At 40.6% G+C, this 59,666-nt stretch overlaps 2 protein-coding genes across 5 annotated transcripts; one reads left to right on the top strand and one right to left on the bottom strand.

The window, feature by feature from the left end:
* Positions 1-9,314: 9,314 nt before the first annotated feature.
* Positions 9,315-22,890, top strand: AGT (angiotensinogen). 4 transcript variants are annotated; one of them, XM_064648847.1, is made up of 5 exons: positions 9,315-9,408; positions 14,983-15,817; positions 19,333-19,597; positions 20,033-20,177; positions 21,164-22,890. In XM_064648847.1, the coding sequence occupies exons 2-5, from the start codon at positions 15,022-15,024 to the stop codon at positions 21,353-21,355; spliced, it is 1,398 nt and encodes a 465-aa protein (XP_064504917.1). In that variant the 5' UTR covers positions 9,315-9,408; positions 14,983-15,021; the 3' UTR covers positions 21,356-22,890. The 4 variants fall into 4 exon arrangements, with proteins under 4 accessions (XP_064504917.1, XP_064504915.1, XP_064504916.1 ...); XM_064648845.1 differs by lacking the exon at positions 9,315-9,408 and adding an exon at positions 11,952-12,086; XM_064648846.1 differs by lacking the exon at positions 9,315-9,408 and adding an exon at positions 12,436-12,663.
* Positions 22,891-26,827: 3,937 nt separating this feature from the next.
* COG2 (component of oligomeric golgi complex 2) lies at positions 26,828-53,574 on the bottom strand. Its single transcript, XM_064648844.1, has 18 exons — positions 53,442-53,574; positions 52,695-52,856; positions 51,894-51,959; positions 50,990-51,070; positions 50,273-50,376; positions 48,930-49,038; positions 47,041-47,220; positions 45,888-46,012; positions 44,516-44,642; positions 42,338-42,477; positions 39,029-39,090; positions 37,617-37,768; positions 36,390-36,590; positions 35,518-35,590; positions 34,213-34,355; positions 32,278-32,417; positions 28,892-29,072; positions 26,828-27,267 (listed from the first exon to the last, which is right to left on the bottom strand). The coding sequence occupies exons 1-18, from the start codon at positions 53,511-53,513 to the stop codon at positions 27,166-27,168; spliced, it is 2,220 nt and encodes a 739-aa protein (XP_064504914.1). The 5' UTR covers positions 53,514-53,574; the 3' UTR covers positions 26,828-27,165.
* Positions 53,575-59,666: the final 6,092 nt, after the last annotated feature.

The following is a 59,666-nucleotide window of genomic DNA, read 5'->3' as shown; positions in this document are numbered from 1 at the left end:
GGGAAGCCAGAGCACCACGGCGGGGCGGGGTATAGCTGCAGTGCGAGTTTGCCTGTTTCTCACAGGTGGGAGAGCAGCCTCGCCTTACTGGTTAGCAGGGCTGCCTTGTTGGGCAGGTGTTGTCCCCACTGGATGACATGCAGGAGGGACAGCAGGGCCGAGAGGTGGCCACAGACACTCTGCTGGCAGGAGTCTGGGCATGGGGCAAGGGCTGGGTGTGTGCAGGAGGGGTGTTGAAAGCTAGTGGGGAGGACTCAGAGCAAGGCGTGTCCTGGGCAAACACAGGAAAAGTGTCAGAAAATGTTACCATGAGGAGGGATTCTAATAGGCTGAAGGAGTTCTGTGAGCACTGCAACATAGGATTTTAAAAACAAATGCATATGTACTTGTTGCTGATTTCTATGTTTCATGACTTTGTTCATTTGTCGGCATTAACAGTGAACGGCTGAGAGCACAAGTCTATGAGGAGAGGCTGAGGGAGCTGGGGTTGTTCAGCCTGGAGAAAAGGAGGATCAAGTGGGACCTTATAACTCTCTACAACTACCTGAAAGGAGGTTGTAGCCAGGTGGGGGGGTTCAGTATTTTCTCCCAAGTAACAAGCAATAGAGCAAGAGAAAATGGCCTCAAGTTGCACCAGAGAAGGTTTATATTAGATATTAAGAAAAATTTCTTCATGGAAATTGTTGTTAAGCACTGGAACACGCTGCCCAGAGAAGTGGTGCTGTCACCATCCCCAGGGGTATTTAAAACACATGTAGATGTGGCATTTAGAGATATGGTTTAGTGGTGAACTTGGCAGTGCTTAGTTGGTGGTTGGACTTCATGATATTAGAAGTCTTTTCCAACCTAAAGGATTCTGTGATTCTTCTGCTAACCAGCGTTTACCTTCAGCATCATATCTCACATCAGACAGTAAAACGCTGTGCTGGAGAGGATGCCAGACAATGCGCCGTGGATGCTCTGAAGGAATAACGCTCAGTGTCAAACAGACATGGATATTCCTCTCTGCTTGGAAAGGGTGGAGATGCCACCCGCTTGGAACAAATTAGAGTTCCTGTAATGCAAAACACAGCCCTGAGTACAAACAGCGCTCAGCCTCCCTTTACTTTAATTGGTCCAGTTGAGCTTGCTGCCAAGAGCTGATTTATGGAGACCAATTAGGTGAAACTGAATTAGTTCCTTTCTGTTCTGTTATTTTTCGCAGCAGTGCTGTGAGGAAAGCTTTCTTTTTCAGAGCATATATTCCCATGTTTATTGCCCAGAATTGCATCCATTGTTGATGTCTGCAGGCTCCCTGCTGAGACCAAGTTCCCATTGTTCGAATGTATGGATGCTGTCCAAATGCGCGAGAAGAGGCAGGCCTGGTGCTCCAAATGTGGCCATCATTTGACAAAACTTTTGGTTTGGAGAATAGAGTCCAAGCTACTCACCTCAGCTTTTTCTACAATCAGTGAAAAGATCAGAACTTCCAGAAAGTGACTTACTGTGTACTCATATGTAAGATCCCACTGGAGAGTGGGATTCATTTGCCTGTAGACAGACCCTCAAGGACTAGCTTAGAGTAGATGCCCAGCTATTCAGTGCATATAGTCCGGTGAGAAGAACCCCACCCTAAGGGGCTAAGGCAGGTGAAAGGCATTTCAGTGACAACACAAGCCTAGGGACATGAAGTTCCCAACATCCCACATTCAGCCAGTGGCAAAACCAGGAACTTACTTAATCCACAACACTTCTGTGTAGGCCAGGCCACATTCTCATACACCAGAGTAACAGGCCGACTGGGGAAGGAGACGTTCAGCACCCTAGACATGCAGTCTCCATACCTGCTACATCCCAAGGAGAGGAACCATATATCACTTCAAGGAATTCTTCTTTTCAGACTTCAGTTGCATATGAAAATTTGTGGGCTGAGCTGTAGGGGTGCTTGTCCTGCTGCAGGGGAATTCATGCAGTTTCTGTCCTATGTGAACACTCTGGCGTGCAATAAGGAATGTTTTCATGCTGTAGCCTTTCTCCCTGAGGGCAGGTGGAGCTTTTCCCTCTCCTTGCCCTGCTGCCTCAGGTCATGACACTGCAGGGCAGCTTCACATCTCTGAGATTTCACCCTTGGTGTCAAGGCACTAAAAGTGCCCAGGAGAGATGGTGCCTGGGGAGGGCAGGAGGAAAAAAGAGGAATGAACAGAAAACACTTATAAAATGTCTCAGTTCTCATGAGAATACAATACATGGCCTGTCAGTGTTACAAATCATGGGCTCATCTCTGAGGCTCTTAGGTCTGGAAGGGCAGAAACAAACCTTTGTTAACTTACATACTTACCCCACTCCAGAGTTCTACAAGGACTTTAAGCAGATTTGCTCTTTCACCATTAAATCCCCTTTTGAAAGCAGTGAGAGTGCATTTCTCCCCTAAGACGACTATTGTTATTGCTGCCACTTGGTGCTCTCTGCAGATACTCAGGGTGGGAGGAAAGTGCAGTACAAGTCCTGTGATTGTTACTGATAGACACCAGTAACATGGTCCTACTTGCTCAGGAGAGGGGTGAGCAGGATTTGAGCCACTGACCTAGAACATCTTTGCTCCTTAAGTGTTGTGGTCCCCTGAGTAAAAGCAGGGTGTATTTTAACACTCCTTGGAACAGCAGGTGAACACAGACAATGAGAGGCTGCAACACCAGCCTGTGTACATTTTCACTTGGCATGCTGTTGCAGCAGACATATTGTGACATTTAAGCAATACAAGACAGCCCTGAGTAAAAAAAGGCCTTCCTCCATGATTACACTGTCTCGGGAACTGTAGGTTTCCAGCCTACTGGCCGTCTCCCAGCAGGGGCAATAGTGCAGGTCTGTCCTTGGTCTGTGAAGTCAGTGAGTGCCTGCCAGCGTGTGAAAGCGCTGCTGGCCAAGAGAGAGCTGTCAGATCGAATGCAATTAATTCCCAGCAGGCCAGCTCTGGACACCATTAGGCTCCTGCAGACTGCAGAGATCTCTCTACAGGCCATATCACCAGGCAAGATTTCAAGGTGACAGCATAACAGCATGAGCGATGCACAGGCTAGCAACATATGTTAAAGCTGAACACTGTTTTCTTCCAGATACCATCGTTAAATGCCTGTTCTTGAAACATCAGGAGTTTTATCCATTACTTTCAGCCACGTCTCCAAAGCACTCAGAGAGCGCGAACACCAGCGCAATTGCAGCTGCCTGCAGGCATCACCTTCGTGCCTAGGCAGACTGCTGATCTCACAGCACCAACAGAGGGGGCCAGGGGGGCATCATACTGAAGAACTGGTGGATCTGGCAGAGAGTGAGCATCTTCTGCAAAGAGCAGAACCTCAGGCACATTTACTGCTGATAGAAACAGGAACAGAGTAATTTCTGTCTGCTACTGGGTCAGACTTCCTTGGATCTTCTTATTTTCTTCAAGAAGGCAGAAAGTCTGATTTGGTTTTCTGTGGTTTGAACTGCTTTTACTCTAAGAGAGACTCTTATTCACTTTCTAGCATAACTCATGGAATAGAAGGTGACATAAAGGCTTAATGTAGACAGCTGAGATTTCCACTTCTCCTTGGCCTCCTCACTTAGCATTGTGCTACAGCTCTGACTTTCAGCCCCCACTGTTCGGCATCTGGCATGTGCTTTTTCTGAGTCACACTTACATAATTCCTTCCCCATTAATATCAGGTAGACTCTGGTCATTAAGGATTTAAAGTTGGTTATTCAAATGACAACAACCTGATTAAGTCTTTCATAACCCTGTTGTCATTAAACTTCATGCCCTGTCAACAGTTTAACATTGGAGGACTTATCTGCAGCCTTTGACCTGACTGACCCCACATTCTGCAGTGCTTGTTGCCTGCTGGCTATGCCCCTTCAGTGTCATGTAACCTTCTCTAAGGGACTGGTTTAAGTTAGAGTATTTAATTTTTGTGCTCTTTCTCCAGGGTTTTGAGGGACATAACCTGTTTTGTCTAGGTCGTTTTATCATTCTCTTATATTTGCAAAGTTTTAAGGGTAAATGTTATGTGGACTGAGGTACCATCTGTGAAGCTCAGCAACTCTCTGTCCTTCTTTCCTCCTCTGAATCTGTATGAAATTATATAAAACATCTTTGTTCTGTCTCTGAGATTAGTCTCATTTTATACTGCTTGGCGCCCTCTGAACCTTGCATTGATTTGAATCCAAATGCCACAGTCACATGAAACCGTGCTGTTTCTGATACTTTCCATTACTTTGGCTCTAATGCAAAGCATGGACTTTTGCCCGGTGGCTTGCAGCCTGGCAGACTTTGCACATGCTCCTGCACACATCTTTGCTAACTGGGGACATGATCTATTGCTCTAACAACAGCTGAGACCGGATAAAATTGAGTCCAGCTTGGGGCTTGTTTTTTAAGGACATTTGTGTCATCTTCTAGGAATAAAGTAATACACACTTTCTCTGGAGTTGACAGTGGGGCTATAGCATCCTTCTCTCCCTCATTTCCCGAGACAGAAGTGAGGCAAAGAGATGGAATGTGAGAAAGGTGAGCAGGATGGTCTGAGGACTAGATGTCCCTACAAAATATTATGGACAGCCTAATGAAAAATGCTAGAGAGCAGTGAGAAAAAGGGTACTGAAAATCATGGGGAGGGTTTTTAAGAAGTGCTCTTTGAAAATCCTGCTGATCAGAGGAAAAAAATATCTTTGATGATTTGCAGGATATCAAAATTTCACTCAAAGAAAGATCTTAAAATTACAGGGAATTTTCATTATCATTTTGCATAGTGGTGAGCGGCCAGAGGCCACAGCCTGGCTGCTTTCACTGTGCTGCGCAATAGCAATGGGTTCTTCTCCTAAAGAGGCATCAATCCCAAATGCAGTCTTAGGACTAATCTGTGCTTATACTACCTACAGTTTTGCCATCACTGCCCACTGCCATGCCTAGCTATGAAATGCTGACTTGGCCCAGAAACACCACAGGGCCGAGGGTAGGAGGGTGCTGAGCTCTGTTGCCCTGAGTGGAGGTGATCCCATGAGGCAGCTCCCACATCACAGCCCACCTTGCCCAAGTTACCCTGATGCTTACAGCACTCCAGCACCGGGAGGCAGCTCTGCTCTGCCTGTCCTCTTTCTGCCCGACATCTCTGATGGGCTACAATCCCTTTTGCACATCCAGAAAGAAATATGAAATGTCTTCTTGTGTGCTTTGGTAAGTAATAACAATATTATCTGTGCTGGCTGCTGAAATATCATTAGGCAGCCATCTAAGTACTTTACCCAGCCAAACAGCACAGCTTTCCGAGCTGTTGTTCCAGGCTTTTGTCAGAACTAAGCACAGACTGCTGCATTAATTCATTGCTTTGGAGGAGTGGCAGTTTTACAAACAAAAGAGGGCTTTTAAGATTATTTTTATTCTTTTTCTTTAGACTGTGAAACACGAAGTGGCAGTGTAGGAGAGGAGCCAAGTTGCAGCATGTCTTCAACCCCCTGAATCAAGGCAATCCCTAAGGGAACTCAGCTTTTCCTGGGAGAATAACTGTAAGAGCAGTCATTGATTTTTTTTTTTTTTTGATGGGAGGAGTTAGGGTTTTCAGGGGCTTTCATCAGGATGTGTTGCCAGGAGGCAATATTAATTCTTTTCTCACTAGGAATATTCTAGGCTCAACATACTGTTCCTCAGATTTATTCTTCAAGCAGTAAGCTAAGTTGTTATTTCATGGTTTTACAGTTAGCATAGAAAATGTAGAAAAATAAAGCAAAGTAAAAATAAAACGAACCCAAAACTGCAGCAAATATTTGAGCCTTTGCTTAAAAATCATCCAGTAAAAACAAAAGAGCAGGAAATTCCAATCTGCAAGAAATTTGATTTTTGCCACTTACTGAAACCCCAGAAACTTCAATTACGAGCTCTTTTATTATTTCCTGAAAAAACAAAACAAAAACAAAACCAAAAACACATCACTGGGTATAAATTTAACTTTCCCCTCCTCTTGCTTTCAGAATTATTGGTTTGCCAAAGGGCAGTAAGGTAATAACATTTCCAAATGTTACTGGCTGGGACAGCCCCAGCCGAGCCGGGAGCAGCGATGCGGAGGCGACTCCGCACGGCGGCAGCTTTGGCTAAGGAGACGGGGATCTGCCGCGGTCCCTGAGGCGCTGCAGCCGGCTGAATCAGCGCCTGGCTACACTCCATTCTCCTTTCGCTGCAAAATTTAGACTGGCCAAAAGTTCCAAATGGGCGCTAGCATGGGAAGTTGATTCCCACTTCTGCGTGGCAGGGCTGGAGCTGGTCCTGAAGGAGGTGAGTCCATATAGTAGCCCCGAAAAGAGAGGTCCTGCAAGGCTCTTATAAACTGGGCAGCCTTAACGTAAGGCTACCTGGCTCAGTCTCTCTTCTTTCTACCAGGATGTGAGAGCAGGAGTGAATCCAGTGTAGCCAAACACTTTACTATCGTCAGTTGTGCACCCTTCAAATTAAAGCAAATCTGAAAGCCTCACTCTTAGGTCGCAAAAGGGTCTGTCGTTTTTTGTACTACAGATTGCATTTGGAGCACTGGAAATCGCTGCTGCTGGCCCAAGAGAGTTGCAGTTTTGCCTCTGTAGCTGGCTGGCTAAGTGGGACCTGCTACAACTCCAGAAAATGGAAGAGTCCCATAATGCCTGCAGCAGGGAAGGAGACATCTGTTTCTCATTAATGAATGCATAAACTGTATATGATTAAAACCACTCCTCAAGTGAGGCAGGAGACCACCACAGACAGTCTGCTCGGAGGAACACCAAATAGCAGCCAAAATAGTGGAGTCCTTCTGTTTGCAAATATTTGCCCACCCAGGGCAAGTAGCTGCAGGCAGAGGAGTGGAGGTGTCCTGAGAGAGGCTGGGGAGAATATGAAGAGGGAACACAGATATTCCATCTTCCAAAGGTCTTTCTATGGCTATGCTTTGAATTTCCAGGCTAGGAGACAACAACTATTGTGCAAAGTGCCCTGGGGACAATTTGGATGCGGTTGCACAGGGATGGCACATGTGGTCCTTGGGGTTTATGGGAGCCATGTTACCAAGTTTTCCATTGCTCCTTGCTGTGAGGACCCATGGCAGAAGCAGGATAATCTCTCTCTTTCATCATCTGTACTTTGAATGTTATTATTGAAAAGCTTTTTTGCAATCCTCTTTACACAAAAAATTGGGCAAGCTGAGTACATCCCTCATGCTCACCAGCAGCTTTCACAGAAAAGTGGTTTAAGCCAGCAAGGTCAGAGGTCAGGTATACAGAGAAAACACAGGAAAAATCACAGGCAAACCTATTCCTGTTTTATTAAAACAGTTTAAAAAAATTATTTCACACAGCCATTCCCCACCAGAGATAGCAAAAATAAACAAACAAAATCAGGCCCATGGCAGCTTGCCACAATTTTCACAGAATGGGGGGAAAATTGGTTTACTAGTGTAAAGAAACTTGCCTGACGTGTTGCCAGAGTTGTACTCCTTCTTCCTTACTTATTCACTCTGGAAAAAGCCACCGAATCCTCTTTGTGCAGCTGAAGTGAGAATAGAGCCCATAAGTCTGACAAGAGACAGAGAGCATTTCAGACTTCAGTGCAGTAATTCTGCCACCATTTAGTACGTGTACACCAATAAAAAAAGAAAAAATGGAAAAGTGGCTAATTAATATTAAGAGCCTACCCACAGTTTTTTAAAATCATGTATTTTCCAGGGCTTATGTTGATTTTGAAGAGATAGTAGTACGTTCCTAAATGCTCTGTGCACAGGAACAGATCCCAGCAATGCTGAGGCTGAGGGTCAGGTTTGCTGAGTGTCCGGAGATTTCCCGAGTCAGCAGTCACACCTGGACCGTCATGTTCTGCAGAGGCCAGTGACCATGCCCTCTGTTATTTCATTTGATCTCTTTTTGTACCAAGACTTTTGGTCTCTGCAGCACCCTATGGCAGTGCCTTCTGCAGTTCATGCATGAAAAAGAGCCCTTCCTTTCATTTACATTTGTTGTCTGATGATTTTACTGGGAACCCACTGGTTCTGGCAATGTTACAAAAGACTGATTCAGGAGTTTCTGTTCACCTTCATCATTTTACGTTTATACTTCCCATACCAGTTCTCTTCCAAATTGAAACATCTTGGTCTCCATAAGCACTCTACTGCTCTACAAAGTTTTTTCCTGGAGGTCTCGAAAACAATGGTCCTTCCACGGTTACAACTGACTGCCACATGTGGGGTGTGGTGCACCAGTCAATGAAGCAATAGTCCTTGATCTTCCTTTGGTCAGATCCTCCCACACAGGCATCCTCTTTTTCCTCTCCTCCCTTGTCCTTTTCCCAGTGCCTGTTTGCCCTCTCCATTTGAAGCTTTGTTAAGACCCCAGGCTGTGTTCCCTTACCAAAGCAGATGAGAGAGGAAACTATATGGATGTTGATGGGGTGTAGAGGTTTAGGATTACCAATGCCAGTCCACAAGTTGTATAAACAACTGTTTGTGGCCTATTTCTCACTCAAGGAACTTTTAGGCTTAATAAAAGGAAACCTCAAATTTAGTAATGAATTATATATGACCATATACATGGTATTATTTCTAAATTAGCCATATACTTACTCATAATCTATGTATGTCAGACATATCAAATCAAGCTCAGAAGACTCCATGCAAAGGTCTGTAGTCGGAGGCTGTAAGCAGAGTAATTTATTATCCCTCCTCCAGGACTCCCACTTCGCAGGAGACAAGAACATCATCACAGAAGTATGTCTGTCCCTTTTGAGTTAGGTCTCAAAGCAAAATTTGGGAAAACTGGAAAACAAACTAAATGAACCGGAATAAAATATTTACTATTGTCTCCACACACTGAATGTTACATAGCTCTTCCCAGAACAATCTGGATCAATGAGAACACTTTTTGACAGAGTGGAGACGCAATGTTCTTTGGCAAAAGAATCAATCGAAATTCTAGCTCGGACAAAATAATTTTCCCATTCAAGACCAAATTACGTGCTGCTGGCTTTAGGGTTAGTGTTCCTCTGCCAGGGTTAAAATTTCTGAAGCCTATCTGGCAGTATATACAGGAAGAAGTAGTAGAGCACCATACACGAGAAATTTTCTTGAGGCAGGGAAATGCTTCCACATTAGCACTTCAGAAAAATAAGGCTGACCAGGAGATCTGATCCCTTTGAGCACAGTTGCGAGGGAACCCATAACCACAGCACCAGTGTTTTTCCACCCCTCTTTGCTGGCTCTCAGCAGCAACCATGAATAACAAGCAGGAAAAACAGAGGCAGGTTTTGAAGAGAAATGAGGGCAGAGGAGGGGGGGAGGGAGGCGGGCCCATCTTATGCAAGAGTGGGTATAAAAGGGGGAGCAGAGTACCCCTCCAAAATTGCAAAGAGTGGGGCAAAAGGAGAGCACGAACCTCATCGCTGAAGAACAGGTTTGAGTGGTCTATGTTTCTTTGTACCTTTATTGTGGCTGTTGCAGGGAGAGATTCATTAGGAAATGTGTGGGCCATGAGTTAGTTTTGCACAGGGGATGCTTGTAAGAACAGCCTTTCTTTCACCTTTGGTTCCTTTTTGCCAGAAAGCTTTTTGTCCAAGTTTGGCCCAAAGCAGGTTTTCTGGCACAGCTCTCTTTAGGGGACAAAATCCTTGGCCAACAGAGCTGAAGGGCAGGATAGAGACTCTTCTTTCTGAAGTCGAAGCTTTATCTTTAAGTGCACACTCATTCCTAAAACCATGCCAACTCAATAAGAAAAAAGCCTCACAACAGAATCCACATCTAGTAATTGGAATAATGCTCATGCACTCCTGCTTAAAAATGGCTCAGAAGTAAAATGAAAGACTAACTGTAATTACATACTACCAGGAGAAAATATGTTGCGGGTGTGGCAGGCTATGTTCTCCATAGTCTGAAACCTTCTCCTTTGGTAGAAACTGTTAGAAGATAAAAGACAAAGATCTAAGAAGTGCGCTAGTGTGTGATGCATCTTAATAGGGGAATATTAATTGAGTGAGCATAAGTGATTGGCAAATGAGGGGAGAGCTGTGTCTGAGCTTTGTAGTAGGGCGTGAACGTAAGGTGAAATCAAAGGTTCTCCCTCATTACTGAAGCCGGCCAAATTCCCGGTGGTCTGAAGCAGGAGGAGCACTGTGGTGAAACCAGGACACTGAATATTTCCTCATGAAATTTTTTTTCTGGAGAAAGCTGGGTATTATAATTTGATGACTTTATGGATGGGGGGAGGAGGGCAGGGAAGAGTGGGGAAGATAGAATTCTGTGCTTCTCAAGGGCATTGACAATTTTTTTACTGACAGAAAACAATAGAACTGAGTGTGCAAACACCAGAAGAGACCCAAAGGTCAACTTGTCTGAAAAACCTGAGAACATTCAACTAAACTGAACTTTGTTTTGTGTGACAGAGCCACCAAACCACCATGCTGGAGTTATTGTTCAGGTGCCTCCTGCTCCCCCTCTTCTGCAGGGCAACATCCTCTGCAACCAGGGATGCCTGACTTAGGGCTGGTACCTATAGCAAAAGAAGACCACCAGCTGCAGCATAGCTTGGTCATGACCTGCAGGGGAGCTGGAAGTAGGAGATACCTGAACAACACTCCCTAAGGGTGCTACAGCACAGGGGCATAATGATTTCAGGGAAAAAAAAATACAGTGGCTGCATGTTTTGTGACTTCCCCTTCCAGGGTTTATTGTCCACAGCAAACATGTAAGTCTGGCAGCTGTACTATATGTTATTAGCATCACTTGTAGCTTATTAGTCAAAGGCAATAATTCTTTTTAATAAGGATACTTTTCAGAGTTTTACAGAACACAAAGTGCCCTTCACTGAAACAGCCGTCATTTGTGTTTCCTCAATACAGAGAGTAACCTTAGTATAGAGAGTGCCCTCAGCCAGGCTGGGTTTGCTTTTTCCCTGTATTCAGGCCTCATCTAGGAGGACACAGTAGATCAGCTGTAGCTCACAGACCTGGCATTGTCTGGCCATTTGTGCACGCTGCAGATGCCTAGTGCCTCATGGCAACCCACATGGGTGGTGGTGCTGGAGATAGAGATTTGGCCTGTGCTCATGTCCCACCCACACCTCCCCTGGCCTCTAAGGGACCAGCTGTCTCCCCCAACCTGCCTGCAGGAAGGACTCTCTAGGGGAGAGAGGAAAGAAGGGGGATTGCAACCTGAAACATATCTTGTTCTCTTAACATTTAGCTGAACAAAATGCATTTTTCACAGAGGAACTACTTCTCCTATTGTCTGTATACGTAGATGAGCTGCATGCATTTTATACCTGTCTGGAGATGGTACAAATGCTCAGAGACTGTTCTGCAGCCAGAAGCTTATTTAACTGAGATGCTCAGGCAGCAAGAGGACAAAACGCCTTGAATATTTCAAGCTGTTTGTTTAAGCCTTCAGTGCATGATGGCATCTCATACAAGTCTGGGCTCAGAACCACTTTCAGACCTCATTAGAGCAAAGCTAGTCAGTTTATTTAAATGAAAAGCAAGACTGCAGAGACTGAAATTTCCCATCTCTTTGGCATTAGGCACCTGGCACACAGCCCTTGGGCTGGCAGGACTCAGCTGTCTCTGTCTCTACCTTCATCTCCACCAGCTCCACTGGCCAGGTGCACTGAAAACATCAGTCTCTAGAGCCTCTCTCCTTGAACCCAACATGTAACTGGGCACTGCAGTACAAATCATGCCTGACTGGCCCTCTAAAATCAAAGCATAGATGACAAATCCGCCCTACTCCTGTTAGAGCCATGGAATTATAATTACTAAGCATAACAGGGGCACTGAACGAGACCCAGTGTAACCGTCTAAACATTATCCCTGTTTTGATTCAGTGTTAATTTGCTTAAAGAGGAAGAAGGGGCACACCAAAATTGGAAGATAGTTTCAAAAGCAGCAGAAAGATCTCTAAATCCCACCCTTTTTGCCAAATAGGACTTGGAAGGCTGAGACTGAGAGGGATGAAATCTCTATGATCCAGCTCTGGCAACCTTATCCATCTGGCTCTTGTCTCCTTTCCAACATATTTTGTTTTGAAGAGGAAAAAGAACAAAGTTTTGACATTCTGGACAGATCAAGAGGGAAAGAAAGGGTAAAAATGGAGAGTTTAGTCACTTTACTCTGTAATAACATACATGCCTCACACACTGATGGGTACCGAGGCTGCAAGGTAGAGATTAAAGGTGCTTTATCCAAGAAGACAAAAATCTCGTCCAACTGTACAACAAATATACATACAAAGAAATCTGCATTCCTTTCAGTCTGGCATAAAATGAGCTATTTTCAGCTCCTGTAATCAGTTATTCTGCATAGTAAAATGCCTGTGTCTGTCTTAGTAAATGTGTAACTGCAGGCTACACAGATGTGCTGGGTCTGGTTAAAGGTTGTGTATCCATCCCTGGAACTTTCTACACAGCTGGTGTTAAGCTGGGCTCAGGTTTCATTGGGCCCTGTCTGGCCTGAGCTCACTTTTTTCAGCCCCCCAGCCTGTGATGTAAAGTAGCTTTGCGCAATGCTGCTGCAGACATGTAGAAAGGGCCCTCCGGTAGAAAGGGCATAAATCCACCTGCAGTCACACCACCCCAGGGGGAAGAGGTACCGTGGGGAGCTCGCCTGAGGGGTTACAGTGTCGGAGGGGCAGTGGAAGGGCTTCACACACCAGGACAGAGGCAAGTAAGCACTTGGATTTTCTTGGAATGCTAATTTTCAGCTCAGGTGTTCATGCTTTTCTGAAGGGCTTGGGGCTGTCTTCTTTAGGGAAATAAACCAGGCAGACTTTCCACAGATGGTTCTTAGCATAAGTGCTGGCAGTGAGAACTGCTCCTCTTGCTTCTGCTCATGAGAAAAGAGCTGAACTGGGGGCTCTGGCAGCTGTAGGGAAGTAACCGCTGGGCACCAGTGGCACGTAATGGCACAGCCTGCCTGGGTGGCACAGAGTGACCCTCCCTGCTGCTGCAGGAAGGATTAGGAAATGCCTCAAAAGAATTGTATATGGAGAGAACAGTGTGGACAGTGCTTCTAATCTGTGGCTTTTTGGTTCATTTTCCCGAGCTGTCCCAATATCAAAAATGTATCACATAGTCTAGAAATTCACCAGCACAGTGGATGGGCTGTCTGTGAAAATGAAGTTGGGAAGGCATCTCCAAAGATAATTTTTTAACTGGTCACCTGCTGCCAGCAGGGCTGGGGAGGCAAAGAGAGGACAGGGAGCAGAGGGAACAGCAGCAGAACTGTGCTGCCTGTAAAATAATTTAGAGGATGAGGTGGGACACAATGGGGTAGAACAATCCTTGGATGAAGGCACAGGGCCAGAGATCTACAGCAGGTCCTCCCCTTCATGCCTCTGGGGAGCAAACAGTTTCAGGCCTTATGTGCAGGCACTCTCTAGGAAGACGCTTAGACATCACAGCAGCAGAAACTCCATTTTCAAACCAAGCTGTTAGAAGAGTCTAAAGACTGAGAATGTAGATGTGCACATGAGCAGGCATACATACTTTGCAAGGTATGTCTAGTTGTCAAGCATCTGCACATCTCAGTTTTTGGAGGAGCAAGAGAGTAGTGATACTGCAAACTGGAGTATTATTAGGCATAAAACACTTGGGGACCCCTCAAGGGAATTAATATGTTTATACATTGTAAATCAGGCTGGGAAAGTGCCGGGTCTTTGGCTGGATTTAAACCCAAACACTTCTACCCTGTGTAAATTAAAGTGCCGGTGAGACAGACATTGCTCTGTGTCCTCTCAGAAGGCTACTGGAATTACAATATCTGACAGACTGGTGTGACTTGAAATGTCTTGGAGAACGCAAGCAGAGAGCAGAGCTTCGGTGCTCACAAGGCTTATAGCATTCTGTCCATTCAATGAGCTCTGCAGAAATTGGAAAGGGCTGAAGAAGGTGAACAGAGCTGCAATGAACAAGAAATTAATAGTAGAATAAAAATACAGCTCTGAATAACAGAATTTTGGCCAATGATAAGTGTTATAGATGCATAATTTTCAACATATTTGGATTTCAAATACAGAAATTAAAAGTCATATACTGGAAATCCAAGAATGCTACTGCAGAACTGTTAGTTATCAAAAAAATAGATATAGGAAAAGTGAGAATTCTAAAAATGTAAAATTTGTCAGTGGGTATACCTCTGTGTGTCTGTTTATGTGGACCTATGACTTTCTCATTCCCAATATGCACTAGATCCTTTGTGCCAAAACACCAGTGACATCCACATACAGTGAAAATCTCTGCTTCTTGTCAGGAAAAACAAGAGCAGCAGGTGCTCTTTTACCACAGGAGAAGACTGTGTGTACAGCAGAGTTAAACTCAGCTTACCCCTTCTAACTCTGTACTCAGATATAAAAGGTGTTATGAAAATGGTTTCAGTGTTAGCACATCTGTATAAGGGAGCCTGGAGTGTGTTTGCCTAGAAGCTAGAATGAATGTTTGCACTGGGCTATGAAAATGTAACATGCTCTATTAGTGCCAAGTATTTTGCTGACTAGACATACAAAAGAGGATTGTTCCATGTTTGGACCTTAAGAGAACTGGTTTCCAAACCCACTTCCTGCATAACAGCAAGGAAATGGCTTAGCCTGTCCATGTGTCAGCAAGACTCAGTGTGGCAGTTTGCAGAGATAGCTCTGACCAGGTCCCAGGAACAAATGTTGTTGCATTATTATAATGTTTTGCAGAACTAGCGTGCTCTAGTTTGCAGGTCTAACTAGCCTGTGCAACCATATTGCTTGCCATGCTAAATTGTTGGGGTACTGCAGTGGGTAATGGAGTCACATCTGCGCTTAGCATTTCCCCACCTGCTGCCATTGAAACTGGTGTCCGTCTCATCCTGGGCTTTTCAGGGAACAGAGTCAGACCAGCCACCACTAAATACTGAAATTCCCACCTTTGTAAGTCCAATGCAGCACTAACACCTCATCCTGTGATTAAGAGACTGTACTTAAAACAGGCTGACCAATCTTCTTTTCTCCTCAGTTTTTCTTTCAGCAGACACCGTGGAGGCAATTTTCCAACATGAATCTGGTAGCAGATCTTCTCTGTTTGTTGGCTTGCCTTACCCTGGTGACTTGTGACAGGGTCTACGTCCACCCTTTCAATTTGTTTTCTTTCAACGAGAGTGACTGTGACAAGCCAGAAAAATTGGTTCAGGAGGGAAAGATGAAAACTATTGTCCCCGTCTCCATTGAGTCTCAAACCACACCTGCCTACGAAGATGACTTGAATGACAAGGACACGTTGGAACCCCCGAGCCTAAATAGCTGGGGGAAGGAGGAACCAGGCTACATGAAGGACTTGGTGTACATCCTGGGAGTGCGGTTTTACAGCATGCTGCGGAAAGCGCGGCAGGGCCAAAATGTGCTTCTGTCCCCAACCAGTCTTTACAGTTCCTTGGTGTCTTTCTACCTGGGTGCCTCAAACCAAACAGCACTTGATTTGCAGGGTTTGCTGGGACTTGTTCCCCCCTCTGGAAACCCTGACTGCACTTCCAGGGCAGTAGGAAGCAATTTCCTTTCCAGCCTGAGGACAATCGAAAGCCTCATGAAGAGTAGAGACGAGGAGCTGCTCTTTTCCAAGACACTCTGCCTGTTCTCTGCCCCTGGAATACCTTTATTTGAACTGTTCATGCAGGACTTGCTCCACTCTGCTGATGCTTTCTACGCCCGAGCTGTTGACTTCACAAATCCAAGTGAGGCAGCAAAACAAATAAATGCCTTTGTGGAGGCCAAAAGCGAGGGCCAAAGCAAGTGCTTACTGACAGATATCGATCCATCTGCAGACCTGCTGTTTGCGGTGGACGTCTGCTTGGCAGGTATGAGGCAGCACTGCTTATTTTGGGAGCAGGCAGGGTGAAGGGCAGGCAGTGTGGCCCTGCTGCCAGGAAAGAAGCAAGGCCACTCCTGGCCAGTGGTGAAAGGGAAGGGCTCAGATGAAATGCTGGACCACTGCTCCCCACCACTGTGCTGGGGGTCCTGCCTGCACTCTGCCACAAGCCAGCAAGGGCAATGGGAAGGAGGTGGAGGGAGATGGTGTTGCAGAAATTTTCCTTGTCCAGGAAGCTAAGGATTAGGAAAGGTGTGGGAAGGTGCATGAGAGACAATTGTGCAGCATTTCTGACTGCAAAGGAACTAAAAGTCATGAGAGACCTCCATCAAAAATGATCAGGAAGTAGCTTTAAAGGAAGCCAAAGAAATACTTTTCCCGAGAACCTGTATTTCCACAGGGGAGCTGGGGGTAGAAGGCCAGAGGTAGATACAAGAAAGGCTAAAAAATATAATGGACATGACTTGTCTAATGGCTATTAAACATAGAGGTCTGGAGGCAACATCTTGCTCAGGAAGCAACAAAACAAGCTATCAGTTATGGAAGCGAGGAAGAATATACAAACCTGGAAGAAATAAGGCAATACCTTAGTCACCTAGGGTCATTCCATGCTGCTGTCCCAGAAATTTCTCTGCACTACAACTGAGCCTTCTCTTCTGAGTGGAGATGCTTTCCAATATCCTTGTGACTCAATGCAGTACCAGAGACCACACAGTTTAGACAGCTTACCTACCCTGTGACAGTATCTCAAATAAACTTGCAGTGAGCCCTAAGTTTCTGAGTGGGCCTCTACTCTTAAAGGTAGAGTTGTGGTGCCCATGAAATCCTTTCATGCCTCCATCTTCCTACCTCTAAACTGGATATCAGGTTTTCTTTGCCTTTCACGGGTGCTGTCTTTACTTGATCCCAGCTCCTCAGGGAGCTGTGAACATCAGCTTTGTCTTCAGTGTAAGGTCGAGCATAGAGATGATACTGCAAAAATAATTCTTGTGTTACAGACTTGAATGTGGTAATAAGATCAGTTTTCCTTTAGCAGAAATTTTTTTTGTCTTCTTCTGTATTGGAAACTTGCAATTTTTATTAGCTTAGGAACACATGCTTGAGGGTCTGAGTCACTGGCTCAGCTCTACTACCTTCTTTCTCTGAGAAGGGTGCACTTGAGATGTACAGTCTCCACACATGGGATAGAGAAAGAACAAATTAATTAGTTAAGTGACTCTTTTCTAATAAACACAGGAGATGACTTCAGCATTTTCTTTGTCTTTTGGTTGTGAAGGGGCAACCATGACAGCCAATGCCGTTACACTCGATATCTGTCCCTATAGCTGCAGAAAGGAAAAACTAAGTTTTTTTTCTCTGAAACACGATATATGCTCCTGAGATGCTATTAACAGCCACAGTATCAATGAAGTGACAGAAATGCATATAAGACAACAGCTAAATGTTCCAGTGGTCTCATCTGTTCTTCACTTGCACACAGTTTTTTTCATATTTGTAGACTTGCTGCTGAGCAGGGCCTGCCATTTAGAATCCAATGCAGAACATCAGGCACAAGTTTCACTGATAGACTTTGTGTTTAGTTGTTTGGGTTTTTCCTTTTAGTTACAAAAGAATTACAAAGCAATGTATAAAAATAGCACCGTGGGTCTTCACAATCTTAAGCACCTCTACCTTCTGCTGGTTAAACTGTTTTTAACAGATAATCCTCAACAGCTTCAGTTTTAACTAGAAATTTGTTAAGATGCTTTTTGCTTTTTTTTTTGCTTCTAAGTAAGAAGCCATAACTTTTCACAGAAAGTCATCCTCTCTTTAGGCTTGTCAGGCCAGCATGAAGCCTATATTACAGAACATGGAGATCATCACCTGAAGCAGAGAGGTCCAATGTTTCTTTTCTGTACTCCCAAGTTAGTACTGCAAAGTACTCTTTTACCCTCCCAAGCTACATCTTTGCTCTGTGACTGACAGCCTTTTCCACTTCAGTTATCTTCCCTACAGTGTAGACACATTTCTTTTCTGCTTCAATATGGTTGCTGAATGGTTGCCCAAACCCAAGGCTTCTTCGATGTCCTGATGCGAGAGATCTCACTGTAAGAAACCATTTCTTCCAATGTGTCAGCTATCACCTTCTATAGAAGGAAACAGTCATATTAAGATCTTAACATCTTTTAGAGCACTTTCAGGAGAGTTTGCACCACCCAGTTATACATTTGAGAGCACAGATGTCCAGACCCTCACCTAGCAGGGAGCCATTTCAAAAGCAGGGGTGCTGATTATCCATTGTTCTCAACTGGCACAATGTTAAGGGACTCAGTCCCAAATTCAGTAGCAGAGCTTTGCAATTCTGCAATATTTTCCCAAGATTACTTAAAAGCAATTACAGGTGAACATCTCTACTTCTTTATTCTTTGTTTTGCTTACACTTTTCCCATCTCTACCTGCTGCTTCTTTTGGTGAAGTTAGAGTAGGTAAAGGTGTCTAAATGTTCTTTTCATGCAAGCTCATTTAAGAGGCAAGTGTTCCTATGCAAAACCACTTACCACCTATTAAATATGTTAGGGTGCAGCATTTATCTGGATTTATTGGAGAATAGATTAGTTAACAGTACAGCTGGACCAGCTCCTATTTTAATTAATGTACCAATATTAATTACATTAATGTAAGGAGTTCCTTTCTTTATTACTAAATATACATCTGTTTTCCTAATTCCCTAATTCCACCAAACAATTCTGAGATTTCTGATCTTCGCCCCCTCGCTGACACCAGTTGTTTCTTCAATGCTTACAGGATTATCTGCCTAACTGGGCAGCAGCACAGATCTATGGCTGTGAGCAGATAACATGTTGAAATGCAAAGCTGCATAGAAATAGTGGGAGGCAAGAGCGAGGTTTCCCATACTAGTGAACCAGGAAAGAAGCTTCTGTTAAGGTTTAGTAAATGTTCAACCTCCTTGGCTCAACCAACATTTTGGTGTTATGCTTACAACCTTCCCCATTGGTTTGTAAGATTGTGAAGGGTGAGACCTCAGGCAGAATTTGTGCTGTCTTCCCTCTCCCAAGTCCACCACGCTGCCTGAGGGTGCTCCTGCAGCAAGGGCTGGCCCTGATGGATGTGCTTCCAAACGTGCCATCATCACTGCTTGAGGGATGGACAGGAAATCCTGTGCAGACCCTCCGCACAGGCCTCTGAGCCCTCGAGGGGCCACGTGGCAGCCTGCGAGGAAGCAGACAGCCAAGCAAGCAGAAACACTGTGCCCAAGAAAGGCCACAAAGCCAGTAGAAATACAGCAGCTTTGGTCACAGTGGGTCCCTGTGCTGTGATGCACCAGAAGACATATTAAAGGGAGGATACATATGTTTACAGTAGTTAAATGTGATTTTATACTCACAGTCCTTCTCTAAGGCACAGTGTGTTGTTTTTAAACAAACATATATGCCAGCTAAGGGGCAGAGGGGAGGAGGGAAGAAAAAGAAGAATCAATTTCTTCTTTCTCAATCTGTTTTTCAGTGAAGGTTAAGCAAGCCTTCCAGCTGAAAGAGCCTCAGGAGTTCTGGATGGATTCAAACACAAATGTCTTGGTCCCTATGTTGTCCATCATGGGGACATTCCAGCACAAAACTGATGCCAGTGGGACTTTCTCTGTGGTGGAAGTCCCCATCAGCAAGACGGCACTGCTGGTGCTGCTGCAGCCCATCAATGGCAGTGACCTGGAGCACGTGGAGTCTGAGCTGACATGGCAGTCCTCAGCCTGGCTTCAGCGGCTGTCCCCAAGGTAGGGATGAACGGGTTTGGGGTCCACCACACAGGCCTGCCTGCTTGCTGACAGGGGTTGGATCCAGCCAGGGAGAGTTTACTACCGAACACAAAGAGAAAACCCTGCAAACCCTAAGGCCGCACTTCAAGGGAGCTCAACTTTGGTGGGGCCTTTTACCTGGGGTATTTCCAGGAAACAAGCAAGTACCTTTGCAGAGCTGACCCATGAAGTGGTATGATCTGGGCTTTAATAGAGTACCCAGGGTGAAGTCAGGGTGAGTTCACACTTGGAAATAGTAACAAGGCACCCATTGGTGTCTGTCCCCACATACAAAGCACTTCTTGCAGCTGTTTTCACAGCTTCCACCCATTCCTCAGGACTGCCCAAACACCATGCTTTCACAGTGGAGAACAAGCACTCACTTGCCTCTCTCTTTCCCGCTCTTTTCTGCAGAGAAATTAAATTAACGCTGCCGGCGTTAAGAATAGAAGACAGCTCTGACCTACAGGAGCTTCTTGCAGATATGGAACTGCCGGCACTGCTGGGGAAGGGGGCAGATTTCAGTAAAATAAGCAACACCAATCTAACAATTGGAAAGGTACAGTACCTCTTACTGGCACTAAAAAAAAAAGCATGCTTCCTGCACAGTTTTAGCCTCATAAACTGAATAAATTTACCTAGAACAAAGCAGTCAGACCCATGTGGGGGACATATTTAGTAGGAGACTTGCAGTATGACTGAAAGATGCAGATATTCCTTAGATTAATTTATCAGCAGCAATAGGTTTGCCCTAAACTGCTTAAATTTCATCACTACAGCGTACAGCATATTCAAGATCTGAGTGCTCTAGGCCCTGTACATAGAAATTAGACTGCATTCAGTACTACCTCCAGTTCAAACAGCTGGAGCACATAGTAGAGGATGCAGCTACTGGGCTGTTGACGGTAATCCTCCATCACTTAGGGACTACTCCCAGAAATCACAAACACAGAGATGCATGCAGCCCACAGCCTCACCTGAAGAAGGCTCCAGAGTTCAAGCCTCAAGGGGAAGAAGGGAGAGCTTAATTCACAAAAAGAAGGCATATTACATTCCAGAAGTATAATCTGAGTACCTTTAATTTTATTTTTAGAATTTTAGTGCCCCACCCTTGGAAGTTCTGTCAGGGGCTTCAAGATGTCCTGGTTTTGGCTGGTAGTTAATTTTCTTCTGGTTAGTGCTATGTTTTGGATTTAGTATGAGGAAAGTGTTGATAATACACTGGTGTTTTAGTTGTTGCTAAGTCAGGGAAGGAATGAGTGAACAGCTGTGTGGTACTTAGGTGGCGGCTGGGGTTAAACCATGACACAAGGGTAACAGGATTACTTACCAACCAAGTGTACAAGCAGTTGTACAGCTTTTTCTCATGTTACAGAACAAGTACTCCAGCATCTTTTTAAGCATCCATGGAGTGTAATGTGCTGCTTACAGTTGATCTAAGTTATTGATTGCTTCATGTGCTTTATAATTCACTCAGACTCCTATTTGTCTCTTCACTATCATGCTCTGGTGACTCTAGAGTTACTTGTATGTTTTGCCTTACAGGTAATAAATAAAGCCCTTTTCAAACTGACCAGTGATGAAACAGATCAGGCAGAAGATCCTGCAGCACAGAAGGAAGATGGGGTGTACCTGGATGTAACACTGAACAAGCCGTTCCTTTTTGCTGTTTTGGAAAAGAAGTCAAGGGCAATGCTTTTCCTTGGCAGAGTAACAAACCCTCTGCATGAGGTTTAAATGGAAACACAGGGGATAAGAAAGGAAGGGAATGATGCCATTTCCCATCACCATTTTCTTATTCATTGGCTATTTTTGTGATGTTGTTGAGTGCTCTACTTAGAGATGAAGCAGTTAGTGTTTGAAATACAGCTTTTTGAAAGCTAACACATTGCAGCATTTCATCCTCATTCATTAGTTTCATGTGAGGTGACACACTCTTCCTCCAGCTTCTCTTTTTATTCTCACTTTATCTCCCTTTTGCTCCCAGCTCCCTTTTTTGATGCAGTGGGGCAGGGCAGCATTTCGATGCAAGGCATCAACTTTAAAAAACAGTTTTTTAAGCACAAACAGCATTTACTATAGAAAGGTATAGAAAAGGACCTCTTCATTCTTCAAGAAGCTGTTTAAATTTTTTGTTTGGTAAGTTTTGCAAGAGAGACCGCCTTTTACATTACAGTGAAAATTTTGCAATTATCCACAGAAATTTCTAGCTTCATCAGCAACATTTTCCTTTAAAAAGCTGTCAACAGCACAGGCAGGCTTTGCTTGTCCCACTGAGACAAGATTTTTTGCCTTGAAAGCAAAACCACGCTTAGAGGAAGTTTCTTGTTTCTGCAGCCCAGACGGATACATTAATTTCCTAACTCTATGGAAATGCTAAAAATAGGGCTTGGTAGCATTAATGAACTGTGATGGATAAATTCTCAGAGCGGGACAGAATTATCTCTGATTTTTTTAAGGGAAAAAAAAAAAAGGCCTACTATTCCAATACAGTTGCATTCCTTAGATTACATCCTAACCTGCAAGGCATTTATTACCACTTTGTAGTAAAAAAAGACACTACTGGATAGATCCCAGTTCTGTAAACTTTAACAAATCCAAACCATATGTTCTTTAAAAATAGCATTAATGGCAGTAATATATATTAGTATAAATGGTGGATGTGGTGCTGCTACTTGTAAATAAAATTATTACAGTGGTCAAGTCCAACTCTTAACAGACTTTGAAATACTAAAGTGGAACCACAAATTTTTAGAGGACTCTTGAATTAGGAACTGAGGAATTGGGAGATAAACCTTGTTACTAAGGAAAGCCTCCCAGTGAAACAAGGATTTCCACCTCTCATCCCTAGATTTGTCTTTAGCGCTGATGGCGTTTAGAAAATAACTGCAAACTTCTCGGGCATAAGATGTTAGATGCATCCTATAGAGCACAGCAGTTCATTATTATCCACAGTGCTCCAAATGTCTATCTAATCTAAATGCACTAATGCCAGCAGCTTGCTATCGGTGAGGTATGTATGTGACAGATCCTTCTAGCTTAATGGAGACTGCTATGACATTATAAATAAAATAAAATAACACAAATCCCAAGAATACTAGGATTTCAAGTGCTATGATATAGCATCCATGTTTATATCCAATCATACTGTATGTATTTCAGATGCTCTAACATCTAAATATTGTACTTGTATTATATACAGAAGCAATTAACTAAAAATATACAGAGATGGATAGATGCAAATAAACCTACTTCAAAGTTTCTTTGCCACAGTTCAGTTGGGATTTTGCCCCTAACTACATCCCTTGTTCTGGCTTCTGAAATCTGCTCCAAGTCAGATTCATGTTTTTAAGACAGTAAGTTGCATATTATCATGCAGTACAGCTAATGGTATAGCTTTAAGCACGAAAGCTTCATACTAATTAAAAAGTCCATGCTAACTTAAATGTTATCTCATTTACTCACTGAAGTCAGAAGGTAGCCTCAGCTACAAATAAAACTTCAGACCACAAAATGTTCCATTTCTATGATACAGATGGACAATACCGAAAGGAAGACCCTGAAAACACTGACGGAAAGTTTGCAGCAAAATGCCATTACTCCCAGGTGTGGCCTGCATGCTCTGGGGACCCCATACCCTGTTCAGTGCTTACAGGCAGAAAAACAAACCAACCAATCCACCATCTACCAAACCAAACACACTTTTCTGAAAACAAACTTTGTGGTGAAGACCACTTCTCCACTGACACCCTAGAAAAGAAAAGGAAGGAGAAAAGGGCAGAAACAGGGAATTAAAAATATAGAACAGAACAAGTTCATTATTACTGATGGAAAAAGGAGAGTAAATATTCCACCATATTGAGTGATCCAACCAAATATACGTACTGCTAGTTATCTTTAGGTGATGAAGTTAAAACAGTCTGGTCTACCACTGCTATAACTTACAAAGTTGAGAATGCAGTTACCATTTTAGAGGAAAACATGCCGCTGCTTTTCCCCTCCTCAATATTATACAAAACCTGTTCCAGCTAAATTCCTTCCAGGATTAGAAAGGCATATCAAGTTTTCTAAAGGTCTTAGAATGGAAGAAGAAAAAGGCACAAAATCAAAGCTGCATTACTGTCACGAAGTGAAGTGCACTTAAAAAATTACCTAAGGAATAGAAGAAAGAGGATTAGTGGCAGAAGACACCTTCATTAGAACGCACTTACTTACATGGTAGATCCTCTCCTCCTCACTGATCCACAGTATCTGAAAAAGCTAAAATTTGTTTCACCAAAGAAAAAGCCAATTCACACCTCTTCTTTCTTTCAACAGAGGTATCACATAAATTCTTAACTGATGTCATATTCCAATGAAAGAAAATTAAATGCTATTCAAGTGAACAAAAATAAAAGATGGGGAACTGACACAGAACTTGTGATGGAGACATTTACAGCAATCATAAAACCATTCAATAATTTTGATTTGCTAGACAATGTTATTTCCTGTCCAGAAACTAAAGCTGGTCTTCAATGAAAAAGAACAGAATTCAGCCTATATCCTCAGCAAGCTGATAATGACATGTGGGAAGCATTGTTATTGCAGGACAATGTCGGAAATCTCATGCAACTTAAGGTGAAGTAACCCCTTCATGCCCTTTTGGTTTGGTACACAGACTGCATCCTTTTCCCTTATTTTGGAGGATAAGACAGCTTTGTTTGTATCCTCACTCCCTAGTATGCACAGATCTCAGAATTTGCTACTTTTGTTACAGATGTTACAGAAATTTAAATGTATAGATACATTTATGTATCATGTGTGTATAGACAGACACATTCTGAAATAAAAAGTTGCACGATGCATTTACAATACTACAATCTTAGTCTCAGCCTACAACTTGCATGTCCATTTTATAAGAAAACATTCTTGAAAACAACAGTAGCTAGTGGTAGGAAGATGTCTCTACTTTCAATTCTTAATAAAAGCAAATGAAGAGGAGTGGGGAGACCAAACTTTCGGGTTCATCATTTAGAAATCTGGAAAAATATAATACAGAAGTTCTTGTTCATAAGCAGTAAGAGTTATGTCCATTCCGTAGAGTGTGCCTAAGGCTGAAGATCTCAATGTCCCTGAAGGATCTGGGTATTTGGCAAGTTGGTTCAGTTTGCTGTTTTTCTTCAACAATAAATTTGGATGCTCCCTCAGTTGTTTATGTTGCCATGAAAAGAGAGATGCTAAGCAAATTAGAAGAGCCAAATCCTGCTCTCCATTACTGGGACTGAATCCAAGTACTACCACATAATTTTAAGCACTGATATTTTCCTCACTGCCCTCCTTATAAAATTAATTTTAGAAAAGTCATAATAGCCACCTATCCTAATTGCTTCAAAAGCACCATGATCACACAGTTGTGTCTTCTCAACTAAACTATGGTCAGTTCTCCAACAGTGAGGAATAAAAAGCCTAAATGCTGTGAAAGGTTTGCTCACTACAGCTTCAATGCTACATTGCTATGTATCTCTAAGTACCCAGAAAATTTCCATCATCTCAGCTCCCGCATCCAAGCTCTCTAAATACAGTTATTTTTAATTAAGAAACATGAACTAGAATTCCAGGGCTAAACTTTCAAGGTTTAAACAAGGTAAAAACACCCAAACAAACAAAACAATCAACCAAAAAACCAACCAAAAAACAAACACCACAAACAAAATCTTCCTTCGCTCATACGGGGCATTCTCCAATTTGAAAGCCTCAAATTCACCCCCTACTGTTCCCAGACTCTGCTACCTGTCCCTCACCTATAAAAAAGAAGAAGCATCAATAGGCAGATCACTCCAGGTTCAAGAGAGGTCTTTGTTAAGCCTTCTACCATTTTAAACCCTGGTAACACCTTCAAATTTCCTGCTATATAGAGATGCACCTTGTACTGATGTAACTAGGTTTCAAGTTACCAGAATTCTATGTGTACTCACGTGAGTACTAATAGACAATATAATACAAATCAGAAATATGCCAGTGGCGAATAAATTCTATCTTAGTGAACTAAGTTTTAGTTTGAAGGAAAACAGGTAGCCTGAATGTAATAACCTGTAAGCTACTTATATTAAAAATTATTTTCAAAACTTCAATTATTTTATGAGCTTTTGTCATGCAGCACTTCTCAACAACGTGATCCATGAAAAAGCCAAATCAGTAAAATGAAAACATTCAAAAACCAAACGAGAGCTAACCATGCCCCATGATGAGGGAAAGCAAGTAAGTGCAAAGCAGTAATGAGAAACAGCAGAATCATGTTCCTGTGAGCACTTCATTCCAGAAGAGCTGGAGTAAAGTTTGAAAGTTTTTGACAATCTGTAAGGAGTTAAAGAGCACAGTTGCCTGTCTCAAACACTGTCAAGGCCACAGAAGCAACTTCCCATAAGATAAGCCACCACAGTGGAAACTTGAGATAAGTACAGAAGGGAGGAATTTGTGACACTAAGGCCCTGATTCCAGACCTGACAGAGGTGAAATCTAGTTAGTACATCCCGGTTAATGCATCTGGACAAAAATTCCCCACTGTGGCAAACTGTGGGAAAGGCCACAAATGCTCATACACATATCACCAGTCAAGCAAAGATGACGTCAAGTTATGGACAGAAGGCACCAACAACCCCCGAAGTGCCCCCAGCATGATTTCTGGGGCCTTCCACCAGAGAACTGCACGTGATCCAGTGTTGCATCAGTGTAAAACCCTCTCCCACCACAGGAAGTACTTGGGCGTTCCCATCTGAGCCTGAACATATATATATACACCCATTACACTCCTTGTTTTGTGGGCTTTCACCAGCCCTGAGGGATCAAGATTGTGTCCATCACTTCAACCAAGTCTTGTCGTTGGGTCCACACGTGGTGCTATCTCTCCTGTCTACTAAGTACTCTTATCCTTTATTTCTCTTTCTTTCTTTCCCTTATTTATTAAGTGATATCTTTATACTTTTATATTGTTATATTTCTATAGATAATAACTGAAATGGCAACATATCTCCTTTCCATTGCAACCAGACTGTTCTAAAATAAACCTGCAAAATATATATATATATAAACATCAGTCATTCAGCATCATTTCACTCCAATCCACCCCAAGGGATCGATTAACAAGAACCTCAGTTATCCCACCTCAGGGGTGGGTTATAACACAGCCATCAATTAATACATTTGATTCAAAAAAGTATGGGACATCAAAAGTTAGGAAGACAATTTATTACATATTATTTTCAACATATAACTTCATTCTTCTACGTTTTAAGTTGTACAACAAAAATAGGAAAAACATTTTCTTCTACTTTATTCTATAGTAGAAAGTTTAGAACTTTTAATTGCTTTCCATATAATGGATAACTATGATAAATTCTCAGTCTTTTGGTGAAACAAGTTTATCTTGACAGCAGATACACTGATTTGTTGCTCGAGATACATTAGGAAGCACTTCATTGCTACTTTTTTGGTAAAATAAAGCAGAGTTAAATTCTCTGTCTTTCTTTTTGGAACGTCGTTTATATTCAATCACATGCTTTCAAAAATTTCTAGGATTGTTCTGCTGTAGCCTGGTCCTTGGCAGTTAGAACCAACTCTGTAAGGGCTGAAAAGCTTCTTATGCTGCTTGTTTCCAGTCCCATCTTTTGTATCTAAAAAGACAGAGAAAAAGCATTAATTTTCTGTAAAACATAAAAAACCTCACGAATTATTCTACTTCAAACGTTTAGCCAAGTATATATTTTCTCCTGCATCTATGTGAGGCAAAAACCCACAACTGCATATAGTGCAAAGTATAAAAATATTTGTCTTCAACTTTGCTCAGATAAGTCTTTCTAGTTAATATAGTGTCTTGCAGGGAAATATTTCATCATCTTCTAGGCAACTTGTAACTAAAGCCAGCTGGAAGTTTTCCAGTGAAGTAGTCAAAAACAGAAACTTGGCTGTAGTTGGTTTTAATTCATTGATTTTCAACTGATTTTTTTTTCAAACTCCAAATGAGGGTTCTGGGCAAAACTTTAAAGATAAACATGAATACATCCAAGAACAGCCAACAGCATGATGGTGAAAACATTTCAATAGGCTGCAAGAGCCTATGGTTCTAGCCTTGAACTTCCTGGGAGACGAAAACAACTCTACAAATACAGGGGTTGCTGCTAGTAATTTCTTAGCCAGGAAATCTATTGCTCTGACAATTAGAAAAGTATGACCATGAGAAAAATAAGAGTGCACTGAAACAAAAATCTGGATTTAACTAAAACCATAATGAAACAATTCTCAAAAGGTGTTTGCTGCTGGAACTGTTTGTAATATTCACATGTATCAAGACATCTCCTAAACAACTATGAATAATCTATTCCAGTTCAGTTTAAATTCATAGTGCAGTGATGTTTGTGCACATAACAGGAATAAAAGAACAAAAGCTCAACCCGAGGCAAAAGCTGATAAATACTAGTTCTTGTTATTAAGATTTCCCTACTTCCACCCAAATTGTGCTTGTGGTAAGTCTCATATCTGAGAAAAGCATTTGCTCACAAAAAAGCAGACTTAATCTACCTGTTACAATGCATCAACAGCATGTGCTCATAAACAAGACTGATGACAGCTCCTTGGCAACTAATGATATGGACTTGCACTTGGAAGTTTATTTCTATACATGATTTTCAGAAATAAACGAGTACAAACAGTATTCAGTTTGATGTAGCTACTGCACACGCTTCCTGAAATATTTTCTTTTTTTATGTGCTTTGTTATTTAGGGTTTCATGTTTGGCACTGAAAAGGACTTACAGTTGTGCAGCACAACAAATCAGGCCAACATCTTCACAGCTCTTGGGAACAGACTTTGACTGTGCAGAAAGTCAAGGCTGGAAACACCCCGGGAGAAGGCAAACAAAAGCAGGGCCATAAAGAAGTTTCTATCAGATCTAAGGGAGGCCCCTACCCTCTGATCTGTCCACACAGTGTTTCTTCTTAAAGCTTCCAAGCACTAAGCAGTATTTGAATTTTGAACAGCAAGAAATAAAAGCTTTGCATTTGTATAAGAAAGGACAGGAAAGCATGCATTGCTCATGTGGTATCTACAATCATCAAGGTCTCAAATCACCTCCTTTATAAAAGTGTGAAAACAAGAAAAAGCAAAAACCCAAACCACAAACCCACACCAACAAAGCCTTCAAGACCAGAACCTGAGTCTAGCTTCCCTTTCCTCTTCTATCTCACTCCCTTCCAAAACCAGTAGTAGTAATAAAAAAACCCCTTCTTTCTCATAACTTACTTGTTCTCCAAAATACTCAACATCTAGGGCCAGCTGCAGTCGGATTTTGTTATCATCACTCATGCCCCCGTTTGTACCAACAGGGTTTGAAGTTGCAGTTCTTCTGGCTTGCTTCAACCTTTTTAGGCTCTCTTCCATTTTCTTAACAGAACTGAGCACATCAGATACAGTTTCATAATACCTAAATTAAGGAAGATTAAAGAGAAAGAAAAAAATGTCCACTTTTACAGAAAAGCCTACTTCATACACAACACTACGTCACTGAGAAAACTGCTGAACAGTGCTGGCAGGAATAGCTTTCCTTGCAAGAAAGCTACTTATGTTTTCATCATTATCAATTAATCAGTATTTCCATCATTACTTCTAGAGGTCACTCTCAAGATTACTATTCCATCTTGAAGCCGCCTTCTCATCATAACATTTTTGACCTGCTCAAGATGTTTGTACTCAATAGTGACCAAGGAATGCAATTGCTCAATTTTCAACAGCCTAAATCAGCCTCTATCAACACTGACTAAAATTGTTTTTACAAACAGGACAAGAATAACATCCTTACAGTCCTATTTTTAAGAAAGTTACAGAAGTGTATATGAGAGCATACACGTGCATACCAGTCATAAATGCCTATTTCTAAAATGAAAAAACTAATCTAAGCAGGAGTCTCAGGAAGCTGGCAGTAAAAGTCAGAACAACACTAATCCTAAACCAAAAATGGTATAGATGAAATAAAACACCACTTCCCACATACTTGATTAAAGAAAGCATAGAATCAAAGAAGGTAAACAAATCAACTAAGTAACAGAAGTTCAAAAAGCCTTATGGACTGAAATCCCATGCCTTAGTGGGAAGGACATAATATCATATCAATTAAGAGATGCCTGGGACAGTGAGTTGTTAAAAATAAGTCATAAGAATAGCTTGGAGGAGAAAATAGAGCAACAGTGGGAAATTAGAGGATCCATAAGAGAAGTGACCAGACTGAGCTATGTTCTATAATTTCCTAAAATGTGTAACTTTCTAAGAGCCTAAGAAAACTACTACTGTTAGAATTAACAAAGCTGAAAGAATCTTCCTGATGCTTACTTTTAAACAAGGAGGCAACAGAAAGCAGGCAAACCTTTTAGAAGGATAATTAGATAGGCATAGCTAAAGAAAAAGTGTTTGCCAGTGCCATGGAAACTGTTTCAAGATACCATTCCATGAAAAGTAAAAGTATTCCAATAAAAGTCAACTGGGTTCTCTTTTCACATCTTGGTATTTCCTATTCCCACTCACTTGTGAAGACTTCCTACTTCTGCTGTACTCCCAAGTTCTTCTCGCCATTTAAGCAAGCTTAGTCCCAGTGAGTTTTAACCAGTTTATGCTCTTCTCTGTTTTTCTCATAGGGATGTAAGAATATATTGTCACAGCAGGAAATTATTTACTTGCATCTCTATTCTCAATAAAGAAATTACAATATTCCTCCATTTAAGAAATTCAGTTTGTTTCATTTCTTATCAGTGAGGATATTTTAAAACAAACTGATAAAAAGAGTAACAACAAATCATGAAAACAGAATTCAAAAGAAAATTCCATGGAATTAAAAAATGAATGTGCCAATTTTACTGGTGTTTAACCACCGACACTGTTTAACCTATAACTTAAGTCAGTTTTTGTAATGATAACATGGAAAGTGTGATTTTGGGGAAAAAAAAAAGAAAAAAGTTCTGGCTAGGTACAAGGAACTACAGAACAGTTACTTCGCATGGTATCTCCAGATTTACTAAAGCTTTAAAAGCAAGACCAGACACACAGAGGTAGACAGACAGACAAAAATTCACTCTAAGGTATTTTAGCTCTATAAGCATGTGACTTGAGATTCCAGGAATCTTTGGAGTCCTTCAGCAATGTTAGTTAACAAATGTAAGTGCTCTGGGTTAACAGTATGCTTCCTTTTTGGACTAGTAACTGATTAAGAGACACCAGGCTTGAAAAAAGTTTTTGTGCTAAATGGAAGTGACCAGTGGAGTCCAGACCAATATAAGCTTAGCTTTGTCCAAAATACTCAAGAATAATTTTAAGACAGTTGGTGAATGTGTCAAAACTGTCTTAAAATTTTAAGTTTATTCTGAATAATGAAAAAAGAGTGCAAAGTGCTGCAGGTGCACTGAGCATTAATAAGCACCTGCGAGGTGCCAGAAATAGAAAAGTAGGGAGGGATAGGGAGGCAAAGGGCAAGAAAGAACTCATGTTTTGACTACAGTTTAAAACTTCAGTATTATTATGTGGCTAATTCACAGGAAAAAAAAAATCAATCCAACGCTCAGCAGCAGTCAACAGACAGGATAATATGCTAAGAGTTATCAGGAACCACGTAAGGACAGACAGAAATCACAGCATCATACTTTAACTTCCACGGACTCTTCTGATCTTACCATCCATGGCCACAAAGGACAAAGTAAACCAACAAAGCACAACTATAAAGATGGGAAAAAGAAAAACCCTTTCAAATAGGCTACAGGGACTCTTTAGTTTGAAGCACAATTAGAGATATAAAAAAATTAGGAAGGAATAAATTGTCCACAATGCAAGAAATAGGGGGTATCCAGTGAATTATTTTTTTTCCCTTCCCTCTCTGGGAAGTAGGCTTTTTTGCTGAGTCTTTGGAAACTTGGTCACAGAACTTTAAAACAAAAGCAAGTATTGCTGTCTCATGTTACACAGTTTAACTGGCTGAACTCATGGAATGCAATATCCCACTGTAGTACAAATTTAAAATACAGCTAGAGAAACAGAAACAAAGTTCTTTAAGGAACTTAATGCAGATGGCTACTCATGTTCAAGAAGTCCTTAGGATGCTAACTAAGAAACAGAAGATCTACTAAAGAAAGTATTGCTGTATAAGTGCCTTATTAAATGGTGAACAGTTAGCTCTTCAGCAGTTAATATCCTAGGCCTTTTTTTTTTACACCACTAAGATGTCAGATAATCATTACATACATTAAAAAAGTCAAAGGACAGCAGAACTCAAGTTCCTTGAAAATTCAACCATTGTTCATTGAAAATAACATGAGATTAAGGTCTTACACCAATTCTGAAACAAAATGCAAATTTTTAGTTTATTGTTGCATTCCTAGAGCTCAATCAATTTTTCAAATGCCCACAAGGTCACGGTTTGCACAGATCTGAGCAGAGGTCAGGTCCTGGATTCCCTGCCCAGGTTTTCATCTGCTGAATATAAAACAACAGAGTAAGTCTGAAGAAATATACCCCAACAAAAGAGTGGTATATTCTTGTTTTGTTTACAGTTGTGTTAATTCATACTGGTTTAGGTTTTTTTCTGTACCCATTCAATGGACACTGGAGTTTTTAATTAAAGCAAAGAATGTTCTGTATGATTCTCTTACTTTTGTGTGCTTTCAGAGAGAGCACCTTCCAACCACTGATGAATCATGGGCTGCTTCAAGGTATCTTTGTATTCATTCTGCAGTCGGTAGAAGGGCTTAAGAGCGCTGTCAACATAAGGTGAAGCTTTAGTTGGCACCTCCTGGTAGATGACATGGAAACAAGTTGGGGAAAAAAGAACCAGTAATTTATTTAAAGTGTCAACACCCAATTCTAGCAGATAATATAAAATGCTAAGGCTGTATCTAAGCAACGAGATACATACTCCAATCAGGACAAGTCAATGAAGAGATCATTATACACAGGAAAGACAGCATCACAGTTATTCAGTAGTGTTACACAGTGTGATATGATATAGAACAAGGTTCAAAATGACCAAAGCTTTTTGAGAGATGCACATGCCAGCCACTCCTATTATCAGGGTATGATCATGAATGCTCTTTCTGCTCATGCTGATTCCAGAGAAAGGTGAGCACACTACGTGCTCAAAACAGACTATTTACAGAGTTTGTTAAAACACCTACTGCTTTGTACTATACTTCACTAAATTGAAGACATGCTTCCTTCTGTTCTTACACCATTCTGTTCCCTCATTATATTTTCTAGAACAATGCTTTGAGGATAATTAATATCCCCTCGCTATCTTCTTCTCAGGTAGTTTTGGTTGCAGAATGCTTCCTCTCTCCAGGGATGATCCACTAACAGCTTAGGTGAACCTCATGCATTGCAAACCAACAGAACATATTCAGGGTACACAAAATCTCTGACACCTGAAGATATCTCAGTAACGTCTTACTTAGAACCTGGCCAAGCAAAAGACTTTGCACGATTCCTGCAAAAGACTATTCTCATACCAAATTCTGAATTCTGCTAAAAAAAAAATCCAAGTATTAGAACATTGAAAAATGAAGTTGCCAGAACTTAACACAACTGTAATAATGTACCTTCTCTACCCAAGTGATCTCTCTCCTGTTTATCAGCTCAGGTTTTGCACCGCATAAAGCCAGTTACACTGATGGCTGAGACAGCAATGCAGTCACACTCTTGGAGTACAGAGCTCAAGCCAGTACCTCGCCTGACTTGAAAGTGGTCAGGTCCTATGTCTTTGTGTTGGCACAGCATCTGCTTCAACAGTCAGTGGACAACAGAGACAATGGCAGTCCCCTAAATCACTACGCAGAGTACAGTAGGAAGAAAAAGCAAGGGGAGAGGGGTGAAATGGGAAGAGCTGTGGCCTGCCATTTCAGCCTGCCTCCTGGGTTCAAATTAGGCAAGGATGTAGTAGTCTCTGGTTCACATTACTTTGATTTTTCTCTATTGACTGAATGATACCAAGCCAACTACCAAGATGACTGTCTAGAGAGACTGGCAAAGGCATGTCACAGGAGTAACACAAGCCAAGATCAGACAATTGGTTTCAGCACCTTATTTCACCATTACTTCTCGTTACACTCTCAACAAATTACTCTTATTAGCCATTCTTATCTGTTTCCTTCTGTGCAAGATACTTCTTGAACCAAATCAAAGCATCTAGCTCAATGGGAGGAAGTTTCTTGACACTGCAGGCAGAAGTGTCAGCCTCCTAAAATAAGTCTGGCACTCAGCAGCACTGCATCTTACAGTATATGCTGTGACATGAGGGAAACATCCCCATCAACCCTTTTTTCTTTTGCACATCTACAGTTCTACTTCTTGGCCTTCCTTCTACTTCAGGCCCAGGCTCTTATCACTGTTACCCTACCTTAAATTTTGAAAATACCCCCTTTTTTCCCCTTCACCATGAAGTAAACAATAAATAACTAAATTATCTCAAGATATTTAATAGAGCTCTTGACTGTCAAGCAGATATGGACAGGCATATCTGAAGATAAGAACTCATAACAATCTTAGCAAAGCCCTTTCTGAGATTTACTTTTGCCTCTGTAACCATCACTGACCTTGTTGGTTCTCCTATATAATCTTGGAACTTCCAGTGCACTCTTCAGGTACGCGAAGGAGGACTCACTGAGATCCTGGATAATCCTGTTATTCAAGGTAGGCACACAGGCTGATAGAGAAGCCTTTGAATCTTCCAAGGCTCCTATTCAAGTAAAAATGCTAAAGTTTAAACTGAGCTACCCTGCCCAATCACAACACAAATTATGTGAACCCCATCATGCTTCCAATCTCACTCACTCTCTGGTGTTAAATATACAATTTATAAAACATTACTAGTAACACCAACCATTCCTCAGCCAGAAACATGGATGAAGGGAAGGAAAGAAAAGAGGGGTAAAGTAACATTCTCCAGGTTAAAAGTTTTTTCAGTATTACCAATGAAGCAAGGGACTTGAATCAAAAGGCTCCAAGTTTCCAAAGAAATTGTGGTTGTGAAATTCTTTCTCTCTAAATTCCTTATGGAATGACTGGACTATGTTCAGCTCAAAGTTGTGGTTGACAACAGACCATTTACTGAGTAGGAGATGTGCACAAACTCCTACATCTCTTATGGACTTCGACATCTACCAATAATTCTAATTTAGAGATTTAAGTGGAACTCACAACACAGAACTTTTGGCTAGGCTTGAAGACAGGGACTAATTCACTCATGCAGCTACATGCTTAGCTTTAATTACTAAATTAAAATCAAACTCCGTATTTCACATAAAGAACGATCAGATGAAAAAACAAACCAACAACAAAAAACAAAACCAGAAACAAGCCAAAAAAAGCAAACCTCCCCAAACAAAAAACTAAACAAAAACAAAAACCCAGGATAAAAAAGTGGCTAAAAGACTGAATTGCTTCTGTCCTCTGAAGTTAAGGTGTTTAACTATGATACTTTGATAACACTCGCCCTTATATGATTCATCAGGCCTGAGAGAGAACTATCATCTTAGAAAAATATTTTAGTTCCAACTGGATAACAGAAAGCCTCTCCTTACTTCTTCCCCAATTCTTTTATATGTAGGAGTTTAAAGATATGAAATGAATCTTTTGGTATAAAGTCCTCACTTTCTGGGGAAGAATCCTAAAAGCACTTTAGACTCACTCAATTTTAATCATTAAACATTTTCCAGACTCACCATGTCTGTTCAAGATTGTTTCTATTTAAAAATTTAAACATAAAGCAAGTTCCATTAAGTAATAGACACATTAGTCTTTTCAAATTTTCACTGTAATAATGAAACTGTGTAAAAGTTGATTTCATTTGTTTGGCAGAGGGGATGTGGGAGAAAGGGGGAAGAACCTCTAAGCTTTACCTGCAATACAAGACATATTCTTGACGCCAATCATTTCAAGCTTTGGTTTAATCATGTCTAATATGTCAGGAATCTGAAAAAAACCCCCAAACACTCAAAAATCAAGAGAGACACAGTTATGTTATAAACATTTAATTACTTCTTCTATGTCCTGCAAGTTTAAAGAGCATCAAAAGACACCTTCAATTTCTATAGTTTTGCTGCAGTTCTGAGAAACTAGTAGTAGAATATGCATAGGAATTAAGGCCTACACACTAAATCCTCTACCTTACTATTGTACTCAGAGCAAATAATTTAGAATTAACAAATTCTACCTGCAACTTAAAATTTCACAAACTACAGAAATTTCAGCCTTATTGATCAAAAATACACAGAATTTGTCCCTTCTGGACAAAAATTAATACCATACAACTCTCTTCAAAATTCTGGATCATTAATCAAGTGTAATTATGATGATAAAAGCTTTTTCAACCTCAAAGACTAAAACCAGTAGACATTTAAAAGAGAACATAATATTAAAGCTGAATGTTGCACCACACTCCAAGCTCCAACAGAGACTTTACTAGAAAAGGTAGGACTGGTGCAGTAACTCTTCGCACCAAAAAAAATGCAGAAACAAATTATTTTAGGGGTAAAGTCCAGCAGCTACCGATAAAAAGCATTTAAATATCTGAGGTGGTTTCCCTGTAATCTGCCATTCCAAGTAAGAGTAGGCCAAATATTTCAGGGGATATCTTCTATATCAGACCACCCAAGTTTTAGCATTTAAGATTTAAAAAGAACTTTATGGTACATTATTTAAACAATTTAATGCCCTTAACAATATGCCAAACATCAAAGACTCTTTTGTAAGTAAAGTCACAAGCACAAACCTGATCCTGGAGTTTGTCCAGATCTGCAGCAACATATACCAGCTGAGTACTAGATATATAAGACACTGGTAGACTTTCTGGAGAAGACCCATTCCCTTGGTCCTCACTAGGGTTGAGGCTTACAGAAGATTCCTTTCTACCAACTGGCACAGATTTTTTGCTTTCCTTTGTATTCTCACTGGAAATGGGCCTTACAGAAACCTGAAACATCAAATTGAAATGTGAACTCGAGCAATAATGAAGGCAGTTAAAGTTGGACAAACTGAAACAGTATATAAAGGATTTGTAAGTTCTCAGCATTAGAATGCCACACTTTCAAGGGATATTACCATTCATAAATTATGCAAAAAAGTGTATTTTAAAAACATTTTGGTGCATTACAAAGTTGGATGATTTGGAGCAAATCTGCTGGTATAAGAGAGGGCAGTCTAGTCCTGCAGCAATTTTCACCTGCATGATGTTCAAATGAACTGTTGCACTGAGGGAACGTGCGAGACCAAGAATTTGATCATTACCTGCTTCACAGAAACACAGTTTATTTACATATGCTGGAATACAAAGTCATAACCATTCACTGCTGTCATACAACTCCTTTCTCCCACCTCCTCAAGCTCTCTGCTGTCAGTCAAGTGCTTCACTACTCTGTTTTAACTGTGGTACTTATCAGTATTTTTCACGAGCTAATTTGGCTGAGAGACCTAAGTCACTGAGTTGAAGAAAACAGTGTATAAAGGCAGATCTTACTGCTGTCTTCAACCACCTAAGGAGCCTGTATATAGAAGTTGGAATCAGATCTTATCTTGAGGCACAGTGACAAGGTAAGAGGCAATGTATAAGTACCGTAGCACGGGAAATTCTGATCAAATAGAAGGAAAAAGCAGTCATTGGACTAGGGTTCCCAGGAAGGAGCGAAACCACCATCTTTGGATATACTCAAGATTCAACTTGAGGCTCTGCACAACCTCATCTAAGCTGGCACTATTTTGAGCACAAATTTGGACCAGATGACCCCCAGAAATCTCCTCAAATTCCAGTTATTGTATCATGCTCTCTTTCTATGACAGCAGAAACAGGGGCAAACTTGTATGGCCGGGAGCAGGGAGTAAAAGAGCAAAGCACAATTTCTCCTGCTCAGAAGCAGAGAATCGCTGATGTTGAGTCAGTTGCCCAGGAAACTTCGGGTTTTACATTCTCAATACCAAAAGCAAAAGCATGCTGGTCTCTTACCTCACTGATGAACACAGAGTAGCGTGCCAAAATTTGCAGACTAAGTTTCCACAAACGGTGTGCTAATAATGGTAAAAACATTTGATCTGACCAGCACTTCAGAAGACTCATCCAGACCATGTGAGTGGCCAAAAGACAGTATGAGCTGCCAGCTAGAAATAATTAGGGAACAAAGGTCAAGTTCCTAAGCACATTTTTAAAAGATGTAACATCAGTGTAAGTACATTATCTAAGACTAAAACAAACAAACAAACAAAAGTCTTGCAGAGAGACACAATCAAAAAGATAGAAATTTATTAAGCATTGTCTGAAATAAATCCTTAAAATACTAGCTCCTCAATGCTTTATATTTCAAATTCCTCTAAGTCTTGCTGTAACTGTGCAGGCCAAAGCAATAAGTCAGAATTTGCATGCAATAAAGGCAGAAACAGCTTGGCCAAATAATCCACTTCAGGAGATAACATTTCCAGGATAATTTTTGGCAATCTTATGAAGAAGTTATATTAGATATGCCTGCCAACCACAACATAATACTCCTTTAGCACTAAACTGCTGCTCCTCTCACAGTTATATGAGATATTTGCTATAAATATTTATTTAAAACACAGTAGAAATATCCATATTTAAACAAAATACTTTAAAAGCCATTCACAGTAACATTTTATAGAATACAATTAGAAAGTTAAGGAATGTGTCTGCAAGTTCCACACCTTGAAGTGGTAAGATTTATGTATTTTGTCTCCATTAGGATTTTTTTCTCCTTGTTTTCTTCAGAGGGCATGTGTGTGTGCATATACACACACAGATATTTATGTGGCTCTTAGCTGCCTTCTTAGCTGCCTTCTGCACTCTGTTAACTGAAGTTAGTATTTCTGATTAAAACATACTTCTAATGAATATACCAGGTTATCCCCTTCCACTCTAATTCTTCCTGTGCATACCTCCTCATCTGCTCATAAATCAGTGTATGTTTTTGGACCAGATAGCAACACTATAAACCATAGCAAGCCCAGATGCTGCCAACAGACAGCCATTTTTGCCTCTACGTAGTGCTACAACAATTAAGAAAAATATGCCCAAATAACACAGCATAGCCTTTTGGTTGTTACTTAGAGGAAGTGAAATGCTAATTTAGTTCCTTCTTGCACTGAGCGGATGGTTCCATAAGTATCTCAACGACTGCTGCCAAAAGGGGTGTTTTTAATAAGTGGAGTGATCACTAACAGTACTCCCACATTGCTATCTCTATAAAAATGTATTATATTATTTAATCAGTTAATCAGAAATCAGAAAGCTCATGTGAACCACGGGATGCATGTTACTAAATACTCGACAGACAGACAGTAACCACTGCTACTTATACCACTGATTCCTTTACAATAAGAAAAGTATTTTTTGCCATAAAAGTTTACCTGGTGCTTCCTCTAGTGTATCTGAAAGTGCTTCTTCTAAGGCCCCTGCTATTTCTCTGAATCTAAGAGACAGAAAAGTTTTGAATATTACAATTCAACAGTTACTTAAATTGATGCCAAGACATTTTTCAGTACTTACTTCATATTATTTCATTGTGCTATCAATGCACATACACAGATTTTAAACATAGGGTTATTTCTGCCCAACTTAAATTGGGATATAAACCACACCAGCATTCAAACAGTTGAAAGAGAATCTTTGACATTTTACAGGCACATACAAACCTTATGCTTTGGGAAACTGTTAAAGTCATGGTTGCAAATATTATCAAAACGATAGCTTGCAGAGAGACAAGTCCTCACCTTTTTTGACGAGTGAAGTTTTTTGTTTTGTTACTGTTTTTAAACTAAAACTGAACAAATTGACTTGTACTTGCTTTAGTTGACCTTCAGATATATCATGTGGCACTGGAGGCTCCAGCTTTCTACATGTTTGTTAAAGAACAGAAGCATAAGGTTCTGCAAACAATTCTGTACCTAATAAAAATCAATAGTTCCTCACAGGATACCCTGACCCTCTTTTTTAAAAAATTCACCATTTGAAGAAGAAAAAAAAATACAAAAAAAAAAATCACACCTTCACAATTTTTAGGTGAATTATAACAGCGTAAGTTATTATTAAAACCTCTAATATTTTTCCATATTTAATGCATATTGGATAAACAACATAGCATTTACCTCCTCTAAAAACTGCCAAGTTAGAGCTGCAAAAAATCCTTCTTTAACCAGGTTTTCCCTCCAAGCACTGAAATAACTCTATCATTTTAAGCTCCCTTACAGAAAGTTCTATTGTCATTGGTTTCCCTTTTTTTTTCTGCTTTTATGTCCATCATAGTAACTCTGTAAGCCTTTCTATCAAACTTACTAATTATGAACCTGTAGGGCTTCTCTTATAGCTTCTTAACTGTCATTTCTAGATCAGAACAGGGGCCCACCTGGGTTTTCTTGTTCAAACTCCTAATGGACTAAGATGCATGTTTAGCAACTAAACATATTTGTGAAATGGCTTCAAAACCTCATTTCTGCCTATGCACTGCCTCCACCACCAGAGCAGTGTCCTTCAGTCTTATGGTGAAAAGGATTAGAGAACAGAATAAGATTTTGAACAATGACAGAATTTTTCCTGAATGTTTCTGACATATGAAAAAAATTTCCCCAATGTGGGGTTCACTACAGCTCCACAACCAGTTGGACTGACATAACTGAAATAATGGCACAGGAAAGAGTTACTGGGGCTGTTTGTGCCAGCACTGCTAAAGAAGAAGTGCCTGAACATCCATCTGTTCCTCAAAGGATCATTTGTAAAGGCTTTAGTGGTGGCTGATTTTTCTGGGTAATTTCTGTAATTGAAAAGGGAAGAAAAACCCCAAATCTTAACTATAAATGTCATATTGTGAGATAATATTTCAATAAAAATCTTGTATGACTTAAAGGATGTTAATATACATCAAGTAAAAAGTTTCCCTAATATATATATAATGAATATGTCACATTATTTTCAAAATTTTGCACTAAAGGGCAAAATTTTGTACTAAATGGGCACTTCCAAAAGTTATGAGATTATTCCAATAAAAAGCAATAATATGGTGAAAGATGAACCGGTTGCTGTTATCCAACCATTTATCGAAATAGTGCACTATTTAGATTTACAGTAATCTTACAGGAAAATGATTTTTTAAAAGTTCTTTAATCAATCAGAGCTCAGAATACCTAATGGGAATCATTTTTGAACAGCAAGAATATGCTGAAGCTCCATTTCAATTTTATGAGCAAGAGTATAAAAGTGGGATCAAGTGGCCTCTTATTAGAAAAGTTACACTTTCAAACAAAAGGGGCAGACATATAGACCTGTTAATGACATATTTGTTAAAAGGTTCATAATGGCTACAGTTCCATGGACACTTTTAGTCTGAGCACTCCACACCACTACTGTAGCGAGAACTGCTGCCCTTTCCCTTGGGTCAGCAGGAGTATTTGCACAATTTAATGGTTTGGGGAAACGGACTGGAGTTGAACGTCGGCCTTTTTTTGCCCAGAGTAACAGAGCCTCATCAGTTCACAGCCGTGGGAACAGATGTGCAAGCAAAAAACCAAACCAGGATATCAGGTGCTGTGACTACCATTTTACCAAACACCATGAAGCACTAAAACACTAAGACCCTGCTCCCAGCCCCATGCTCCTGCCACTTACATTAACTCCACCACTCATAAGATTGCTGGATGGAATTTTTCAGCAGAAATGTAGATTTATCCTGGATTAAAGAACCTGCATAAATGTGACTATGGTACGGTTACTGCCAATTACAGAACCATGCAATAAACAAGGTCACTCAAGTGATTCAGGCTAAAAATAAGCATCAATTTCTCTTCCCTCTTTTTTTTTTTTTTTTTTTTTAAGAGACTGTCAGAAGTCTTTGGACCAAGAGAGAGCACACATGACACACTCAAGTCATCAATGGCTGTCTTCCTTGCTTGAAGGCTTGGTATCCAGCCCTACAATCAGATATGTAGACTACACTTTCTAAAAATACAGTTTTACATTCTATTTTGTTAATTAAAATTCTAACATTACTAGAATTAAACAAGGGCTTTCTTGTGTCTCTCTGCTCTCTTCTAGTTGCAAGGTCTCTAAAAGGCAGTGCTACAGCTACATCAGACCTGCTGGAAAAATAAGCTAAAAGTTATTATTTAGCTCCTCAGGAACAGGGAATAGTAGGGCAATCTTTGGGAAGGCAATGCTACAAACCCCAGCACTTTAAAGACTACATCTTGTGAGACAAAAAGGATGTCAGAAATATGGCTAGATCTGGAAAATCTACAAGTTGTCAAGTCCTTTAATTCTGTACTTCTAAGAAGAAAGACTTCTTCCCTCACAGTAAGTATTCCTCTAGATTCTGCACAAGTAGCGTCTTTCAACATACAGTTTAGTTCCAGGGACACTGGCAAAAAAGAATTTGAAACAAGAGTTCAAGACTTATTTAGATCTGGTCCCCAAAGTCTTATGAGTAGAATATCAAATCTGGTGTAACAACACGATACCTTATCAAAGAACAGTAGGCTGTGATTTCGCCAAATTGCAGAAAGATATATAACAGTTACATGACTTAGTAATTAAAGTCTTAGTTTGATTTCTACTATGATTTGTTGACAAGTGAAACTTTGAACAATGAGGAGATCTGACTAAGCCAGATCATCTTGCTGTGACTAAACTGTTTTTGAAAGAGTGAACAAAAAAAAATGCATACCAACCTTATTTGAAAATATACAGGCAAATTCCATTTGTTGTTAAAGCTGTGGTAAGAGGGATGAGATCTTAACCGTTTCACACTGGCCTGGGAGCCACACTGTCGTTCAAATTTCTGTACAAAATCCATACTAGTAGTGTACTTCTGCAGAAAGAGAAAGAGCATTCTGATCACACACAGGGGCCCAGCAACCAAGGCAGGATACCACCCATTCAGCAGAACTCGTGTATCACGCTACAGTTAAGGTCGAGGTTAAGAGTGGGCTGACAGCCCATCACCTAATCACACAAGGCTAAAACCCTGGACTGCAACAAAACCAAAACCAGTTAACTAGTAGGTGTTTCTCTCCAGTAAGGAAAGCTAGCATGAGTCACTTCGAAAAAGCATAGAACTGTCCAAGCACATTGAACAAGCAGAATGGATCAGAGAGATGCAGCAGTACTTCTGAGCTCAGTCACTGGGGGGGAACAACAGTGCTGCACAGAACTAGGAACAGAGTCAGGTGCAGGAGATAAACAAACAGAAGTAATCAGGAATGAAACTCATAAGCACACATAGCCAAACACACACGAGAATGGAAGCATGATATTTTTGTCTGTTACACAGGACCTGTATTATAAGAATTTCTAGATCTGTTTCCCAAAAAATGTTTTGCAAATACCAAATATTTGCAGAAGAGCTTCAAACAATTTCAGACAAACTAACTTTAGACTTACTACATGACTTACCTGAAAGTCATGGGTGGATGTTGGTTTTTTTATGGGGTTTTTTTGGATAGTAGGTTGGTTTTTAAAATAACGCAATGCCATTTTTGGTCAATATCAGTGCAATAAAAGACGACAGACTTACAAGCAAACTCAGCTTTTCTGAAGCTAAAATACTTTCCTGGGTAGACCATGCAGCACAGAACACCAAAAGGCTCATGACTTGCAGCATGCAGGGCATTAGGTGAAAGCTTGAATAGTGACTGAAGCTTTATGGTAAACTGTTGTCATGAGGGAGGGGGAACAAACTATAGTGTCATTTGCATGGCAACTTTCTTCAACATTCATTTAATTTGCTTCTTATTCAGAGCCAGCTCTGCAGACATTCACTGTCATGCCTGCCTGCATTCAATTATTCAATCTGTACAAAAAGAGATCTTAAATTCCAAGAAAAAAATAAGTATTTAGTAAAAGCAATTTAGCATGAACACAGGAAGAATCACATGCCTTATAAACCTGCACCAGCAAGGCTTTTCCCTAAGTCATCTGCCTAAGATGACCTCTGCAGACAATTTATAACTGTTTCCCATCTCCATCTTAAAAATAAAATGTCTCGTGCTAATCACAAGTCAAGTTGCAAGGAAAAAAAAAAATTCAATTTTTTCAGCAATCATGGTTAAATACAGGCAGACAGGACATGAGGAAAAGCAGAAACCTCATATTTTCTACTTGTGACGTGCTAATAAAATACTGCCAGAGCCAATATTCATACTAGACCAAGAAATCTATTTCACCATTAGTAAAAGATGATCTTTTAGAGGCAGAGCACTGCTGCCAGTGAAGAAAATACAAGAGTGACAAGTGCTTTAAATTCATTATTTAATCTAAGCTTGCTTCATAGTTGATTGTGATACCACAGAAAATACTACTTTTATGTTCCAAACCTGATGGCACAATCTCCAGCTATTTTTGTTTCTTTTAGGTGACTTGTATTTCTAATCACAACATAATCTGCAGTACTGTAGGAGAGCAAAAGCTAAAACAAGTAAGTGAAACAAAGAAATTTTTTAACCTTCCCCTAGTACAAAACAAATTGTAACCCAGGTATTTAATTAACATGACAGCCCTTGCTATACAGGAGTCCTAGACTTGGGCAAACACTGGAGTCGTCCACTCCCACCTTCAATTATGCTGCAGTTCTGCAATTATGAAAGAATATCTATTCCCAAAACAGATATTAATTCATATGACTAAATGGCTTCCAATAACTTCTCTGTGAGTTTTTCTGACAAATTTCAGGGGAGAATTAAATCCTGTAAAAACTGAGTCAAGTGATTTGAGATAACCTCTTCTTTCAAGCCATGCGACAACATGAATTTACACAAAAAAAGCAGAGGGGAAAAAACTAGAGAACACGACTCATTTAATTCTTGTGTGTGTCAAAGAAATCAGAAATGGAAAAAAATAAAATTAATTACCTCATGAAACACATCTGGGTTTCCAGGGTTAAACAGGGATGGCAATTTCTCTTCCAAACCGCGTACTATTTCTGGCCACACTGAATTCACTAAGAAATCATATCCAGGAACAATATCTGCTTTTGCACTGAAAACAAATTGTAATTATTCCATGGTTATATTTTATCACCAGGCTTCTAATTCGAGGTAGGGATAACTAAAAAAATACATGCACTGAACTAGACAAAACGTAATTTTTTGTTTTACATAGTTATGCAGATTCCCTTAAACTATTCTTCCTGTGAGGTTTCTTATCCAATTCCATAGTCTCATCAAATCCAAAGTATTTTTTATAACTCTCAAAGTGTTTTAAAAAATTTATCATTTATATATCTTGCAAGGGTGTTCTGGAAAATGAGCATATTTCAGCTAAGAACTCCTACAGAGTAAAAGTAATGTGACTAATGTAATGAAAAGAAGCAGAACTTTTTCCTCATTGTTCTAAGTTGTATTTATACATGATATTGTGTTCAAAGCAAAAGATTAAAAGCTGCCCTGATTATGAAAACATATAAATTGAGAGCAGAAGAGATAAAAGCATTCAATACCAGTTCAGTACACCACAGTACAGAGTGGAAACATTCCATTAAGAAGAGAGATTAACACTTGCTGAGGGATTAAAAGAATTGAAATGTTACTAAAAATTAGGAGTCATAAAAAGCTCAGCAATGGATGACTAACTAGAAAAGTAATTCTGCAGTCCCTAGGGGCTACATCCATGGTTCCGCTAATTACAGCAGTCTACTATTTAACCAGCCTGCAAACAGATGAATAAATGGATACAATTCAGTAGACCTGAATTATTTAAACTTCAAAACAGGCAATTAAATTGCATAAGGAATTAAGCACTTTCAGAGAAGACAGTGTAAGCACAAATCAATTAAACTTATAGTTTCAGTACACGCGATAAATCAGTGAAACCTTTGGGGATCATCCCCACTTTTCTGATGTGCACTGACAACTCAGTAACTTTTGAACTTATATTTTTAACAGCTTTATTATGCTCTTCTCCTTGGATGAACTGTAAAATCATATTTAATGGGTTCAAAAAACCAACTTATCTGACACATTGTATTATGAACTGGACTCACTTCTACTACTGAAATACAGGATTGTTTTTCCTTCCTCTGAAGGTCTGGGCCATAGCACCAAGAAAGTCTGTTCACTGTTTTGTTTTGAAAAACACAGACATGAGAGAGAAATCAAACCTGACTACAAATCTTCAGAAAAGTCCAGATAAGTCATTAAGTGCGTGAAAGCTAATAATGCAAAGCATTTCAAAATTAATTGTTGTCATTTCAGTGCAACTGAGAGAAACCCCCAAGATATTCACCTGGAAATAGCTCCCCCTGTTACTTCACGCAAGAGACGGCAATGATGAGGAACAAAATCCAACAGTCTATTGTACATAGCCTGAAGGCCATTAGGATGAGACTGCACATACTGTTCCACAATCACCTGTTGGGAAGAATTCAGTGTTAAATGTCAGAAAAGTGAATAAAAAATGCTGTAATACAAGATTCAGTTACTCACTCAAAACTCCTAACACTATAAACTCAAATATTTGGATAGTCAGTATATTACTTTTTTATATTATAGTTTACAAGTACAACTTGCCAGCTTGAATTATTACTTCCTTTAGTGCAGCACTCTTGCTGCCAAGACTAGCCCCAAGAATGGTAACGTGCTCTTTGCTTTTGAATGTTAGTCACTGTGTCTGGCTCCCAACTCAGTGCCACATCACTGTCACCCTAAAGCAGACTGTGAAGTCAAACAACCGACTGACAAAAGCTAATCAAACCTCAGAATAAAGTAAAAAATTTCTTCTAAATGTAGAGGTTGTTGGTCCAATTCCAAATACAGGCAAGCCAAAGCCAAGAAACTTCTGTGACAAAGCTAAGCCTTTAATGCAACTGGCAAAGCAGTTTGTCTGGACAGTATCTCATATGCAGTGAAAAGGGATAATCTCTGCCATAAAGAGAAGGCAGACAGTAGCTGGACAACAAAGGAAAAGAACAATAGCTTGTTTCTTGGTATTCTTCCACCTGTCTAAACGCTTTTGCCTCTTGCTGCATAAACAAGCAGAATGGTGCAAAACTAGTGAAAGAACAGACACTGAGAAAACCTAGGGGAAAATGACCTATCCTTCACTGTAGCAGTTGCTACAGCATTAGCAAGCACCCAATGGAAGTTTGTCCTTAAGGGGATGGGTTTGTTTTTTTCATTCCTCAGCCCAAGAAAAATGTAGATAAGAAGAAGAATCCCAACTGGATATAACCTGAAATTGGTGACAGGCAGGTAAGAGAATCCTTCCATCTTTTTTTTATTAAATAGCAACAATAAACAAATTGACAATGACATTTTGTTGGAGCTCAGTTCTCCTGCTCTCTCCAAAAAGGTATTTTGAAGCTGCTACTGAAAGCTGGAGGTTAACATGAAAAATAAGCACATTTGCAAATCAGTTGGGATTTTTTACTTTATCTTACCTCATCTACATAAGGTTTTACAAGCACTTGACCAACTAATGCCTCTGCATCTCGTGTTTTATCAATTGTTGCATAAGTGCGAAGACAGTGGCGTATTATGTCAACATTTGAAGTTTGAAGGCCTTCCAAGAGCAGCCCTTCCAGAGACTGCTGCAACATAGCTGTTATTCCAGCTATACGCTATGAAGAGAAACAAAATACAGTAATAAAAACAAAAGCAAAGCCTTGTCATCATTGTTGAAGTAAATCTGTCTAGAAATACCTAACTCAGCTTTCCATTTTCATTTGAAAGGTGCCAAAGTTTTGACAACTGGCAGTTAATGAACATTAACACAAACTTAATGCACTACTGATGCTGTTTAACACAGTGTTTATTATAATAAGGCTAAAGGCAATTATTTTCCTCTATATGTTGTAAGTTACATGGTAACTTATCTAAGGTCCATTTAATTCTGAGGAAATAGGTGAATAATTGTTCCTTGTTCAACTGAACCACTGCGTGTGACAACAAACAAAAGATTTACAATTAGTGACCAGAGATAACAACTGTAGCATTTATCCCTCACTGTCAGACTAAAAAGACAGTGTGTTCCCAACATTACTTGTCAAATTACTGCAAACCAAAGACAATGAGTGACACTAGCAATAAGAAAAAAAAAAAGAAAAAGGTTTCAATCTACATACATTCTCCCTTTCGTTAACCATTTTTCCTGATCTCCTTTCCCACTAGATCCAACTCATTGCTACACTACCTGCAGATACACTCCTGGCCCAAGACAGTCCTTACAACTCTGTATTTGATGCAAAATTCAGCAACACACATTAATGTAGTCTCAGCTGAACTATCAATTTAACCAGAAGAATTTCTTTTCTGCCTTTTTACATGCTCTATTGTGTCCATCCATCCTAAAATGATTCCACAGAATTTGTACTGAACATGCAAAGTCAGGAACCCAATCACTGATTAGCCATAAAACCTACATTCTGAAGACCCTTAACAGGTACAGGACAGAAGTCCTGCCAAACATCATTAAGGAAGCTACATGACAAACATTCTCCCACCACGTACACTTCTCTGCTGCTCGCCCTTACTCATGTTATTATCCAAGTTTGATAACTCAATGGCCAGAACAGTCCTGTAAACTGTCCATGAATCGACATGGTACCAATGGACATCTTGAGCTGAAACAAGTTTATACTGCCAATAGGCATAGGTATATAATGGAGAAACTGGAACTATCAACTACCTTACTAGCTCAAAAGCCATCAAGAATGACACCTCCATGCTAATTAGCCTAAAGCATTACCCCATCTCCATATTCCTACCTCCCTTTAAGCACCAGTTTTCATTTGTTCCCTCTCTCTGTTGAATGGATAGAAGAAAAAATGCCATCAAACCATCAATTAATTTTTTACATTAGATAATTATCACAAACAGGATATTGGGGAGATTAGTATACTGATCTGAATGGCCAGAGTAATTTCATGAAAAGACAAACCTGAATCTATATTCAAGCCAGCCACTGTGTAGGCACATTCCATTTATATTCTGGTCTGTACGCTGCAGCTAACAAAACCAACATGAATCTCCAGAATGAGGCCTCAGTATCAGAAAGCAGACAAACTGCAAGATTTGTTAGGCTGACAGAAATCTCTGTCATATTTCCTACTCTTATTCTAAGTAATTTATCCTAAAGAAGTTAGCAAACAAGGAATAAATCCACAAAAAAAAAGCAATACTTCTAGTCAACTGATAAAAATGACCTCGTGAAACCCATTTTCCCCATAAATTAATTCAATAAAACTCTGTGGAAACAGGCATTTGCCTTCCAATTATATCAGTTGTGCAGACTCTACAAGTGTTAACCTTGCTATCGTGTAATACTTACTGGTCTCACTTTGTCCAAAAGGGGCATTCCTTTGCTTTGTACTGCATGAAATTGTAGTTGATTAAATTCTGTGGCAATTCTCTCTAAAACTTGTCCAGTTAAAAGTGGACTAGAAGACAGATGATATAAAACAAGAATACACAGTTAGATCCTTTCAAATTAACTCACTTTCACCTGTAGCAGACGGATAGTGCTCTCCCTCAATTTTTGTGGTTTAATCTAAATATTTTGAATTCTGGTAAGTACTACTAGACTTACTGCAATCATGCAATAATGATCTGGAACACTCTACATGATTAAAGTTGTTTTGCAGCTATCAACATATGAAGTGGGTGAAGCAGAAGCTCAGAGGAACATAAGCTCTTGCCTCAGCAGTATGAAGCACTGTTTTCTATATGGTAGTTTTGCTTATCACATGAAAGTCAGCCTTAAGAGAGCTCAGAAACTGCACTAAATGACTTTCACCATCCAGATTTGGTTCTTATTTCCCTTTCTGTCACACAGTAAAACTAATGACAGTTATCTCCAGAGAAACAGTCCTACCATCTACACAGCCCCAATAATGAGCTAAATTTTCAGCCATTCAAGTTCCGTCTTGCTTACAAACATAATTCTGCAAAATGCCTCATTCTGACTGAAAACATCTGCTTATGCTTTGTCCCTCTAGGTATCAACATATTTTTCTGTACAGCTCCCCCCACCACTATGTGATCCAGCACAATAAACTGAAGTGACAGTCTTACACTTGTCTCTTCCCTCCAGCTGAAGTTGCACTTGCATCCCAGTCAAGCACTTCAAGGGCATGACTGGTACATCAATTCCAAATTGGCTGAAAGACATCTTCCATTCCTCAGCAAAGGCAGAGGGAGAGGTCTGACTGGAATTTGTACTTCCTTGTACCAAAACTACTATATGTTTGCCTTGCCTGCCTTTGGCTTTCTTGCAAAAGTCCTTTTGGCTATACATAATCAGGGAAAACAAAAAAAGCTATTTTCTGTTTCGCTTCCAAATGATATTGGAATAAACTGTACTGCAGAGAGTATTTCAGACATGACAAGATTAGCAATGTCCAAGAAAAAAACCTAGAAATATTGCACTAACTTCCAAAAGGTTGCTTACTGAAAGCAACACCAGAAATTTGGAACTCTGGAGTCTAAGTTACATGTTCTGTGAATGATTAGTTGGCAAAAGACTAAAACCTAGAAAATTACAGTCATTTATTCCATCAGAGTTACATTTCTAAAAATATATCCTAATGCCTGTAAAGTTACCTTCAGCAACACTATGAAATTCAGTTAGTCCCATCAATTACAAATAGAACTGAACATTACATATTTTTTTACCTGTTTCCCTCTAATGAGGACAATTCTTTAGTGCCTTGGGAATGCAGAATCTTCTCAATTTTCTCAACAGACTGGATAACATGAATAAGTCTCAGGACACACATCTGTAATTAAAGAAAGATTTTCCACATCTGACCCAATCCCAACTGACATCACCTAAAGAAGATATTTCGGATGGTTTCTTAGTTCTTTGGGGTTTTTTCCTGGTGTAAGTTTTCTCCCTTCATCTTAATTACTTGAGTCATGTCTCGGTTGAAGTATTGCTCACGTAAGTCCATAAAACTCCACAAACATTTGTCATGGATCAAGGACAACTTTTCTTATCCCTGATTTTTTTCAAAGTTAAGCACAAAGACAAACGTTAGTGTGTCCCCCGTCCTATAAAAATTAAACAGCTCTATTTCAATTCCATTCACAATAAGTTTATATACTACTACAGTCAGAAACAAGAACAACTATAATTAAAAAGAAATCCAACTAAATCAAACATATATATTTTGGGAAACAAAAGTAAAATAAAGATTCATGATCAACTAGACACTGTTAAAAATTAAGTCTGTCCATCAAAATGTAAATATATTTTTACAAGTACACAATTCTGCAGAGTGTGCACCCAGATAGCCTAAAACTTTATAAATTTTATTTTCTCTGGGTTAATGGCAAAACCAAATTCATCCTAAAGATAACCTTCTCAAGGTAATAATTTATTTGCTGTACCTTTTTTCTTCTAATATCTTCTTGTTTAGTCATCCGGTCATCTACTGCTTGAATTCCTTCACTGACACATGACTTAAGACTCTGTGAGAGAAAAAGTCAGTATATAAAGCTATTTAAGGTTTGAAGAAAACCCTAACTCAAAAACCTAAACTTAAAACAGAGCACGGATTAAGGTATTGCCACCACAAGTATAAATATTTCCTCCAGAAGTGTTCTTTTACTACCTTAGAGAGAACAAATGACCTATCACCTAAAAAAACCAGACAATAAACCCACTGCGTTATGTCTTGAAACTGAAGATTTAAATCAGTTTTAAATAGTGTTTTTCAAATAATAAGGATTTCTCTACCCTAACTGACCCTATTTTCTGTTTTACTCATCAAGACTGTGATATTTTGAAGGCACATTTATGCAGCAAACATCTCTTTGAAGTGGCTGCCAAGATGATCAAAAATTGGCCCTTGCTATAAAGCCCAAGTCACTGGTGGAAGAGCCAGAATAATACCCACCTTCAAGAGGGTGATGTCTTATGATTGAATCACAAGACTAAGCAAAAAAAGTCCTTAAAGGGACTGTATTGCATCTAAATTATCTACTGCCATTTTTAAGTTACTCAAATATTAAAACAGTTTCAAGATATCACCATAGACTTGTCTTGCAAAAGTTCATTCACTTGTCATGTTTAAGGAATCCTTTATCCCTTGGATGAAATGCGCTATTGAAAACATAAATTTACTGCTACTACAACTGCTTGAAAACACAGTGCTTCTCCTACTACCAGTCATCAATTTTCAAAAAGAAGTTTATTATAACAAGTATTAACTTCAGTAAAAGATGTTCTGTACATGATATGAAAGTGAGCTGAAGTTTACCCAGCTGTCTACAATGATTGTTTTGAACATACCATAACTTCTTCCTTCAACTGTCCCAAGGGTACTGAAAGCTGATTAAGAGCCTTGTCCATGCCAACCTAAAGAAATTACCATAAACACATTTATGACTTTTTCAGTGAGTTCAGACATGAACTACTGACAAAGCCTATCATTTTACAGATACTAAAAGAGAACTGCGAAAACAAACCTCCCCCTATAAGCTCCAGTTTTAAATTCAATGCAAAAATATGTTGTCTCAAATAGAGACATAAAAATATCACACTGCCTGTCACATAAAGCCAAAAGTTAAACAAAATTTCCACCTATAGAAATTTTTCCTCCCACAAAAATGTTAAATCTCAGTCTTTGAACCTGTACAACTGGAACAATTACAATGTTCAGTCAAGTAGATTGGGTCTGGGGTTTTTTTAGATATTTTGACTATATAAAAAAATTTAAAGATTTCTAAAGTATCCTTCAGAACGGCCTTACTTGTATCACTGCTATTCTATTTAAATGATTTATTTCCTTTAATTTTAGAAGTGCTGACAGTTTGAAACCAAGTTTGCCCTGAATCTAACTTCCTAATGAATCAGTTTTTCAAGACAAAAAGCATACACCTAAAGATTTATTACAGGCCAAGAGCAATTCTGTATAGTAGCTAAGTTCTACAGGAACAGTCTTTCAGTTTCTCTCAGTGCAAGGGCTCACAGTTTAAGATGTCTTAAATCTAACAATGACAAAATAAAAGCCATATACTTTGCATGTGAAAAACAAAAATCCCACTGAACCACCTTAAGTCTGAACTATGCAGTACAGCTAATAACACTTACTAGATTTGTTGAGAGATTAACAAAATCTGCATAGTCCTTATTTATGAGTTCTACCATAGCAGTTTTTAGGAGTTTGTAATAGAGCTCCAGATCCTCCCTGAGCTCTTCCAGCTGCACACGTTTCCTGCAGTCTGACACAAAATGATCAACATCAAAATCCGCCTGAAAGTCAAACAGGAAAGAGAGAAGAATGTAAGCAAACAGTTCACACAGGGAACACACCCAAAATAAAATACTCCATGTGCCAGTGAGTTGACCGAACTAAAGCTCTAGGGGGCAAAAGGCTTCTTAACTCAGTAGTTTCCAATGTTCCAAACTCTCAGCCTTTAAGCTAGTAAGCACAGAGTATCTTTGGACAGAGTACCTAGAGACCAGCTCACCAAAATACAGGGTCGTATACTCCCTATAAAGACTTTAAAAAACCCAAACAAAAAAACCACAAAACAACAACCAACCAAAATTCGAAATTCAGTATTAAGAACTACTTTAACCTCTCCAAGCAATGAGGCCTTTCGGTCCCGCCAGACGCGGAGCCCAGCCCTTCATGGACACAGCCGCATCCCGGATCCCTTGTCAGTGACAAACTCGGCGTTCCCGAGGCCCGAGGCCGGGGGAAGAGCCGTGGCGGACCTGTAAGATCCCGATCAAGGCTCCGCGACCCTCTCTCCTCCAGGGGACCCGCCAGCCCCCTCCTCAGGAGGCCCCTCCTCCCTCCGCAACTCGCCAGCTTCGGCGGCCCCCACCCACCTTCATGAACTCGTCCTTGTCAAAACACAGGTTCTCGGGGCCCCGGGGCAGGTTCATCTTTCTCGCCTCCATGCCCGGCCCGGCCCGGCCCAGGGCGGCGGCACCGCCCCCTCCGCCAGAGCGGCACCACAGAGCGGCGGCACCGGCAGCGCCCCCTGTGCGGCTCCGAGCGGCACTGCGGGAGGCTGCGGCGGGGCGGGGCGGGGCGGGCGGTGTGTGAGGCAGGCGGGGTTACAGCCGGCCCAGCCAGCCTCCTCGGGGAAGTTACAGATTCAAGGAATCATAAAGGTATTGGAAAAGACCTCTGAGGTCATCGAGTCCAACCTATGGCCGAACACTACCTTGTCAGCTAGACCATGGCACTGAGTGCGACATCCAGTCTTCCTGTAAATACCTGCAGTGACGGTGACTCAACCACCTCCCTGGGCAGGCCATTCCAATATCTGATCACCCTTTCTGTGAAGAAACTTCTTAATGTGCAGCCTAAACCTCCCTGGCACAGCTTAAGACTACATCCTCTCATACTGTCACTAGTTGCCTGGGAGAAGAGACCAATGCCCACCTGGCTACACCCTCCTTTCAGGTAGTTGTAGAGAGTGATAAGGTCACCCTTGAGCCTTCTCTTCTCCAGGCTAAACAACCCCAGCTCCCTCAGCCTCTCCTCATAGGACTTGTGCTCGAGTCCCTTCACCAGCTTCATTGTGCTTCTCTGGACCTGCTCCAGCACCTCAATGTCCTTCCTGAACTGAGGGGCCCAGAACTGGACACAGTACTCAAAGCACAGCCTCACCAGTGCCAAGTACAGGGGGAGAATCCCTTCCCTAATTATGCTGGCCACACTAGTGCTGATACAGGCCAGGATGCCATTGGTCTTCTTGGCCACCTAGGCACACTGCTGGCTCATGTTCAGCTGCTGTCAACAGCACCTCAGGTCCTTCTCCACTGGGCCACTTTCCAACCACTCTTCCTCTAGCCTGGAGCACTGCATGGGATTGTTATGGCCAAAGTGTAGGACCCAGCACTTGGTTTTTTTGAACCTCATACTATTGGTCTCGGCCCATTTATTCAGCCTGCCCAGATCCCTTTGCCAAGCCTTCTGACCCTCCAGCAGATCAACATTCACACCCAGTTTTGTGCCCCATGAATTTACTAATGGTAGGCTTGATCCCCTCATCCAGATCATCCAGTAGCACTACCCTAAACCACCACACCATGTCACCCAGCACCAGATCTGGATGCCTCCAGGAATGGTGACCACCACCTTCCTGGGCAACCTATTCCAGTGCCTGACTACCCTAACAGTGAAAAATCTTTTTCTAATATCTAATCTGAATCTCCCCTCTCTGAGCCTGAGGCCGTTTCCTCTACTCCTCTCACTGCAGATGTGGTAGAAGAGACTACAACCTCCTTTCAGGTAGCTGTAGAAAGTGATGAGGTTACCCCTAAACCTCCTCTTCTCTAAGCTAAACTAACCCAGCTTCCTCAGATGTTCTTCATAAGACATGTTTTCTAGACCCTTCATGAACCTTGTTGTCCTTCTCTGGACACACTCTAGAACCTCAATGTCCTTGAATGATTTGGGTTGGAAGGGACAATGTCCTTGAATAGTTTGGAAGGGACCTTAAAGATCCCTTAGTTTCAACCCTTCTGCCGTGGGATACTTTCCACTAGACCAGGTTGCTCAGAGCTCCATCCAACCTGGCCTTGAACACTTCCAGGGACAGGACATCCACAACTTCTCTGAGCAATCTGCTCCAGTGCCTTGCCACCTTCACAGTAAAGAATTTCTTCCTGATATCTAACCTAAACCTGTGGTTCTTGTCACCCTGAGATGTCAGGGTGGCTGAGCTGTGCTGCTGAAGTGGGTGCCTGGTGGCCCCACTGTGGTCACCGAGTGCATAAAACTGACCCAAGTCATGTAAAGCTGCAGGGGCCAGCCATCAGAGCCCACAGCACAAGCCATGGAGACCCAGGACTGTGGAGGTGGGAAGGGGCTCCAAAGGATGGGACAGAGCAGCCCCTTGGCCCTGAGCAGGGTCACCCACATCTGATGGCCCACAGAGACATCCTCTCTGGGTTTGGGTAATACCAGGGGTGGAGGCCCCTCAGCATCTATAGACAAGCAGTGCCAGGGTCTGACCACTCTTTAAAAGTGAAAAAAGCCTTTTCTCTTCTTTAAATTTATTGTAGTTTGTACCCACATGGTCCTGAGTAACAGGAACTGAGTCAGAGCTTTATTTACCTCCCCCACCCTTCTTTTCAGCAGACTCTTCTCTTAGGCTCTCGTTTCCTTCAAAAGCTTTTGTTCAAGGTTGCTTATGCCTTGGCGAAGACAAATTTAGCTCTAAAAGGCCTCCCTGCTGTCACTTGCATTTCTGTTTGTCGCCTCAGGATGAAAGACAGCAAACGATCTCATTCCTTGCATGAACATTTTATGGATTTAATTTTGTCTCAGTGAGCTCAAATAAGGAGTGAGCCCAGCGCCTTACCAAAAAGTTGTAAAGGTGCATCCACTGTAGCTCTGCCAGTTGCTCTGTGGGTAAGGGCAGAGAAGACTCCCCAGGCGTGATGAACGTGGGCTCGGTGGTACACTGGGCTGGAGACCCCCAGACCTCTCAGGCAGGCAACATTTTGACAGGGCCAACATGTACATCCCCTCCTAACTCCTTCAGTGCTGCAGCAGAGCCCAGCTGGTCTGTAACCAGCAAGGATTCGTGCCACTGATTTATAGCTGGCACCGAGTTTGTCCGGACTTCCCTGAATTACTAGAAATATGAAGAGCCAAGCAGTTCAGTGATGAATGTGGTGGGCATGTGCACCTGCTGGCTGGCTTCTTATGTGCTAATTGCCCCTGCTTGCTTTCACCATGTCCCTTTGGAAAGCACTTTAAGACTGACATATTTCATGGTGTCCAACTCTTTCAGAGATCTCAGATGTTGGCAGGCGTGATTTATAGCTGTCATGTGTTGTCAGCTAGAGAGCAGAAAAGATACGCCCACCACAAATCTACACTGGCACTTCTTTGCAATAGCTATGATTGTGTGTATCAGATCAAAAAGGTTTTCTTATGTTGTGGTATTTAAATGCCTATATTCTGGTACAGGAACAAAGCCCCATTACTGCTTAGCTATCTTTTTAATTTAATGAGCTGGATGCTTGAAATTAAAATTCTAACCAGCTTTCAATGTTAACTTCTCAACGAGGAGTTACACTTACTTTTTCTAAAGTCTTTCATGTTAGCTAAGACAAATCTTGCTCTAAAAAGAACTACTGTTGCCCTTTATGTTTTTGCTTACAAAGCTCTAATTACAAAGTACTTTGAGGAAACAAAAAGTATGCTTCTACTTGAATTTGTTTATTGATGAGCTCTTACCCTTTTCATATTTATTGATGTAATTGTAAATTCAAATATGAAGTTTGTGGAATTTAATAATTTACCAGTGGAAACTGCCATATAGCACTTCCAGTAAGTTAACGGTAAAACTAGAACTAGGACTCATCAGTTATTTCCACATGCTGTCCCTGAACAGCCATCTTCAAGTGAGGCAGTGGTGCACAAAACAAAGTTTCTCCAAGTCAGAAGAGACAGGCAAAGCAGTTGGGGAGTTAGCCATTCCAAAGAGTCACACCAAAGAGTCATACCTTTACTTCCATTATTTTTATGCTAAGATTACTTAGCTTATTTCTACTACAAGTGCCTTTGTCCCTTTCCTTTCCTAACTCTTGTCACTGTCATTCCAACACTTCCCAGCTTAGAAAACACAGTTTTAAACTCTTTTTCCCAACCACAAAGACATGACACTTAATAATTTCTTGTGAAAACTTTTAATCACTATTTAATCTGCAAGTTTTGAATAACATATCATTAATGGACCCATTAGGTGAATGAAGAGAGAGCATCTGAAAGTCTGTCTCAGTATTATTGCTATTATCTGAATAGGGATGATGTAGGCGCACAAGAGTAGAAGAGCTACTTTTTGCTGTTGAGTGGGTGCTGAATTTTAAAGATTCCAGCAACCTTTCTTATTCTCAAATAAAGAACATTTCAAGGGAGGCATAATGATACGTCAAATTATGTTTAGTATAATTGTATCATCATTTTACTGAGGGCTGCCAATGACTAATCCACTATCTTGGAAATACCAGTATATAAAAGATTGGGAAGGAAAGCAGTCAGTTATATCTTCCATCACATTCTTAAAAGTCTTCTCTGGTTTTATTATTTAAAAAAACTAAAGACATCACAACTTATGATAAAAAGGAAGAGTGTGACCGTGTGAAACATGTAGGGACAGATATACTACAATTAATTTGAACACACTAGGTACTGACAATCTTCAAAAAATGTAGATAGTACTAGGGAAACTAAGGTGCCAGGGTTGATGTGTTATTTTGAGTACCTTGCCTTCCTAAAGTGACATCTCCATCAGTGTATCTTTAGGCCCTCCAGCAAAACTGTGGAAGAAAACTTCTATTTTAACTGCTCACAGTAGACCTTCAAAACAACAAGCATCAATTAATAAATAGAAGTTCAAGGCAGAAAATATTATTTTCCTAATATTGACATTACTGAGTCCCTTTATTTTGTTTTCTTTTGGAAATGGAATTAAATACATAAATAAAGGTAGGAGAGTTTATATACCTGACTCCAGTCCTGAACACTGAAGTGAGTGATTTCTGTGGGTAGTTGTCAGTCACCTAACTCCAAAGGTGTAAATAATCCTGCTGAGCCATTGAGGCTCTAGTCATGCTTAATATCAGTAAGTAACTTAAAAAAGCCTTAGTCCTAAGTAAACAAACTAAAGAAGTTTGAAAATTCCTCAGGTGATGGGTCTTGGAAGACAGCTATAATATTGTAGTAATGTCATTGGTTTGTGGTTATATCAAAATATTAATTTATATGTATGATATAAACATACATCTTAACATAAAAAAGAAATTTTTGAAACAATCGTTCGCTGGAACAGCCTTCGCAGAGACATGGTAGAGTCCCCATCACTGGAGCTTTTCAAGAAGCAATTGGACAGGACACTAGATAATCTCACCTAGGCTCCCTTTCACATGAGAGGTTGGACCAGATGATCTCTGGAGGTCTCTTCCAACCTGGGCTATTCTATGAATCTGTGATACCTACTTACAAGATCTATAGTGAAAGTATGTAAAATGTAGAACTGTGTTAGGAAAGTCCACCAACTTAAAACTGTTTTGAGCATATATAATGTTAAAATGTTGCAGAATTGTCCCCTTTCCCTGATAGGGTAAGTGCAGGCTGATACTTTACAACAAAGATATGTTGAATGCAGAGACAAGAGGAAAGAGAGAGATGGGAGGGGTGGGAAGGAGGAGGCTTCAGCTCTCCCTTGCTCAAGCTGCTATGCCCAAAAACATCATAGCATAAAGGAGCTGCTTAACTTAAAACATCCTGCCTCAAAGCCCCAAATAAATGAAAAAAAGGCTCTGGGTTTCCACCTTCAGCTCCTCCTGACATGCTCACAATGACAAGCTTTCAAAATGGAACTTGAGTTAATCCAAAAATTTCTTCTCGGTTGTTGAGTCATAGCTGGCTAATCGGAGTTCAGTGATACCCCAGGCATCACAGATGTGGCAAAACTGGAACTGAGATAACTGCCTATATCTGATTCAGCAGACTCTTGCCCAAAATTCAGGGATTATCAACTTATTTCCATTAGGAGGAAAAACAAATGGCAGAGTTATTTCTTTGATGGTGTGCTTATTACAAGAGATTACAAAAGCCTACCTTTTTAGGACAAGACTATTCAAACAACAGCACAATATATTGGTTTATAGAACTAGATCACCTTTAGCCAGTGCTTAGCTCAAAAATATCTCTTAAGCTTTTGGCCAGGATTACATTATTCACAAGGAGAGCCATGAAAATCATCATAGGGCTGGAACACCTCTCTACTGAAGAAAGGCTGAGAGAGTTGAGGATTTTCAACATGGAGAAGAGAAAGGTCTGTGAGACCTTATTTCAGCCTTTCTAGGGGGCTTGTAGAAGGATGGAGAGTGACATTTTATCAAGACTTGTAGTGTCAGGACAAGAAACAACAGTCTTAAACTGAAAGAAGGTTGATTTAGATTAGATATAAGGAAGAAAATTTTTTACTTTGAGGGTGGTGAGACATAGGAACAGGTTGTCCAGAGAAGTTGTGGATACCCCACCATTGGAAGTGTTGAAGGTCAAGCTTTGTGCAACCTGATCTA

Source organism: Pseudopipra pipra, chromosome 3 (genome assembly GCF_036250125.1).
Source record: "Pseudopipra pipra isolate bDixPip1 chromosome 3, bDixPip1.hap1, whole genome shotgun sequence".
In the NCBI taxonomy this organism is placed as follows: Eukaryota; Metazoa; Chordata; class Aves; order Passeriformes; family Pipridae; genus Pseudopipra; species Pseudopipra pipra.
This window is presented reverse-complemented; position numbering and strand designations above follow the sequence as displayed.

Bases quoted from the DNA above. Each gene is read 5' to 3' on its own strand.
- AGT (XM_064648845.1), top strand. From the start codon at position 11,967: ATGATCCAGCTCTGGCAACCTTATCCATCTGGCTCTTGTCTCCTTTCC. The intron at 12,087-14,982 runs GTAAAAATGGAG...TTTTCTCCTCAG, and splicing joins GATCAAGAGGGAAAGAAAGG to TTTTTCTTTCAGCAGACACC. The intron at 15,818-19,332 runs GTATGAGGCAGC...TCTGTTTTTCAG, and splicing joins GGTGGACGTCTGCTTGGCAG to TGAAGGTTAAGCAAGCCTTC.
- COG2 (XM_064648844.1), bottom strand. From the start codon at position 53,513: ATGGAGGCGAGAAAGATGAACCTGCCCCGGGGCCCCGAGAACCTGTGT. The intron at 39,091-42,337 runs GTTGGTATGCAT...TCTGTCTCTTAG, and splicing joins CCTGTATATTTTCAAATAAG to ATTCAGAGAAATAGCAGGGG. The intron at 32,418-34,212 runs GTCAGTGATGGT...GTCATCTACCAG, and splicing joins TATATAGGAGAACCAACAAG to GAGGTGCCAACTAAAGCTTC.